The following is a 72,089-nucleotide window of genomic DNA, read 5'->3' as shown; positions in this document are numbered from 1 at the left end:
CTTTTTACTAACGGTAGCTGGTAGGTTGTAGGTGAAAGGTTGGGATTGCCAAACAGTAATGGTTTATAATGCTTTGTTATAAAAGTGAATCCATGATTTGAGGATCTGAGGCAAATACTTACCTATCATAGGTTCACCTATTTCCTTGTCTGCCTTTCCTAAATAAATTAAAAAAGTTCACACTTAACATGATTCGTAGCAATCTCTAATCTGTTATTAAAAATCGAAGTTCACGATATTCGATTTTCAATTGGTGAATATTGAAAAGGGAGATATAACAGAATAAAAAAATAATAATTTGTTGATCTAGTGGCTTGATGTAAGGCCGCAGACCCAGAGATCCTGGGTTGAATTTCCAGGTCGGGCCAATAAAAAAAAGTTATTGGGTTTTTCTGTCAGAAAAATCTCAATAGCAGCCTGGAAGTCGGAAGTGTTTACACTCCCTTGTGCATATACAAAAAATCATCGAAATTCGTATAAAAAGAAGTGCAAAAACTGCGTGATATTATTATAGTGTTTTTTTTTTTTTTTGTTTATTGTATAATTGATATTATTTACATATTTACTACTATTAAAAATTAAAAATACTAAATAAATGAAAATAAAAATAATCACCGACTACACATAAAGCTTTATATAGAGCCTCCTTATAAGCTCTAAAGCAGCCAAATCGTTTGCTTTTGACCTGAAATAAAAAAGACACAAGTTTATATATATATATATATATATATATATATATATATATATATATATATATATATATATATATATTTTGATTATTTGATATTTTCATGTACAAAATTTTTATGTTATTTAATATTTTACAGTTTTTCTAAAAATATTTTTATAATATTTTATCAAAATAAAATAATAAGTTTTTTTTTCATTACTTAATTACTGTTTTAATTAATACTTTGTTTATACATAATTATTGTTAAACTATCAATATTTCCAACCAAATTGTCACGAAAATAACAATAATTTGTTATTTAACTATATTCAAATTATTTTAAATGCAAAAATAGTTATAAGAAATAAACAACGGTTAATATAATTAATAATATTTATTAATATAATAGATTAATTTATGTCGATATTTTCTTTTATGTAATAGTCTTAATAATTATATATTAAATTAAAATAGAATATGTTAACATAATTATTAGGGAATTTTATTTTTATTTTACTACCTAAAAAGTAAATAAAAGTGGTAAGTGGTGAACACTAGTTTCCGGACCCAGCTTCGTCCCAGAGTTTACAACCAGTTATCGTACTAGGGCCCTTAGAATTATCGTACAACAGGATAATGATTATAAAATACAATAATATTATACAAAATCACAACAATAGATTTGAAATAATTTGCAATTAGAGTTGAAATCAGCAGTACACTAAAAAATAAAAGGTCATCGCTCAATTTTTTTCGTTTTGATCCCGCGAAATATTATAACTGCCAACACTCTGCATCAAACCAAGATATGAAGCGGCTGCTATTGTTCCTAAGAAGGAAATGAGCCAATAGATGGCGCTGATAGTAAAAACAATTGTTCTTGTTATTGGTTCGTGTAATTATCAAATTTTACATCATAATGGAAATTATCGTACAATCCACGTACCATAGTAGTGTACTATCGTACATCGTACGTAGGTATGAAAATATCTACCTAAATAACTTGTACCATAATTATCGGTTGTGAACCCTGCTTCGTCCGTTTGTGTGGAGGGGAGAAGGTGTGAGGTACCCTATGTCGTTTTATATATCCCTGGAAACTTTTCAAAACTTCATGATTTCATTTCATGATTTCATGATAGTTAATTAAGTAGTTAGAAAGTAAAAGTGTAACCAACAAACTCACTTTCGCAGTTATAATATTAGTAATTCATAACATATTTACAAAAAACAAGATTGCAGTGAAAACATGGATGAAATGTGTCAAACACATTCCATTTAAAAGATCAATTATAAGGATATTTTGTTGTAAATGATGCGTGAAAATTTGACGATAAGAATAAATAATAATAACTATTAAGTTACCGAACCATATGCATATTTAATAATAAATCATGAAAGCATTTTTTACCGTAGCTACATTGGTTATTGCGACTTGCGGTCTTACCTATAAAAGTTGTTAATCGTGTGATTGTTACAATGCTGTCTTCTTTTTTCGAATGTCAAATCAATAATAATAGAAAAAGCGAAATGAATGTCGAACTAAACAGCCGCCAAATAATGTTTAATGTCCTCCAGACCGATTTCAGCCACGGCGGCCAATCTTAAGAAAGATTAGCCAACTGCGCACGAGATATTATAGTTTACAAGTGTGTGCGCAAACACAAGTGCAGTCTCTATTCCCTAACTCTCATAATCCGATTGGACGGCAATCTGACAAGACCGGAAAGAGTTCAGGCGCAGGACCAACGGCTTTACGTGCTTTCCGAGGCACGGAAGTACTGGATACATTTCTAAATAACGTTTATAAGCAAGACCGTAAGTTGTTATATCTGTTATAGCACACTGGTTCACTAGAATATGAAAAAACAAATTGTTGCTCCGTTGAAAAATAATAAAAAGTCAAATATTATGGCCGAATGGTCTAGTGGTTGTAGAGTTAGAATCTAAAGCAAAGATAGTAGGTTCAAATCCTGAATATTCAAGTGTTTAGTTTGGCTTTCAACATGTGCCTGATGACGAAACATGTTGGAATAAAGTCCAAATCTTCTCCTCAAAAGGGGAGCATCTAGGAGTGGGATATCCAGGCTGTTACTAACTTTTATTAATTATTTATTTATGTTACCCCATTCTTTAAATGATAACAGATTAAAAACTATTTGCAGCAACAGCAAATAGATTTTAAATTAATCTGTTTTTGTACGAGTATTTAAAAATTCATAATTATTTTAAAGAGACGAAGTTATTAAATACAAAGAAGCGAAAAACACTTGAATAAACAAGACGATTCGAGTTTGGTACATCCGTATCTATTGTGGAGTATTCGATTTCTTGTGAGACATAATTATATAACAACAGGCACATATTATGTGACTAATTCAAACCTATATCACGATAAGATATAACACAACAAAATAACCCAATTATGTTCCAAAGCTTGGTTAAGGCCACCATAGATTTGCTTATACGCATATCTTCCTTCCTATTTTTACAATAGAGGTAGATGGATGCGAGTATGGGCCACCTGATGGTAAGCGGTCACCAATCCCATAGAAATTGGGCTAAAATATCAATGATTCCTTACATGAAAAACGTGCCACCTATCTTCAGAACCAAGAAGTCATCGCGTATCAACTTTCAAATGTGCAAAAATTACAGTTAAAATCTGTTAGCTGGTTATGGTTTAAAATGATGTTGCAAGTTTTGACACACACTATCACTGCATATTATTAAACAATGTCCCTCCCGCGTTTGTCTTTCTGTCCGAGCGCGATAAACTCAAAAACTATCAAATGGTTTTTCATAGTTTACCAATAAACGGAATTATTTATGAGGAAGGTTTAGGTGTATAATTCATTAAAGTTTTGTGTAAATTGGCTGAAATATGACGTTATATGTTGAAGATTTCGGATAAAATCATGCCGACTGGCTTTACTGACGTATGCCGCGTTAACCATTAGAGTGATATGTATTTCGTTATAGTTATGTCACTCTTATAATTCTACCCGTGCGAAGCGAATTACTGGTGGTAGAGCTTTGTGCAAGCTCGTCTGGGTAGGTACCACCCAACCAACAGATATTCTACCGCAAAACCGCAGTACTTGGTATTATTGTGTTCTGGTTTGAAGGGTGAGTGAGCCAGTGTAATTACAGGCACAAGGGACATAACATCTTAGTTCCCAAGATCGGTGGCGCAATGGTGATGAAAGCGATGGTTAACATTTCTTACAATGCCAATGTCTATGGGCGTTGGTGACCACTTACCATCAGGTGGCCCATATGCTCGTCCGCCTTCTTATTCTATAAAAAAAGCCGGGACAGATAGCTAGTCTTAAATATTTTTTTGTAAAAGAGTGGTGCTTTAGCATTGTCGAACCCATGAATACAATTAGATTCACGAGTTTTTACTGATATATAAAAGATTTTTTTTAAACTTTGTAAAAAAACAGTGACTATATAAAGCAGATATATATAAGCTAATTTCGACTCGAATAAAACCACAGGACATTGTTAATTAAAGATAAATTTAGTTGATTGATTAAAACTTTGCATATAACATATTGGAGACCAATATAAGATTTTTGCCTAAGAACAACATCTTAAGAATGCTAAAATAAATAAAATGGATGTTAAGAAATATAATTTTAATTTTAAATCGATTAATTAAAAATAAATTAATTTAAATACATTCTAAAACAACGGACAGAGGTATAATAAAAAAAAAAAGAAAACTAATTAAAGAAAAAAAATTACCTTAAATTTTCTTCCTGATAACACAATGTCGGTGAAAATTATTAAATTATAATATTGTAATAGATCTGATACAGGAGGTGATCGTGGCTGGACTGAGCTGGATGGAGCCTGCGGTTCGGCAATGTAGGTCTTGTGAACACAGCCTTCGACCAGGGCCGCACTTAATGTCACATAAGTAATGAAAATTGAATTATTCAAAATAGTTGCAACTGATTTATTTGCTATTATATATTTACTTTAAAGGTAAAATGTTCTTAATTAATATAATAATATGATAAACAATAACTAAGAGTAATACTTAATATATTTTTTTAAGAATGTGTCCTTTTATGAACGATTTTCATTCCCAATTTATTCCAAACCAACACGTTCATTATGTATTGGGATTCACAGCCTCATTGGCAATGTATATAATGTATTATTGTATTTAATGTATTATATGTTAAAGAGGTTTTTTATCTAATACAAAATTGGCTTACCCACGCCTTAGCTCGCGTCATAATTTAGAAACGCTAAATACCAATTTCCATTGGTCTTACTTCAAAAATGAAGGATTTTTACACAAATTTGTATTTCCTTGGTACTACACCTACTGTGTAAAAAGTATACAATGGTGCTAGAACCAAATGTTTGGGCTATGAGTTGATATGTTAGAGTTATTCTTTTATATATTAATATAAATAATATTGTTCTTATTCCTTTGTAAAAAGTATATATGTTGAATGTCAATATTTTATAGCAATATAAAATAATCAGTCCACCCTCTTTTCAAGTTCAGTCCTGTGCTCATGTGGTTTTGTGTGTGTTCAAGTGTCTTCTATATTTGTTCTAATTCCTGCGTAAGTGTAACTCGGATATGTACCGCTCATTTTTCTCTTAATCTCGTTATTCCATTGAATATTTGATTAAAACACAAATATTTCGTAATTTCAAAAACTTTGATGCGAAGTGGGACATACCTAAGCAATGGTTGCCTTTAATTAAATACATTTAAAAAATTCAATACCAAAGTCAAAAAAAAAATTACAGCATTTCATTAAAATATTGTAGAAAGGCCTAACTTTCTAAAAAAGATTAATGATTTAAATAATGTTTAAGAGCTTTTCGTAATAATTTTTGTTGGTTAATGGTTAATGCTAATCTAATGCTAATCTAATAAGTTAATGTCTTATTTCGTGTCTTGTTAAAAATTATTTTTCGACGAATTTTCAATTTGAAGGACAAATGATGCTACATTTTAACATGCTTTTTATGATGCTTTCTTTATTCGCGCTTTTGATATGTACAGAACATTTTAAATTGTGACCCATATTGCAGAGCTTAGACAGCTCGATTTTAGTTGAATACTAAAATGTCAACATGAAAATTTAATGAAAATGATTAAATCAATTTAAAAGATTAATATAAATTTATTTATTTTTTGAAACTATGAACAGACATTTTTATAATATACAATATTAAAATAAAAAGAACAAAATACATATTATAAATTTAAAGCAAAAACGCGCCGTCTAAAAGTTTATTTCAATTTAAGGCGACTCTAACATGACTTCAAAATAACGATATAAAAATCTTTCCAACTACCAGTATTTTCTATACTTTTGTACTAGTTTATAATATAAAAGTAAAAATTATACAGTAGTCTGTAAGTGTCCAGCTGATGACGTTGTCTTTTATTCAGAAGGTTTATAACAATTGCATCAGCCAAATTTTCATCCGACACATGCAGCTTTCCTCACAATGATTTTAGTTGATTTACTCTTCGGCCATATTTCATATTTGCACAAAAACTTTATATGAAGATTTGTCTATAGAAAATTCAGCGACAGCATAAATGTGTATTAATTATATAGGTAACAATAGGCCACGGCGGCCAATCTCGATAGAGGTAAGCAAACTACGCAGGAGATATCTATAATATCTCTATCACAAGTGTGTGCGCAAACACAGGTGCACTCTCTATTGCCAACTCTCATAATCCGATGGGACGGCAATCCGACACGACCGAAAAAAGTTCCGGCACAGGACCAACGGCTTTACGTGCTATCCGAGGCACGGGAGTGTACACACTTCAAACTTCCAGACTCCAGGCTGCTATTGAAAATTATCGACAGAAAAACTCAATAACTTTTTATTGGTCGAATTTGAACCCAGAACCTCCAGGTCTACGGCCTTACATCTAACCTACTAGACCAACGAGGCAGTCAAAACAGGTAACAGATATAAACTATTTCTATATTTAGATTTAGAATGTGCGATAAACTTAACGAATTATCTTTAGTTCAATTTCATTGATAATTGCTAACATTTAAGTATTTAGGTTTTATCAGGATGAAAATTACTTTTTACGTTTTGCAGTTAGAACCATTAGTTTTAGAAATATTATATAATATTTGAAGAAAGGCTTTAAAAATTTACAGGGTATTTTGTACGATGTATGAACATTGCGAATATACGAAATGTGAATGTTTAATTTTTATATGTATATTATATCTCATTGTTTAAAAAAATAGCACGGTATCCTCCTAATCCTTAATTTACATATTTTTTATGAATTATAAACACAAAAAAAAATGTTTGTATAACAAAAAAAATGATACCGAAATTCGCGACTAGATTAATATATTTACAAGATTAATTATTATTAATACACGTGTTATAATTTCTTCAGTATATTTAAGTGTTACGTAGCTTATCAGACATAATGTTAACGCAGTTAGAAATAAATTGGTCAATCCGACCACTAAGTCATATAATATTAATCTAAATAATATAAACCGCAACGATAACTTGCCATAGTTATCATTGCTTTTCCATACATGATGTTTAAATCCTTTTTACAAATACCTAGTCTTAAGTGAACTTTATAAGGTACAAAAAAATTCTAAAAGTATATTTTTTATAACATTTTTAGTTATTTAGATCGTTAAGCACCCGATAATCAATTATTTGCGTATTCAGAATACGTACAATTGTTTAAACAAGAAGTCTGCTGTAACACTGTTCCCATTTTCGATCAAGGCTTGCTATTGTTAATAATCTTATATTTATTTTAAAATAAAACTATTGTATCGCTTGCAACACTTTTTAATTATCGTTTTATTTATTTAAAAACTTTGGCTATGTATTAGAGTAAATGAACAAATGATTTGTCATTATAATTTATTAACGTTTCTACTTTCGTAAATATAATATCATTTACATGTATATAGTTTATTTGTATTAATTTTGTGGTATTATGGCTTGTGGACTAATAGGCATGATGACTGATTTTGAAATAACCTTCTATAATGTAGGTACACTATTACTGAAAATAATTTTATTTTAGTAATAAACTAACTGTTTACGCAAATAATTGCATTTTCATTTACTATTTTGAATTTCGCTCGAAAACACCCGCAGGTGTCATGGCGCCTGCACGTGACGTCACGAGTCAATAAACGACAGTAAATGTTGTATTATGTCTATATTCAACGAAGAAAAGCAGAAAATATTGCGAAAATATTTCCTAAGGTTAAAAACGAATTCCAAAGTTTACAAGTGGTGTGCGGTCCCTCTGTGTAAAAATACATTCGAATGCCAACCAGATCGAAGAACAATCTACAGAATCAGAACGACCATACATAAGTAAGCAACGAAAGATGATGATTCTTGAAGAATGTGAAAAGCAATTAAAAGAAAGTATGGTTACAGAACATTTTGAAGAAATTGCAAATTGAGGCGGAGATTAATAAATAATATTATATATTTATGATATATTTAGATTTATAGAAGTATTTGTAAATATGTAAATTCACAAATTCAGTACTAGTGGAGCTAAATGAAATATTGTCTTAAAAGTTCTTACTGGTAAAAATATTAGGGCTCTTCATATGCAAGTAATACTATATAGCTAACAGAGAAAACCTATGATAACACTAAAGATAAATAAAAATGTACTTACAAGAAAGTTTTCACATTTCGTGATTCAGATGAGCAAAGTCTTTATTTGATGAAAGAAACTTTCCTTACATCAACAAATCCTGGGCAAATTAGAGGAATTTGCCTTAACAAAACCTTGTTCCATCATTAATAGATCTTGGATATTTTATTTTCTTCACCAAAACGCGAATAATCAACGACTCAACTAATTAAATAATGCAAAATAATTTTGAAACGCATAAACACAACTGTTCAAGAGAAACGTTTATAGATACAGAGGCGTGACGTCATTCGCTCTGATTGGTGTTTCAAATTAAATGACCGCTTGCAGAATTTTATACTTTTATTTTATTAAAAATCTAATTAATCTCAATGTGTATTAAAATGAGATAATTTTTTAGAATCCTTTTAAAATAGTTTCTTTTCTAAAATCATTTATTTTTAATTGTTTAATACTGTCATCATGCCTATTAATTGTATCATTTTAATCGAGGTTAAATTATGTATCCTATATAATATGCTGATTTAATTTACACAAGTTATTTATATTTTTACTGTACTGTAACAGCCTGTGAATATCCTACTGCTGGGCCAAGGCCTCCTCTCCCTTTTTTTTGAAGAGAATGTTTTGGAGCTTATTTTACTACGCTACTCCAATGTGGATTTGTGGAATACACATATTTTTAATAATACAAAATTAATCTAAAACATAATCTTAAAATTGCCTTACAAAAATTAATAGCATTATCACAAAAAATAGAGATGCTATTTTAATATTTCAGACAAGGCTTTTTCGGATAATACTGAAGTCAAGGCGCAAAGACGACTTTCAAACGTCTAGTTATTACAAAACCATTAGAAAATATAGTAGAAATGTATTTGTAATAAATGAGACGAAAACTTATTATAAACCTAGATGACCCAGTGGTTGTAACAAGTAAATCTTAACCGAAGATTGCATGTCCAACCTTGACTACACCGTGGAATTTTCATATGCTTAATTTGCATTATAATGCAACACATGCTCACAATGGTGAACAAAAACATCGTAACCTGAATGTGTCGAACGAAAATCTGCCACATGTGTATCCACCAATGTTTTAAATTATGTTTCAAACGCATACATTTACATAATATATACATACATACCAATAAATGTACATGAGATAGGTACGTATAAATATACAATAGTGATTCGAAATTAAATGCTTTCATCATAATTTAATGTGATAGGTCATTGACATGCTACAATTTATGACAGTATCAGAGGATATTATCCTTTCTAAAACGCAACACAAATGGTATGATAAATGATATTGTTATTCGGATAACTGCGGTTCGCTGTCACCATTACAATAATAATATCACGTCTCATTTAAAAAGTTAAAATTGTGTCATTGCTGTATTGTATTACCATATTCACAAACACATTTACATAATGCTTTACGAATCTTATCGTCGTTATCAATATTATCTCATTTCACTAAATTCTCTGACGATTTAATATATGTTTACCACAATTTTAATGTTGCACTTACGTACAATTACTTTAAAAAGTAAGTTTATAGAAGTGAAAACTTTTTACGCCGGAAACGTTTTAGACCCAACCAGGTATATTTATTACGGTCACCGCCGAGCACGACAACACAACTTATTATAAAACAAAGTGCCCCCGCCGCGTCTATCTGAACGCTATAATTTCATATGGTTTTCACCAATTTTTTTTATTTTTTTTTGACATTGGCATTGTAAGAAATGTCAACCATCGCTTATAGCCAATGCGCCACCAACCTTGGGAACTAAGATTTTATGTCCCTTGTGCCTGTAATTACACTGGCTCACTCACCCTTCAAACCGGAACACAACAATATCAAGTATTGCTGTTTTGCGGTAGAATATCTGATGAGTGGGTGGTACCTACCCAGACGAGCTTGCACAAAGCCCTACCACCAGTAAACCAATGGACAAAGTGATCCATGAGGAATGTTTAGGTGCATAATACATTATCGTTTTGTGTAAATTGGCTAAAATATGACGATAATAGTTGAAAATGTCAGAAAAAATCATACCGACTGGGCGCTTTACTGGCGTGCTTCACGTAGACCAACAGAGATTATATGTTTAATATTACGATATAAACGTTTTACGTATTCCTATACCTTTATTCTACCCTTACCTTTAGTAAGCAAATTATAAATGCTAATAAGCACAGGTTTATTCAGTGGTGCTTGCCCGAATTCATATCAGTTCTCTTGCAATCTTCGGTTATGGTTTTTATCCACAAATCTATCATCTATCACCAAACAAGTTTCGCCAGATATAAGATATTATATGACAAAAGTAAATTGAAAACTCACCAAAATCTATGCAATTCGTTTGATAAAAACAAACAAAAAAACTTCTGTTTCATCGGTCTTTGTCTCCAGAAAAGACATAACGATTATTATAATTTTACACATAGCAAAAGAATTTAAATTTCTCATTTATTTTTTCTTAATTAACAATTCAACTTACCTGTACTTTTTATCTGCAACGTTTACTGATAATTTAGTCGTTAATAAATACAGCTATTGTGAAGTGGCTTCGAATGTTTTCAAACATATTTTTAGCTACAGGTTTGATTATTAATTGAATATTAACTTTGGCGAGATTATTGTTATCCATTTTATATATTTTATTCAGGGTTTAACTGCGACTTTTTTGTTTTTTTTTTTGGCCACCTTTTCATGTAATTTTCGAAATTTCTCATGCAGTCAATGATGGAATTCACGGACACGTGATATAATTTCCGCCAAGCCGAGTAAAGTGACGCAAAATACTAGTGCCAGTATGGTACGGTCTTCTCCAACTGTAGACCGAGACTTCATTGAAAATAACAGTGTTATTTTAGGTCTTCTTTTAACCTTTAGTTTTCTTTGAAAATAGTAATCAAAATAGATGAAACCGCTTCTTCCGGGACTTGTGATATCACATAATTAATGACTTCGTACTACATTTTAATCTTTTATGTGATGTAGTTAAACTAAATAATTATTTGACCCCATCAAATTATTATTATATATTTATATCTGAAAAACATTTCTTTTGTGTTACAGATAACTTCGTACGTACGTATTGTAATCGTTATAGATTAGTAGAATTCGGCACCTGGTCTCCCAACATTAACGTTAAAGTAATAAACGGCATATCAGTAGTGGTTAAAGTAGGCGATTTCCAAAACCCGCGAATCCGTCCGCTAACTTAACTTTAATAAAATACTCAAAATATTTTTTTTTCACAAATATTTTGTTTCACAAAACAGTAACCGCTCCACTTCACTACAAGTTTTGCATAATATCTCCTTCAATATGGCGCCTATCATGTTATTTTATTTTATATGTTAAAATAAAACTACGACAAACGTGACTAACAAAGTCACGTTTAGTAATGTACTATATTATTAATATTAATATATTTAATATTTGTTACCCGACTCCGGCGAATCCAAAATAATTATTTTAAAAACCAAAACACAAGTATAAAATTATTAAATAGTATTTTTTTATTTATAGCATATTTAAAAATAGGCAGATGCTTATGCCGGAAGAATAAAATATATCATAGCTAATTTTACAAATCCTTAAAATGCACATACGTACGGAGGTTTTACACAAATTTTCTACGATATATATATATATACCTATAACTAATCATTTTAATGATTTATTGATAAATCGTCATGATCTTCAGCCGAAACAACTACTAGAAAAACAAGACAGTTTTCATTGAACTTTCTTCCCCTTTTTTTTAAAGGTCAACTTAAAATTTGTAGAAAAAATGAGACGACTACCGCATGGCCTAAAATTGGGAGTTGCTACAGCATCGTATCAAATTGAGGGCGGATGGAACGCAGCAGGTATCAAACACAAATTCCTTGAACAATTAAAAACTTTTGAATAACTAACATAACAAAAGTGTTGCATCCATTTAAGAAATCTTGTTTGTTTATTTTTCAATTTATAATTGTACACAGATAAAACACCAAGTATTTGGGATACTATGTGTCACCATCAAGAAAGTCGGATAAAAGATGGTACGACCGCTGATGACACTTGCAAATCCTATGAATTCTACAAACGCGACATAGAAATGCTGAAGTTCCTAGGCGTTGATTTCTACAGGTTTTCCATATCGTGGCCAAGAATACTTCCTACCGGATTCGCGAATAAAATAAGCGAATCTGGTTTAGAATATTACAATAACATCATAAACGAATTATTGGAAAACAACATAGAGCCCGTTGTCACGATGTTTCATTGGGATTTGCCACAGAATCTTCAAGATCTGGGAGGCTGGGCTAATCCATTGATAGCTGATTGGTTCGGAGATTACGCGAGGGTATTGTACAAGTTATTCGGTGACCGTGTAAAGACATGGATCACAATTAATGAGCCGAAACAAATTGGTTTGTTCGGTTATGGGATGACGAGATTTGCGCCACAACTCAACGCTCATGGTATTGGTGAATACTTAGCAGCAAAACAAATAGTTGTGGCACATGCTAGAGCCTGGCATATATATGATAAAGAGTTTAGAGAAACGCAGAAAGGTAAGAAAATAATAAAAAAGTCAAAGTTGCTAGATAAGACCCACACATACTAACAAGGAAATTTTAAGTAAGTTTTAAAAAAATTATAAATTTAACCAAAATATAAAAAAAAGGTTTTAGACCCTAACATATTTTTCTTAATGAAACATAATTTTTTTTTTTTTTTTTATAGAAAAGGAAGGCGGACGAGCATATGGGCCACCTGATGGTAAGTGGTCACCAACGCTCTTAGACATTGGCATTGTAAGAAATGTCAACCATCGCTTACATATCCAATGCGCCACCAACCTTGGGAACTAAGATTTTATGTCCCTTGTGCCTGTAATTACACTGGCTCACTCACCCTTCAAACCGGAACACAACAATATCAAGTATTGCTGTTTTGCGGTAGAATATCTGATGAGTGGGTGGTACCTACCCAGACGAGCTTGCACAAAGCCCTACCACCAGTAACATATCTAAAGCGTAATAAATTATAATATTCTTTCAGGAGTTTGTGGAATAACAATAGCAACGGATTTTCGTGAAGGTGTAACTGATTCTCAAGAAGACGTTGAAGCTGGTATGGATGCTATGGATTTCGAAGTAGGCCTATATAGTCATCCTATATTTACCTCAAAGGGTGGGTTTCCCGAGCGAGCAATTCGACGAATCGCAGAAAAAAGCAAAGAACAAGCCTACCCAAGGAGTAGACTACCAGAGTTTAGTCAAGAAGAAATCGAATATGTCAAAGGTCAGAAAAATAAATTATATATTACAATTTTTCGTTTTACAAGTTTGAATGGAATTAGATAAAATTAAACCTTAGCTAAAAAATGCGGGAGGACAACACTGACTTGCCTTATTTGCATATACTTCATTTTAATAATGAACGAAACCATTGTGAGTAAAACTGCATTTGTAGCGGATGAAATTCACTCTGGATTAGTCTATGTAGAACAAGCTATAACCTTCTCCTTAATATATGTGGACACATTCCCTATCAGTGGGACATTTAGTAAAAGCTCGATTTAACGTTTTTATGAACATCTGTTCCTTTGCCTCAGCTACTTTCTAAGAGACACGCATGTGATAGCGTAAGTGATGTCATATTAAATCCAACATGGCGAAATAAAATTTTACATATGTATTTAATCCGAGATGGCCTAGTGGTTAGAACGCGTGAATCTTAACCGATGATCGTGGGTTCAAACCCGGGCAAGCACCACTGAATTTTCATGTGCTTAATTTGTGTTTATAATTCATCTCGTGCTTGACGGTGAAGGAAAACATCGTGAGGAAACCTGCATGTGTCTAATTTCATTGAAATAATGCCACATGTGTATTCTACCAACCCGCATTGGAGCAGCGTGGTGGAATAAGCTCCAAACCTTCTCCTCAAAAGGGAGAGGAGGCCTTAGCCCAGCAGTGGGACATTAACAGGCTGTTACTGTTACTGTTTTATTTATGTTCAAGCCTAAAACGAAAATATTTATATCATTCATATACTTAAGTATAATTATATTTTATGCTTTTCTGAAGTCGGATTTAGTTTTATTTTATGAAACATCACTTATAAATAATCAGTATCAACTTGATTTTTCTTATCTTTTGCTAGGAATATGTCAAGTCATTTAAAAGTACTAAATTGCCTATTGTCTCATCCTAATATCTTTGATTACACAATACGCAACAAGGTAACAATAAGTGTTAGTAGATTCGATGTCAGATAACTCTGTAATAATTAACACGTAAATAGTGAATTGTTGCTTTGCTGTATTGCGTTTCAGGGACTAGCGATTTCTACGGCTTCAACCATTATTCAACGAAGTTTTACACAAGAGATAATTACAAGCCTGGTACTTTTCCCATACCATCGTATGACGACGATATAGGGGCTGATTTCACCTATTTAGACTATGAAAAGGGCGCTGTTCCTCATTGCACTGTAAGCATATTCATAATAAGATGTTTTAACATTCTATATATTAACTTGGTGGTAAAACTTTGTGCAAACCCCGTTTAGAGACCTATTACTTATATTTAAATACATGACTAATTAATTCCTTTCATATTGCAAACAGCAAATGTACAAATAATTTATTATTCATTACTTATTTCTTACATAATGTTAAATTTGTCTATGAATAATTGTCTACTATTAGATAAAAAATATTTAAAATTAACACCCTTAAGTTATTTCCAGGATAAATTTAAAAAATATTGCTTTTATAATAGTATAATATATATCTAACTAATAATAACAAATTGAATAAGATGATAATAAAATTAATAAGCTCCAAACCTTCCCCATCAAAAAAGGGAGAAAAAATTAGCCCAGCAGTGGGATATTCACAGGCTGTTAGGATATCTAACTAAATTATTACCTTTTATATAATTTCATAAAACAACATACATCTATTTTATTTCAGGTAATTCCCCATGGTATAAGAAAGGCATTGAAATGGGTCAAAGATAATTGTAATGATCCACCAATCATGATAACGGAGAATGGGTCAGGGACATTTGGTGGACTAAATGACCTTGACAGGATATCATATTACAAAAAATATCTCAATTCGATATTAGACGCTATAGAACATGATAATTGCAACGTTATCACATATACTGCCTGGTCATTGATGGATAACTTTGAATGGGACAGTGGATTGAGGTAAATAAACTCACTATAGCCTATATCAATGGACGAAGGAGTACAGATAAACAAACATTAAATTAACATACTCCATGCGATTTGCTGATAGCTGTGTTATATTATGCAGTTCAAACAGTTCTCGATTAATGTATCTTTTTTGATAATGGAACACTATTCCACTTAAATACTCATATGCCTACTTTAATTTTACTTCCAAAGTTGCGATAACACTTCGATATTTAAAACGCTATTTTTTCATTAATCAATAATGGACACCATAGATTATTTAAGATTTCGACCAATGATATCACGTAAATTCAAGTCAAAGTAGTATTTTGATTTTACTCCTTCTATTATTTGAATATATAGTATATTACTACTTCACAAGTAGTAACAGCCTGTGAATGTCCCACTGCTGGGATAAGGCCTCCTCTCCCTTGTTTGAGGAGAAGGTTTGGAGCTTATTCCACCACGCTGCTCCAGTCCAGGTTGGTGGAATACACATGTGCAGAATTTATAAGAAATTAGAATTTAGAAATTAGACATATGCAGGTTTCCTCACGATATTTTCCTTCACCGTAAAGCACGAGATGAATTATAATCACAAATTAAGCACATGAAAATTCAGTGGCTTGCCCGGGTTCATAAGATTCATTAAGATTCACGCGTTCTAACCACTAGGCCATCTCGGCTTCTAGATATTTAGTACTTATAGCCTAATCCTTTTTCGGTAATTATGTAAGTAGTCGCGGATATCTAATAAGAACATGCCCATTTACTAGATTTATTGATTAAACAATTTTGGAAATTTTATTTACAAACAACCAGAACGAAGACATTTTAAGCTGATCTTTTATTCCGTTAATTATTGTTTTTATCCTAGCTGTTGTTTTCCTTTTAAACGTTGGTATAATGTTAATATAATAAATCATCATATATAAAGAATAGACAAATATATATATAACTTACTAAATATATTTTTTTCCGAACTGTACTTTTAATCTGCTAGTTGTTAAGTTGAGGTCAGTGACGTTCCTATTTTGAACGCAAGATACATAAATATAATTTTTTAATGTATTATAATTAATTAATGTTATACAGTGGAAATACATGTTTTAGCGTCAAATTTGGACTGTTTGAAGTAGACTTTGACGATGAAAAGAGGCTGCGAACGGCAAGATCTTCCGCACTATGGTACAAGGATTTACTCGCTAGAAGATGCTTAGATGTCGATTATGTACCAAAATTAAAGGAAATCATATTTTAATAATAAATTATTTAAACTATGTTGTTTTATATGACGTAACAAATACAGTTATATTTAGTTTGATAGTTTAGTATCAACTAAAATAAATGAAAAACAAGTTTTATTAAATCCTTTTAAAATAAAGTAATGTAGTATCCTGTAAATGTCCAATCATATTTTTAGAAAAAGGTTTCAAGCTTATTCCACCACGCCTGTCCAATGCATGGTGCACACGTGGATGTGGGAGACTTTCATCTGACACGTGCAGGGTTTTTCATGACCGAACAAGATTATGAATAAATAAAGCACATAAAAATTTGATGATGCTTGTGTGGATTTGATCCCGCAATCATCGATTAAGGTTCACGTGTTAAAACGACTGGTTCATCTAGGCTCCATATATTAAATTCTAAAATTGAATTAATGAAAATTTCGAGGATAATTTGTTGTTTCATCCTAAAACGCCGATTTTGATAAAATACATGACACATTCATCATTATTGGTACTCAAAGAGTATATAAGCTTACTGGAAATTGTATTAGTCATTTGACGCAATCAAAACAGCAACATTGTAACAGACTCGATAAGTAAAATTTTGTAATTTTTTTTGTCATAAATGAGAAATTATCTTTGTCTATATACATTCACATAGACAGGTTAAAACAAGTGTGAGCACTGAGCGACAACTAGGTAATTATATTAAATGCAAAGTTAGATTTTAACCGTCCCATTCGGTCGACCTAAATTAAAAGATAAACATATTTTTTTTCATACACATATGTAAACAAATTTAAAAAAAACTGTCCTACTCCACAACATAATCGACGTCTATACAAAATTTTATTAGTATCTTTCAAGGCGTTCGATCGTGGTTGAATATTTTCATAGGCTTTTTTTATGGAATAGGTTGGCGGACGAGCAAATGTGCCACCTGATGGTAAGTGGTCACCACCGCCCATATACATTGACACTGTAAGATATATCGCTTACATCGCCAATGCTTCACCTACCTTGGGATCTAAGATATGATGTCTCTTGTGCCTTTAGTTACACTGGCTCATTCACCCTTCAAAGTTTAAACCGGAAAACAGTGATACTTAGTTCATGATGAATCAAGTGCTTTGGTATTATCATAATATATTAATATTATATTAAGATAAATTTTACTACTGTCCCGATTGATATAAAACTTTAGTATTGTTGTATTTAATAGTTTTAAGACGGATATAGCCTCATATAATCATAATATAGCTGTATATTGTATGATAAAATGTCAATGTAGTCAGAGGTGCTTTCGAAGCGAACGCTAACCAAACTATAAACCGTGGACAAAACTTTGTACGAAATATTTCTAAATTTAAAATGTCAACATAAAAGTCAGTAATAGCCGTAGACAGAGAAACTAACAGACACAATGATGATTTCCTTCTCACTTACACAAGAAAGAGAACGAAAATTACGTCACAAATGGTTTAGACAAAGATAGAATAATCAAATCTTTTGTCCCTTATCGCGTAACCAGTTTTGGTGTTTGTTTCGCTACTTGAGTAGCGAAACAACGCACAAACTTGACAGTTGTTGCGTTCATTGCGTTTTTTGTTCAATTTTCGCTTATTTTTATATTAGAAAACGATTCTAATCCAGCGAAAAGGCCGAGAAACAATCCTTATATCATATCGATGGTTATACAATGGTGCAATGTCGTATTATTTCATGTTAAAGCGATAGTAAGAAGAAAATTGCCGGAGTGTGTTTTCACACGTAAGTACGACTATTTTGTCCCTAAATATAGTTTCTCAGTGATGTTTATTTATGCATGACAGAACCTTATATTGCATTAAAATCCTCAAGATAATAGCATTTTCCAGTTTTTATCATTCATAACCTACAATTATTCTTCATGAAAGTGTTGCCAGCGTCAGCTAAAAAAATGTCCCGATTTTCGATAAAAAATATCGACTCTTCGACAATGTAAACAAATAAATACGGAGTCCAATAATAACCTAAAATGCTTCGTTATATGTAAATATATTATTTCAATTTATTCGTTCTCCTATTTATAATTTCCTAACGACAACATTATTTAATATTCTTCATGAATTTCTAATATTATCAGATTCCCGAGTCAAGAGGTTCACATACAAATATATGTGGCAACCATTCTTTATTAATAATTTAATTGAGTGTTTTAGATTTCAACATCTGAGGAGAATGCTAATCCAGTACCATATAAAGATGCTGAAGTACTATTGATAACGGAAACCAAAATAAAAATGTAACGGTTTTTGGGTGTGGTTGGAACCCAAACAAATATTTTTAGTTAAAAATATTAAAAAATGTATAATAATTATTAAATTTAATAACCGTATTTTGTTTTAATTAAATCCTGAAAATTATATATCTCCCAAAACAGGGAATGCGGTTACTATGGCAACATTATACGCACACATTGAAAAATTATCTCTGTCTCAATCACGGCTTCTTGGTATATTTGTTTCTCTGTCTACGGTAATAGCATATATTTTTCTTTTATAGATAAGGGTCAGGAGTTTTCATATTTAAAATATGGGAAAAAAATTATGACAACAGACAACTTTAGTATAACTCTATTGCCACAGAGTGGTTAAGTTATTATTTATCAATATTAATAAAATAATCATTTTAAACGCTTTATGTAACTAAAATGTGCTTTTTACAGTCTGTAATTCGATAAGTAGTACTATATTATAACAAATACTAATTAATACTAACAATATAATTAATACTCTAATTAAAGGAGTAAAATTTTCAAAAACTTCTGACTTTGGCAACTATGGCTATATTTAAATTTGATAGATGTCAGGTAAATGTAAACTGTGAGAATGAAAAATGTCAAAGTTAGTTTTCAACAAGTGTTGGTGTTTGTAGGTCGTGCGACCGCGTGTTAACTTTTCATGAAATGAATACGTGACTAAAGATGTATATATACGAATTACCTTTTGAGATTAATAAAGAATTGTGTAGGTTGTTAGATAATGAAGACGACTGGAAGGACCTGGCTGGCGTTCACATGAAATATTCAGCTTTCGATATCAATGTGAGTTGAAATATACATTTTACATTATAAATATTTGGTGATGACTGGGATTTTCCCAAACGTAAGTTAAACGCTTATGAACCCATCATTTGGAATTTCCTTTTTTTTCTACATATCCGTTAACATGTCTTTTTTAATTAATGTTTATATGAAAAAAAAATATCGTTGAAGATTGAATTTAAACAATAGTACATTTTTCCCCGTACGTAAATTGTGAATATTAATGTACAATTTAATATTACACAGATAATAGGATTCCATAAACATTTTTTTTTATAGGAAATAGAACAACTAGCAAATCGTCAAGCATCCTCGCCTACACACCAACTATTCACTAGATGGGGTCAATTGAATCATAGGGTGGAAGAATTATTCATCTTATTATATCGTATGAAACACATACCAGCATTAAGATGTCTAGTGCCCGTTGTTGACAGCAGATTTCACCGACTCCTACAAAAACAGGATAGCAAGAGTTTGAAAGACAAACATTATCTTTCCTCTGATGGTAAATATACTTGTTGTATTAAAATTAGCTTATCTAAGAAATAATTAATCAGCTATAAAACAGTCCATTGTATAATACAATAATTAGTTTTAAGGATTTATCATATATACAAGAATATAAATTTCATGCTTGTCATATCATTAGGCTAAATTTATAGCATGTGAAATTGCAAAGTGCAGCTATTTATATACTACCCTATGTTTTTGTGTTATCCTAAAAAAATATTCAGTTAAAAAAAGTATTTTATATCTAATGACACTTTCAACTGTTTTGAATATCAAATCATTAATAAACATCTATAGACTTAGCTTAGCTTAATTTCACTGATAACATAGTATATATGTATTTGACAATATGATAGCAAGGTAAATATGGGTAGGGTCTGAATATCCTTATATTACTCAATACATATATAGAGTGTGATAACAATAAATCAAAGCACACATAAGTAACTGGATGTTTTTATATATAAGCAAATATTCATGTGGAACTTTTTTGTATGTATCTGAACCTAATTTATGTATATGTAGCACAAGGCATGTTTAATGTAGTCCACACTGTATATATGGTTTAAAAATTTATTTCTCAAAAAAATAATACAATTCACTTTAAATATCACTTTAATTACACAAAAATAAAGAACAACATATTAGACTCTTCACTTAAAATAATGTGGGTATGACAAAACAAGATGCAATATTATGTATCATTCATAACAAACGCAAATACTTTAAGGCGTAGAGAACTGTTTTAGGGTTTTTTTGTATAAAGTTAAAGACTGAATATCCTTAATGCTTTTAGATAGTTCATTGTATAACCGTTCTCCTTCATATAATATACTTTTTTTAACGTAGTTGGTTCTTGGTCGTATGAGACATATATTATTCATCTGCTTAGTTATCCGAGATGATCCGAGATAAAAAAGCCGAGATGGCCCTGTGGTAAGAACGCGTGAATCTTAAGCGATGATCGTGGGTTCAAACCCGGGCAAGCACCACTGAATTTTCATGTGCTTAATTTGTGATTATAATTCATCTCGTGCTTTACGGTGAAGGAAAACATCGTGAGGAAACCTGCATGTGTCTAATTTCACTGAAGTTCTGCCACATGTGAATTCTACCAACCCGCATTGGAGCAGCGTGGTGGAATAAGCTCCAAACCTTCTCCTCAAAAAGAGGAGAGGAGGCCTTTAGCCCAGCAGTGGGACATTCACAGGCTGTTACGGTTACGGTAGTTATCCGTTTCTGTGTTTGTCCTATTTTTGTGAACGATAGTTATATGTTTTTCTTCAAAAATTTTTGTACTAATAGACACATATGATATTTATACATTTGGGACACTCATCAAGCCTGTTTCATTATAAACTTTTTCAATAGGAGATAGATAATAATAGTGAAAAAGCAGTTTTATGATTTTGTTTTGTTTTATTTGTAATTTTTTTAAGTTAGTACTTGCAGAAGTTCCCCAAATTTCAATCAAATATTCAAGGTGAGGTTTTACCATTGAATTATATATAAGATATCGTACAGATTATAGAAAACATCGAATAGTACCTCGAAGTCTAGATATTAAATTTGATATTTTTGAGCATAATTTATTTATATGTATGTCCCATGAGAGGAATATAACTAACTAACTGTATAAATATAAAATTAGGTCTTAGAAAATATAGGGGCAGTCTCTTAGAGACTGGACTTTATCTAAATAAAGCCCTGATTTTTTTTCCTGTTTTCCTTCCTTCATGACTTTTGGTTACCTCTGTGTGCTATAAGGTAACGTTTCCATGGTTTCTATTTTAGCTCAAATTATATTTATTGTGAAATACAAATAAAATAAAACACAATGAAACTCTTCGCTCTGTCACTATAAGAGTGTTTACTATTGCACTTTGACATTCTTTCTAAAACGAATAAATTGTATATAATTAATAAATTTAATAAAAAGTTTCTGAGCTACAATTTGGACATAAAATTCATATTTTGTATTAATTATTATTTTTTTTACTTTCAGATAATATTAATAGACAAAAAACATTGAAACTTGAGGGAAGTGACATAACACTACCTCTGCCTGTTATGCTTATTGAAAAGGTATGGGTAATCATTGTCAAATATTGTATAAGTTTCAGGTGCCCTCTCTATGTGATCAGGCTCACTGATAGTAAAATGAGATGGTTATCCAAAATGACCAAAGCAAGTTCAGTCGCAGCATTATTAGCTTAACATGTTTTCATATTATCAATGCCAGCTGAAAAATTATTATCCATAAGATGCAAACATTTTGCAGCCTTATAAGACAGCGACTAAATCAATGAGACAAACAACATACACAGAGTCCAGATTAGAATGTTTTTTTTTTATATATATAGAATAGGAAGGCGGACGAGCATATGGGCCACCTGATGGTAAGTGGTCACCAACGCCCATAGACATTGGCATTATAGGAAATGAAACCATCGCTTACATCGCCAATGCGCCACCAACCTTGGGAACTAAGATGTTATGTCCCTTGTGCCTGTAATTACACTGGCCCACTCACCCTTCAAACCGGAACACAACAATACCAAGTACTGCTATTTTGCGGTTATTAATTTTATCTTCATTTACCACTTAAAGTTATAAAACAGTGCAACTTGGTTTTAAATATCTCAAGTAGATATCACAACTCAAAGGAAATTGGATTTAAAATGAATAAAGTTTCATATAACAATACGAAGTACTGCTGTTTTGCGGTAGAATATCTGATGGCTGGGTGGTACCTACCCAGACGAGCTTGCGTAATATTAAGTATTACTCACCCAGGCAGGCTTGCACAAAGACCTGTCACCAATCAAATGGTTAATATCGCATCTATATCTGATTTCCTTATTATTTGTTAACTTAAATGTAATGTAATTTCAATTGTATTTTTTTCAGGCTATACAACTACCAACACCGAGCGGAGTATATGATGATACATTACAAACAGAGGACTCGAATGCAGATAGCACAAAGGTATATTATGAAATCATGGCACTAAAGTTACTTTAATATGTAGTAAGTAACAGCCTGTGAATGTCCCGCTGGGCTAAGGCCTCCTCTCCCTTTTTTTTTTTTTGAGGAGAAGGTATGGAGCTTATTCCCCCACACTGTTCCAATGCGGGTTGCTGGAATATACATGTGGCAGAATTTCAGTGAAATTAGGCACATGCAGTTTCCTCACGATGTTTTCCTTCACCGTGTAGCACGGAACCCACGATCTTCGGTTAAGATTCACGCGTTCTTACCACTGGGCCATCTCGGCTTTACTTTAGAAATAGAAATAGGATATTAATATCTATTTATTATTTAATTAGACACAAGTGTATTATAAGCTCTTATTAATAATTTTAAAGGAATCAAATGTACCATAGATTGAGACTTAAGATCCGTTGGCCCGTTCGCTCATCTGTATTCCAAAATCAAATCCCACTCTGAACCAATGATAGCTTTACATTTAATTCAGTAATTGTGAATCCGGTATATTGACATTTTTCAAAAATTGCTTTTAAGAGCCCACATGACATCAATATGTATTGTATTGTCTTTCGCTTCACGAAATAAATGAAACTCGACGCATAAATGCATAACGAAAAGCTGTTTAAATTATTATCATTAAATTTGACTCAAGTTTAAAAAAATAAATGCAAATTATTAATATGTATGCTTGGACGCAATTACAGTAAAACTTAAACGTGTTTGAGCCCAACGTGATCGAGCTAAAGTTTGTCTAATGTAAAATAATTTCACTTCTGAAATGAATTAGAATGAATGATCTCCTATAATTGGTAGTATATATTTAGTTTAAGTAGATGTCAAGCATTGGGGTCCCCATCAGCAGGCCTGGCGATAGTGGAGGCGACCCGTCCCCACTTGAGTCACTGGGTAACGAGAAAAGGCGGCACACTGACCTTCAGATTGACTCAGGTGCTTACTGGACATGGGTGCTTCCGTAAGTACCTGCACGGAATAGTCAGGCGGGAGGTAACGCCCTCCTGCCACGAGTGTGGTGCGTCTACGGACACGGCATGCCACACTCTGATGGAATGTGCCGCTTGGGGGCCCCAACGCCTTTCCCTGGCGACTTTAATCGGCGGAGATCTTTCGCTGCCGAGCGTGATAAATGTCATGCTTGGTAGCGAAAGGTGCTGAATGGAGATGGTCTCCTTCTGCGAAAATGTCATGTCGCAGTAGGCCGCGGAGCGGGAGGGCGAGGAGAGTGCTCCGCTGACCCGCTTCGCCGAAGAAGACCGGGGAGAAGACATCGACGCTATGCGCATCTTCTCCTCCCGCCGTGAGTGTCGCCGGGGCTAGGGGTTCTCTGTACCCCGAGAACCCCCTAGGATTTGGAGGCCCGCAGAGGCGGGCCAACCGTCGGGACGGCACGGTAGTATGCGCAAGCGATCCCGTGACGTCCCCCGACAAGACGGAGTGGGTACCTCTGGTTTTTTAGTGGGTATTCTGTCGCCTTCAGCGCCGACGAGTCCCACATACACCCCCACCTCATGTGGGGGAAACACATAAATGTGTTTTTCCAGCGAGAAAAAAAAATGTCAAGCATTGGACGTATTTTATGTATAAATGTTGATTATCCAAATAAATAAATAAAATTATTTATGGCAGACCTTAAGGTCTACACAAGGCGACAAACACGAAGGTTTGGACGACGAAATACTCAGAAATGTTTCAGCCATACCGCTTATAAGTTATGAAGATCTAAAAGAGGCAACTAATAACTGGAGTGACAACAATCTGCTGGGTAAAGGTGGTTTCGGGAAAGTCTACAAAGGTAACTGAACTTACTAGTTACTCCTGAACGTAGAAGCATATTGTCCCATTAAAAAATACATACACTCACTAGATCCTACTAAAGATCCTACTAAAGGTAAGGTTTGTTCCTCTATGAAATATATAGATATTTTATTGATTATTTCTGCAAATAGGCCGAAAGCAAAAGGCAAGACTCAGCGGGTGTTGTAAGTAAAGTATAAAAATTAATTAAAAATAACTCCCTACTCAAAAAACACCTCTAAACAATATATCTTGACTCTATATATTTGTAACTGATTGAAACCATACGAATACACTCGAATACTCTGCTGTAAGTTAGTGAGGAGTTGGGTATCCTGCAAATTCCAGATGATGATGCAGCCTCAAGGTCAGGGTTAACAAGTTATTGTAATGATGTCACAGGATACTAAACTCGTAGGTTAAAAATTTGCACGACAATGCGTCCTCGCATCCGCAAGTACTAGTAGATTGTACTTTGTATTCGTTTCGAAAAGAGCTTAACTCCTATTAAAATAGTAATAACGTGTATCGCTATAAAATTGCGAGTACTGTTGATACGCAAATTGATGGATTTAGAAGGCCTTCAAATAGTCATATAAAAATTGCTGAAACTTCTTACAGTAACATTATAAGGTGACCGTTGAAGGTAATTCAGTAGACCAATCGTATTCCTAAAATGATTATAAAAAAAATAATTTTTAATTTAACAATACATTTTAGGCGAATGGAAACTTCTACCAGTAGCGGTAAAAAAGTTGCTCGATAATGATGACAAGAATAAAGAACTCATCAGAGAGATGTGCCTCAACCAGTATAGACATGACAACATTCTACCACTATATGGGTATAGTTTAGGAGGTAAGATAGATTTCTATTCAACTAAAAAGTCATTTGTTTCTCCTTCAAGTAATTTAGTAGATTTACAATGGGCACAATGGACACGACAAACATTATTAAAAAAAATTTCAGTTGTTGAAGTTGACTTCGTTTATCATATTTTGTTTCTTTTTTATCTGTGTCCATAAATATATTTTTAATTAAAATAGTAATATACATATAATAATATATAAATATAATAATACAAACTAACTCCCGTAACTGAGTGATTTGTTAATAAAATGTACAATGTATCGTGCGATAATTTTATGTATAGGATAGATAAAGATGCCAGTTATTAATAGTGTTTCGTCAAATTATATTTTTAATCTGTAAACATCACTAGGTCCAGAAACTTGTCTTGTATACCAGTTAATGGCTGGAGGTTCCTTGGAGCAAAGGCTAAGGTTCAAAACAGTATATCCGCCGCTGTCATGGGTGCAACGACACAGGATAGCTCACGGTGTTGCCAGGTAAAAAATGCTTCTAATGATTATATAATACAGTGTATTGTGCTTTTTATTTGGTAATTAAAAGATTAGGAAAAATATCAGTACTGAAATAATTGTGTGCATATCAATAATCGCTTGAAATTAAAATCAACTTTACATAAGTATACTCCTTTCGTATTGTGATTATGCAATATGAATTAAATGTAACTCAAGAAAATTAAAATAAATATTTTTGTACAGACTATAATTGATACATGGATAATGTACTAATAATTATTATTAATTACACGATGGATTCTAAATTAAGATTAACGAATAAGCTCGTCATGTTATTATTCTATAATATTTTTCAACCATTATTTCTTTATACGTGACATTGACAGAAAATTTGGCGCGCAACATAAACAGATAAAATACAATTTTAGTTTTTTTTTTTTCACTTTAAATTCTAAATATTTTCAGAGGTCTACAGTATCTCCATACAATGGCCGGGATTCCTTTAATCCATGGTGACATAAAGCCCGCTAATATTTTGTTGGATCTGTGCACTATTCCTAAGATTGGAGACTTTGGTCTCGCTAGGAAGGGGCCTTATGGGGAAGATAAAACTCATTTAAAAGTATCTAGGTAAGAATAACATATAAATGAGAAAATGGTAATTTTAATATATACAGATAAATCCATTTATTTATACTCTATAATTTCTATACACTCAAACTTTTAAATATCGGTTTCATTCACGATGTGATACGAAGTGAGTCCTTGCAGAATAGCACTGCGCATATTAATAAGTGTACTTAAGAAAAAAATCGCACTAGCTTTCGTATTTATTTATTTTTCATAAATAATAACAATCTAAAACTTTTTTTTTTTAATTTTGACAATTTCAACAAAATATATTGTTGAATCAATATAAAAAAAATTTGAAAATATTCTTATAAATACTAAATAAATATACTAATGTCATATGTGAGTATATAACTCAGATTTATTAAATATAATCTGACCATAATGATATAAAATACATATTAAACACTTTATAGAATAATTTCGGTCACAGATAACTTTGTATAATTTTATCCTATTTTTTTTTTATTCTCCAAAAAACAGAGTTAACGGCACTCGCCCGTATTTACCGGACGAGTACCTCCGGTCCCGATGTCTCTCGCCAGCCGTGGATGTGTTTAGCTTCGGAGTTGTTATGGTGGAAATAGCGACAGCCCTACCCGTTATAGATAAAGCTAGATCGGTGTTACTGTTAAGCGATTACATTCTTCAGTTAACAAGAGAAGGAGTGGATTTGGGTAAGCATTGATAAACCAAACTAAATATGTATATATAGTTCGAAACAATTCAAAAAAAAAAAATATAATATATATAAAATTTGATAGATATAAAAAAAAAAAAATTTCACATAAAAAAATAATAACAATGAATAATTTTATTAATTAACGTCAGACAGAGAGATGATATTATGCTCCTCTATAATATATATATCATTGACATATTTTATTAAACAACTTTATTTTTACAAGGGCAACACACATGGTTACCCTAACTAGTACGAACAAAACTAAATAAAATCTATAAACGTCCATTGTCTATGATTACGTATTTAATATTTTAAAATTTACAGCAACGCAAGAGGACAAAGTTCTTCGTGGAACGCAAAATTCTTATCCGCAACTATGTAGAGAGTTCATAGCTATGGGTCTTCACTGCACAAAGTATTTGAGGCATGAAAGACCAAAAATGCTTGAAGTTTACAAAAGATTGGATGCTATGGAATTTCCAGGAAAACATTGTTCATGAAATGAATGGAATAAAAAGTTTAATTCAGTTTTCATTTGATTTTTAAACTGCTTAAGAAATGGAATATATTTATAATTATATATAAGGATGTATAAGGGTGTCTGTACATTAATATAAATAATTATATTTTTGCATATTTAAAAAAAACGCGCTAATTAAGTCGCGAGTGCCATCTTGTAATTAATACTTTAACTATTTAATATTTTTTGGGAATTTTTACCCAGTGGTAAGAACGCGTGAATCTTAACCGATGATCGTGGGTTCAAACCCGGGCAAGCACCACTGAATTTTCATGTGCTTAATTTGTGATTACAATTCATCTCGTGCTTTACGGTGAAGGAAAACATCGTGAGGAAACCTGCATGTGTCTAATTTCACTGAAATTCTGCCACATGTGTATTCCACCAACCCGCATTGGAGCAGCGTGGTAGAATAAGCTCCAAACCTTCTCCTCAAAATGAGGAGAGGAGGCCTTTAGCCCAGCAGTGGGACATTAACAGGCTGTTACTACCTTATTTTAGCTAATGTTGGCAGTCAATGTGTTAAATTAAAGATAATTTTTACATGGTAAATTTTAGTATCCGATTGTAGAAATTTGTAGAAAAAAGTGGCTGTTTCGGTTTCGGTTCGGGAATTTTTACACTTATTGCCTTTTATATAATTAATGTAAAAATATATTAATAATTACTAATAATGTAGATGAAATTTTTCTTAGGTATAATTTTTGTACGAATTAAAATATATACATTTTAAATGTTATTGTATGTGCGGTGTTGACTTATACATATGTATTTATATATTAATCGGGTTTGAAGGCGATCATACATTTTTAATTTTATTAAATTTTCGATATGTTCACAAGTTGACTGATTGCTAAACCTGAATAGTATATAGATTTATATATAATTACTTTTACATATTATTAAGTTTCAATAAACTATTATCAAATATAAATATAAAACGAGTTTCAAATATCGAATATACAGTATTATATAAAATCAAAAACAACTGACAGATAAAAAAAACTTATATGACAACAGTAAACCTCTTTGTTCTTTTTTTTAATTACAATTATTAACCATAAGAACTTTTTCATTTCGTAAGATTCCTATTCCTAATTAATTAAAACACTTATATAATATCGTGTGATCGCTCATATTTAACCCCCCGTATTTGCCTTAGTCACCACGCTTGGCAGGCGGGTTGGTGACCGCAGTGGCTGGAAATCTTTCACTAATAGCGCTGCTGCCCGCTATCAGGATTTGCGTTTTCGGATTCCAGCATTTGTGTGGTTATACCGCCACGATTTCGGTCGCCAGAGCCTCGTTCGTTGATTAGCAGGAGCAGGTGAGGTTGACGGTAGAGAGCCTAGGTTGTTATCGGCTCCTCTTATATCGGGATGGATGCGGACTGCCCAAGATCGGGATGGTTGGCGTTCTATGGGGGAGGCTTTCGTCCAGCAGTGGACGGCAAAGGACTGAAAAAAAAAATATCGTGTCAAGCCACAAAATAATATGACACTCGTTTTCACCTGCGGCTTCAACCGCGTCGTTTTTGTTTTCCAGGTGTTCGATATAAAAAATAACCGATGTCCTTCCTTGGTTCAATCTTTTTATTAAATTTCATCAATATCGGTTCGGTTGTTTAGCCGTGAAAGAGTAACGGACAAGATTTACAATCGAATTTATAAAAAATATTGATATAGATTAAAAAAGAACTCAGTACCCCTAGTTCGAGTTTGATATAAACGAGTTAAATATTAAATTATTTACTTTTAGTATCATGTACCTTGTACATAAAATCGGCTCTTAAAAGAAATGTAGCATGAGTGACAAGAAAACCTTCGAGTCAGAAACGTTGCCAAATTAGGAAGATGTAAATTTAAAAAAAAGTTATTTTTATATAATAAAATAATCTTTAAATGATTACAATAACATGTGTGAAAAAATTATGACTATATCATGTAAACTTTTTTTAAGCAAATCAATTTGGGCGCTCTCGTATAATTTCTGCTCCGTCGGAGTTTTGACTGTGACGTCACTTCGCCCATTCGTTATTTGTTTAATTATTTATTTATTCAAGTAACAAAACTCATATACAAAATAACAAAAAAAAAACACTACTATCTACTACTTATACCATTTACTGGTCCAGCTGAAACTTTACAACAGCGGTTTATAAATATACAGTCTAGTCTGTTAGCTACCATGATTAGAATTTTGTTTGAGCTGGCCCGCACCCTGTGAACCAAGGATGCACACCTTTTTCGCATTAATGCGTAAAAACAGTCTATATTCAATTCAGCGAACATCCCTGAAGCACTACAGAAGCGAGGCAAACCAATCAGCAATCTAAAGGCGTTATTGTACTGGACACGAAGAGCATTGTATGATTTTAATGTATAATTAGCCCACAAACTACATGTATAAAAAGAGGTACAGTAAGCGCGGAATAATGTTTTTTTTTACAGCCCTTGAAGCACGCGCAAATCTTCTGACAATCATGTTAGCTTTTATTGACAATGCTCTCCTCTCCCTTTTGATGTCATTATCATCCTTGAGACTGGTGGTTAGTATATGTCCCAGGTATTTAAATTGAAAAACTTGAGTCAAGCTCATATTATTAATTTTTACCGAAGGTATTATTTTTGGACAAATTTTTACCACCCTCAAATATCATTATCATGCATTTTTACATTATATATAAGTCCATGTGTTTTGGCATAGCCTTCACAAGTTGCTAATAGTTTTCTTAGACCACGAACTGATGCGCTAAGCAAAACCATATCATCAGCGTCACTGATATTATTGACGTTAACTCCATCAATATTGCGACCAACATGCTGGTTACTGAGTATATCAATGAGCCCCTTAATATAAAGATTGAAGAGCATAGGTGAGCTTAGCCCTCCTTACCTTACCCCACATTCCAAACTATATGATCGAGACAGCGCTCCATCCCATTTAACATTGTTAATTTGATTGCTATACCAATGTTTTAAAATTCTAGTAACCTCTGGTGGTATTTGTGTCTGTTCCAACTTTGTCCAAAGGATATCATAGGCAACCAAATCAAATGCTTTCGACAGATCTAGAAAACATGCATAAATAGGTGTTTTACGGTGTAAAAATTTAAACTGTAAAATACTATACGGACGTATACTATACGGACGTATAGTATTTTACAGTTTCCTTTATACTTAATATTACAGTTTCAGTCGAAAGACCAGATCGAAAACCAAACTGATTATCATGTGGCTTAAAATATTTATTAATTTGATTGTTGAGTACACTGTCAAAAACTTTGGAAATTATCGTAGCTAGTGATATAGGCCTATAATTATTCTTATCTGAACTATCACCCGTTTTATTTTTTATAATAGGTATCATTATTGTTTTTATCATATTACTTGGCAAATATGCATGAGATAGACAAAAGGAAAATAACATTGCCAAGATTCTGGGCAAATGAGGATCAGCATGTTCTAGATGCTCAACGTTGAGACCATTATGACCAGGAGATCTACCTCTAGCTAAATTATTTATTGTCCGTGCAATGTCAAACGCGGTAACTCTTATTCTAATTTTATCTCCAGACAGAATTAAGTGTAGACTTTGCAGAACCTAGAGGCGATTTAACAGAAAAGTGATCTACAAAAATATTTGCTACGTCAATAGAATCACTAACGCCATCAACGCTCACGGGAATGCCAGGTTTATTGTTTAGATTATTTGAGTGTTTCCAAAAAGTGTGGAAGTCTTTTTTGGAATGATGTAAAGCTAAAATATCCATCTTAATTTGATTTTGATGATCTTGACACCATTTCAGACGTGATTTAAATATTCTCTTAGCTTCACGCATTTGTTCATATAAACGACCCGCAACAGGCCAACGGGCGGGCGACTCTTTTGCGACACGCGCTTTGAGAATTTTGTATTTATTTTATCCCTCTTTGTAATTTGACGCCCCAAATACGTTCTTTTACTTATAATAATATTATTAATATATTATTTTATGCTAAAATAAGAGCAGTATTTTCACGGAGACTAACAAATATTTAACCGAAAGTCGATCTTATGATTGCGGTTTCTTTCACAAATCATGCGAAATATATTAGTGAGCTTATTATTATTGTTTTTTTTTTAATGCAGATTGATCACAACTGTGATCGGCAACAATTTTTTTTTCTTTCGATAGAAGATAATATCGAGATAGAATATAATATACATTTCCTACATTTTAATTTTACGTACATGGGGCGTGATAGTTACAATATAGAGGCACGGCATATTGTTGTAAATTTGTTTCTGTCGAAAGCCGAATGTGAAGGATGCAAACATACTATGGCATTGGTCACATAGCGATGTGAGGAGCCTACTTTTAATGAAATAAACTGTTACTAGAAGAAACCTTTTTTATGTAAAACAAGCAAACGGAGGCAAACAAGCAGGAGGCTCTCCTGATGGAAAGTGATTACCACGGTCTAAAGACACCTGCAACGCCGAAGTGCTTGCAGGTGCATTGTTGGCTTTAAAGGAATGCGTAGGGTTAGGCTTTTCTTGAAGGTTTCTATGTCATAACGGTTCGGAAAAGTCACTAGGTTATATGGTTTCGCAGAGTGGCTGTGCGAGGCAGGAAATGCTTTAAAAATAGCACTGTAGTAGCGGATTTCCAGACATCGATATGGTATGGATGTAATTTAGAATTTAGACGTGATGTCCGGTGGTGAAATTCAGCGCATTGGATTAATCTAAACAGTTCCTCAGAGCATTCCCCGTAAAAGATGCAATAGAAGATGCAGTTCAATTCAAAAAATTGTAAAAAATTCAATTTTGCAGATATCGTAAAATTCTTTCGCCAGTATTTTTTTTTTTATTTTAAATATGATTTTTGAGATCATAAAAAAAATAAGCTCATCTTCCTAATTCAGGCTCTCAAAAATGTTATTTCAATAAATAGTAAATAATTATTATTATGGCAATACTTAGCATTCTCTTACTGAATTGCAATTTTAATTTTCCGAAAAGATAATGAATAATAATAATGTTATATATGTATAGAGGCAATGGTTTGGTGGCTAATTTTTGGCGCTAATAAAAAAAATAACTGAGATTCAATGAAAATATTTTTTTTATTACATTGGAAGTTAATAAACTATATTGTCACATTTAAAACATCACACCTCCACACTAGGCGTTATTTATTAACATTTTATAATAATTTAATTTCATAAAATACATACATTCATTTTCTTAATAATAAGTTTTCTAACGACGAACAAAATATGTTAAAAAGTGTATGCGGTGTTTATTGGAGCGGCAGATAAATAAGGCTGTTTCTAACAAAGCATCTAACATATTATTACAAGCAATTGTTAAAGGAAACCTTTATACAAATAGACTAAACATTAAAAGTGATATTAAATACAGCTTAAAACTGTTCATATTACAAATTTTATTTCAATTTAAATTATAGTTCGTCAAAGAGAACATAAGTTTCCAATGAATTTGAGATTGGAGATCAAATGTATAATTTCTTTACAAAAAAAAAAAGTAAAGCAGACAACTCACCTCCAGTTTCAAAACCACATTATCTCTGAATGGTCATTGGTAGATGGCAACCGATGACGTAATACGCGGCCAATGACATTTCAGTAATTTGCTTAGTAAATGTGACTTTGATCATCGTTTCAGAAACTGGACGACAATGTAACATATCACCATTCATGGTAGCAAACATTCAAACACAGTAAGTCAGTTACAGATTAACTTCAGTAAATTGGGAAAGATCAGAAACATTTATAATGGATTTATTTAAACCTCTATGTAAGCAAAATATTTTTTGTCATTGTTTTTAATGCTTTTCATAATAACTTAATGTAAATTAGGTACAAAAAAGTATGTTTTAAACTAAATGCAACAAAACACACAAATCAATTTTGAAACGCACACGAAAATACAGATAAAACAGTCTTCATCCAATTAATATCAACATTAAATAACCTGTTCTTAAATAATTTTCTTAGGTTATTTTTTTATCGAAAATATCAAAATTTATCCAAATTAAGTAACATCAAATTTGACATTTCTTTATATTTCTACTCGAAAATATTTTTGTATTTAAAAAATATTATACACAAACGAGTATACACTGTCAAAAAATAATTATGTATATCATTAATAATTTAGGAAAAGAGATATTATCTTAAATTGGATAAACTATGAAATGTAAGATGACGTACCCGTTTATTTGTACAAAAAATATTCACATTTGAAAATACACATTTTTTTTTCTTTTATATCAATATTTAGGTTTTAATAGACACTGCAAGCGATACTATTATTAACATCTATATAACAAAACACAAAATACTGCTTTCAATATATCTAAAGATTTAAAACTCGATATAGGAATATTATCAGGAATTTCCAAAAATTTCATCATCAAATCGAAGATAATAAAAACACATTTTCATGCCCAAGATTTGTGGGTAACTGTTGATAATAGTCAAAAGCTATTAGATTTACATATTTAAATAGACTTTCACAAACATCCAAACACTATGGGCAGACCTTAATCTCACATTACTATCCTTAGTCGTATAAGGAAGCACATCCCACTAATTAGGAAGTCCTGAATCACAAACTGTCATCAAAAATTACAAATAAGTTAACAAAATATGGCATCGGAAATGAAAATTTATTTAAAAACAATTACAGGATTCAATAAAAAATTTAATATGTATTTCGCTGAAACGATACAATCGTTAACAATAGTCCGACAAAGGTCTGACAATTTCGACGACGAATGACTCCTCGAACTAATGGTACCCCTCGCGACTTTACATTCTACGCAATTAATTTCATAACCTTTTACATTTAAGTCCTTATTCCCTATGTTATAAGAGCCGGGATCGTTTGACAAGACGCCCTTGAATCGAATTTTGTCATCTGAACGCAATAACCGAGTAAAATTTGTGAAGAAATGATCTAATGCCAGTGTTATTTCCGTGTGACGCTTCAACAGTCCCCCATTGGCTTCCATGTTGACCGTAACTTCATAATTATATCTAAAAATAAAACCGACATTTTCGTTTAGGACTCGATAGAGCTACTCTGTTAGAAAATAATATGGGACATTGAATATAATTCTATAAATTTGAAGGATAAAAAAACAGTGTATCAGCTTAAGTCGGTTTCCAAAAATCACAAAGGGTTATCTTAGTTCCCAAGGTTGGTGGCGCAATAGTGATGTAAGGAATGGCCAATATTTTTTTACGAAACTATGGGCAATGGTGACCAATAGCCATCAGGCGGTTCAATTGCACGTCCGCCTAATTATGTTGAAAAAAAAATTATCGCTCCACAGAACATTTTGCTTTTATTTTTAGGATCAAATTTGGAATTTTGAGAAAATAGTAAAACTTACTCATTCAAGTTGTTCAAGTGACAGCTCTTCCCACTTTGCCGTGCGACGCTCGTTACGAACTCGCAGTCATCCACAATGACGCCATCTTCGCTTTGACATAAAGACGAAAATTCCTCACCGTAGTAACATTTGAAATACTCCGCCAAAATACCAGGCAACCATGACGCGAAGGAACTCCATTGATTTGTGACGCTCTTTATTTTGACATCTTTAACATAACCCTCCCAATTTATGTTGGCACCTTCGAGAATCGAACATTTAATTTGAGTGGACGCCATATTGTAATCCGACCAAGATGGCGTGTTACATTGGTTGTAATAATCGTCCCAATTTATGTGATAAGTATTTACTTCGTATTCCGTTATGAATTCATTTTTCAATAAGTTCTTTATGCTTGATTTTTCGTCGCCTATTATTTCTATAAGGCTGGAAGGTAAACCGTCATCCTGGACTCGTATCAAGAACTGATTACCAATGTAAATTAATGTTATTAGACCAACTGCGAGCTGTAAGAAAATGTATAATACTTTAGAATATATATATATTTTTTATAATAATAGACTACGGTTGAAATCAAAATGGGCGTAAATTCCAAAATAAATGTTAGTTACACATACCTGAAATGGTGTGACGAATTTTTTGGTAGCCTCCGACTTCGCCAAAAGGCATGTTACACACAAACCGATTGTCAGTCCAGTCATAACCGTCAGAGTGTAAAACAACTTTGACATCGTGACATATTGGAGAAACGCAAAGATCGGCAGTGTCACAGTAATTATACCCATTAAAGGCAAAAAAAGAAACGAACATACCAACGCCAAAGTGCCTCTTATCAACCCGTAGGTTGTACAACCATGGGAGCAGGTTATGAACATTTGTAACCAGCTAAGCGTAACGCAATGAGGTAAGGTATACTTTAGAAAACCTTGCCAATTACATCTCCTAGTCATCAGCACCAAGATGCACGGAATTAGAAGGGAGAAGAAGACACGTGCATTCAAGCAAAATTCGATACTATTACCGAGTATATAAGATGGATAATTCGATATGTGTAAATCCAGAAAACGCCAGCCCTGATGAACTACCGTGTCTTTCTCGTAAGGATACTTTGCGAGCACGTTGATACCAAAGGAAACGAGTGCCAATATATCTGGGTATGGACTACCATTTGTGTCAAAAGAGAATAACGTCAAGAACATTAGACAGAATGATAGAACGCAGAATTCAGAAAACGGAACCCATTGCGTAGCAATGAATGGATACAGGAACAAATTAACGAATAATGCTAAAAAGAACTGGATAAAGGGACCGAGATTATTTCGTACAAACAAATTCTCCGACTCGTCTGGCTGTAAATTCCCATCACTATATCTCAGAAACAGACCGGACCACTTCCTGAAATCGATAAATTGACGCTTAGCGAGCAACATTTTGAATGTACATATCACCATTGCGATAATACTGACGTAGTAGAAAACTAATGGCACTAAATGATACAAACTATCTGTACTGACTGACAGATACGCTATCAGAAGCAGGGAGAGTTCGATATTTGAAAGTCTGAAGGAAAACGACCCGAAATAATACAATAATTTAAGATAAAGAACTTTTATAAAAACTAGTGGATGTAGGAATGCCTGGTGTAAAATTGGGATATGATCTAAGGATTTAATGCTAGGGTCTGTTAGGGTCAATTCGTAGCTGACTAGAGGCAATTCGCCCTGACAATAATCTACTGCAGCGGTAACTAAGTTGTCTACTGTTAAATTTCGAATTTCTTCATTTTGACTGTAACTGTCTGGATAATCTGTGGAAGAAAATTGTGTTTTTTTTTTATTTCAGAAAAAGTAACCACAATCTCTTTAATTATTCTATGGTCTGAACTGGTAGTGTCGGATTACCGTCCCATCGGATTATGAGATTATTAGGGAATAGAGAGTGCACATGTGTTTACACACACACACTTCTACACTCTAATGTGTTCTGCGCGGTTAGATAATCTCTCTTGAAATTGGCAGCGTGGCCGAAATCAGTAGGGCATCATAATCATCATCATCAAATCGAAAGTAATATTTAAATTTAACATTTGTTTATCTCTACTCAGTCTTCGACTTAAATACTATACTAGGCTATACTACCAAACATCAATCTATCATGTAGAACAATTCATCAATTCCTTACCATCCTCAACGTCATGTGTCCGAATAGTGCCATTCGTATGTATGTGGTCACCGGCTTGAAGCTGAGACGGTTCTAAGGCTTGTTCTCCATCTAATGCTCTAGCTTCATCTGATAAAATAAACTATTAATCAATCACTGATGCATAGAGGTTTTTGGCAAGGAAATTGTATTTTCATCAAAGTACATCGACCAGTAACAATTACTTAAGTCATATCTATTAGTATGTCGGAGGTAAGACCGACTCGTAAGCCGCGAAGGCAAACGGCATGATGCTATCTTATGGCGTCATGCCCCTTTTCGTTTTAATTACGGCTCGTCGACAAATCCGTAAGGAAAACGAATCGTTTCTTGAATATAGTAACCGGACATTAGAGTATATTACTAAACGTACGTACGTTTTAAATGCATAAAGTAACAACCTGTGAATGTCCCACATCTGGGCTAAAGCCTCCTATCTCTTTAACGAGAAGGTTTAAGCTTATTCTAGCACGCTGCACATGCGGTAGAATTTTAGTGATGCATATTTCCTAACGATGTCTTCCTTCATCGTTGGACACGAGATGACATAGAAACACGAATTAAGCACATGGAAATTCAGTGGCACCTGCCTGGGTTTGAACCCGCAATCATCGGTTCAGATCTTTTTTGTTAAATGCAAATCTATCGTTCGCTACGCACATATTCGTTGGTACGTTTAAATTTTACACAGAATCGAAACAACAACTCGATGTTATTTTTTACTTGGAGATAATTTACAAGCCAGACTTAAGTGGTCACCAATACCAATAGACATTGGTATTGTAAGAAATGTTAACCGCTTACATCACCAATGCGTCACCAACCTTGGGAACTGAGATGTTATGTCCCTTGTGCCTATAATTACACTGGCTCACTCACACTTCAAACCGGAACACAACAATACCAAGCACTGCAGTTCTGCGGTAGAATATCTGATGAATGAATGGTACCTTCCCAGACGAGCTTGTACAAAGCTCTACCACCAGTAAACTAGTAACAAGAGCATACAGTACCTTGTGAATCATCATCAAGCGCGTCATCATCGGGGTCCTTTCTTAGAGTCGTCGAACATATCTCGCGAATGCGTCGCTCCAGTTGCGCGGTTGTTATGTACTGTTCCCCGTTAGACAGACTGCAAATATCAAACGCTAACAAAGTAACGAATCGTATACGACCAAGAAATTCTAGTTACATATACTGAATATCACGTGATCGAGAAAATGTCGTAATGTTGACGTGACATTGAAATGAAGTCACATGCAATCGAGGAACAAAAAGAATGAAGAAGACTTCCGCTCTCCAATTGGCCTGCAGATATTCTTTGTATTTTTCTTTTACCTTGCGAATAGATCCCTGGCCGCTTTCCTTGCCACTGTCTCTTGACGGCTGGCCGCTAAGCACGATTTTGCTCTCACTATCGGAGCGCTGTCTTCGTCTATCACGCCACTTCTTATACACCTGTTAACAAATCAAAATAATCTATAAAAATAACAGCCTGTAAATCTCCAAGGTAAAAGCCAGGCTAATCCAATGCTGGTTGGTGAAAAACATATGTGGTAGTATATCCTGCCAGATCCTCTCAGACATGGGCCATCTATAAGTGTCCACCACCGCCCATACACTTTGGCACTGCAAGAATTATTAACCATTCCTTACATCAATATACCACCAGTTTTAGGGACTAAGATGTCATGTACCTCGTGCCTCTACAATGATTTACTCACCCTCCAAACCGGTATTGCTGTTTAGCAGTAGAATATGTGATGACTTGCACAAAGCCCTATCAACCTATGGAATAGATTTTAACTTTGACTAGTTTATACCACAATCTCACATGAATTTATGGAGCTCCACGCGGACTTTATCCCACCTTATTTTCCAAATAGCAAAATCATTATGATTTCCACACATTTATAAAGCTGTACTTGCGTTATTCGATTAAAAAAAAGCAATGCATTATGGTTTAAGATCAAACAATTACAATTGTTTATTGTTTTTTGATTGAGGAATGATAATATATACAATAATCATGTTTACCTCATGTCATTTCTCAAATAATGCATTATTAACAAGGCAATAAAACGAAACAGGATTTTTTTTTTATATTGGATTTTGTTTTATTATCTTGATTTATGACTTGCATTCATGTAAGTATAATAAATTAAAAAAAATATATATTAAAATTCTAAGACTGAGGTGACATAAATTGACTTTGACATAATATTTAAAATGAAACTAATTGTCACTAGCCAGTAACATTTTTTTTTCTCAAAATTTGAAACTGAATAATCTCATATAATATGTGTCATCTATTTTATATGTGACATTGGCAGAATATTTTGCGCTCGAATAGCGTAGATACACGCCAGTAAAGCGAAGAAAAAAAAAAACATTTTTTTATTACTCTAATACATTTATGGAAAGACATAATAAAAATACAATTGATATAAAAAAAAATATAATTTACAGTTCTGAATTGAAACCAAGAGGAAGAAAAAGATTTTCTTTTTAATCTTTTGTTGGATTTTAATCATACTACACTTAAAAAAAGACTTTTCGAGCCTTACAAAGCCTCATAACAGCTTGCAAATGAAACCTGTATTTGTGTTTTTCAAGGCTTGATTAAAAACCAGGCTTGATTAAAAATACTATTATGCATATAAGCATATTTTCAATAATGGACAATAAAATATTCTGAACTAATTTATAGACAAAATTAAAAATAAATTATTTAAAATTAACAAATCATATGATATATCACCTTCGGAGCATTCTTCTAGCTTCAGGATGAGCTTGCTCAGTAGCACAAATAAGCCATTCCAATGCCTGTTTGAAATTCGATATCTTATCAGCCTCCAGTTCTAAAGAAATAAATATAATAATTTCAATGTTATTCCTGTAATAAGTGACTCATTAAGCTTATATAAAATAATTGTTATTTTATTTATTTTTAACTTCTATGCTTATACTGTATTATGTTATACCCAAAACTTATTATTATTATTTACAAATATCATAAAGCTACTTATTTAGCTTATGACAACTTTAGTCATACATATTTAAAGGACAAATAAATTTGAAATATAAAACATGTATATTGTCCCCATAGATCAATATTTCGAAAAAGAGAGATGCAAGTATTAAAATTATTTTTTAGTCACATTTTTTTTTCATATTAGATGTTTCAGTATTTAGAGTTTCATCCAAAAGAACATATATTTAGTTTTTTAAATAAGGTTCCAAAACTAAAGTAATCAAATTAATTCCTTGATTTACTAATTTTTTACTTAAATATAATTCGTGTCGCCTTAGATATTTTAATTCCATAACAAAGAAAATTTTGATAGACCTTATGTTTAATTAGTTAAAATGTAACTAAGAATATACTTGTATTGTGTGTATATCTAGAAGTGAAAAAGAGAAAAAAAATAATAAGTTTACTCAGATATAAGAATTAAATAATTAATTTAAAACGTCAAAAAATAAGCATCAAATTAATGTCTTTCCTTACTTTCTAAATAAAAAACTAAGAAGCCTATTGACATTGAAAAATTTAAACATAATTGATAAGTTTTATGACAATTGTAACTTAAAAGAGCCATTTTGAGACTCGGTGACTTCTCTACTGAGACCATATACATAATTTAGTTAATTACCACATTTTTCTTCTAATAGTTGTTTTGCGAGAACCACTTGAGACTCAGCACACCCATCTTCAGCAAGCTGGTTGCGCAACCTCCTTAAAGAGCCTTGTGGTCCATCTGAAGGAAGTTAACCCTCAAAAAGTATATTATCTGTGATCATGCAAAACCTTAACCATGGAGTGTAAATATTATGTTCTTGATTAACCTATGTTGATATTAATTTTAAGTTTCTTGAAATATTGTTAATAAAACTAGTATTCAGGTGTAAATACAGAGTAATTTTTTCTGCATACCGAAATCTCTTTTATAACTTTATTAAAATTGCCATCAAAGTTTTAATTATTTCATCCTATTTTTCTTTTTATTCCCACAAAATAAAAAGACAAGGTCAACAACATACAACATTACTTCAGAAAAAATAAACTTAAAACTTCATAAACATATTAATCAAACTTAAGGAAAATTAAGCATTATTAGTTTTAAAAATAAAATAAGACTTGTAAATTTTAATGCGTAGTGATTGCAAAAGTTTATATTGTTATAATATGGATATGTTTTATTCTTACCATGGAGATTCCACCTTTTGCGGCCCGAAGGCATTGTTTTATGAGACGTCACTTATAACTGAATTTATTTTCACTTTTATTCCAAAATTTTTCAAGCTATTCGAAATAAAATTAAAAATGTTTTTAAACTACGATTCGTAATTTTTTTAAGTCCACTCATCTGTCAACATGTCATGTCAACAATGTTTTTATTATGATGATTTTATTTTTGCAAATCGCAACATTTATCGAATTATAATAAGAAAAATCTGAACTTTAACATAAAAAGTTAATCTATTTATTACTATTATAAAGATTTTCAAAAATAATAAAATTTCTAATCGTAACTTCTAACCACGAACACTGCGCCGATGGTTGTAAGATAAAAATTCTACGGTTATAAATAAACCTGGAAGCACGACTTCCCGTTCATTATCAACTTACGAATGATACTTTGCGCGAGGGGTAGCCGAAAATAAACGGATTAGGAAAACAATATGTTAATGACCGTAACATTCGTCCTACACTGTTCACTTTCACTTCGCTTCTGCCTTAATATTTTTACGTGGGTGATCTGGATATACTATTATTATGTTTTAATTAATACCTCTGTTTTATTATACATTATACAGATTATAATGTTTATTTGTATATTACCAGCATATTAGCTACACTAGCTTTAAGATGAACAATATAAGATTGTTAAGGCATTTTAAAACAATTTTTATTTTACACAAACACAATATAATCAGGACATATATTAATATTACGAACTTACACAATTTTAAGCTAGATTAAATTCCTTAACACGTGTAGATGGCATGCTTATTAACACAGTCATTTGCCCTTTCATATAATCAATAATATTAATAATTTACTAAATAACGATAATTAATATCAATCAATCAATCAATAATCTAAAAGCATAATTCTGTTTTTCCATCCAAAAATGCAATTTTTTCAATCAAGACATGAAATTAATACCGATACGTTTTTTAGAAAGTATTAGCATCCTTTTTTGTTATTACAATCCGCGCACAAATTATACTCCTTAATAATTATTATTTACAATAAAAATTAGATATCCAACTATAAAATTACTTCATCAAAATATCTTGTTTATTTAATGGAATTATTTTTCATTATTAATGATTATAAAGGTATTTAAGATTATATACATAGCTTATATGTAATATAATATTGTAGATAAAATACACTTAAGCATCGAAAAATAAGAATTTTTTATACTCTGTCCATTTGGTTATTAACTTTTTGACAGACGGATCTAGTGAGTGCGGTAAATAAGCATTTTGATAAGCATTTGAATTATCAATTCGACTTTGATTTGCTGTTGAATATAAATTTTCTTTATCGACAGCGGTTTCTATTCCTTTTGATTACAAGGTATCATCATCATCAACAGCCAATGATTGTCCACTGCTGAACATAGACTTCTCCCAAGGTGCGCCAAAGTTCCCGGTCCTCCGCCTTCCGCATCCAGTCAATGCCCGCCACCTTCTTAAGGTCTGCGTTTGCCGATCCGCGATCTCCACTCTAGGACTCGTCTGCTCCAACGCCTATCGGTCCTACGACATACGTCACCAGCCCACTGCCAGCCTGCTAATTTTGCAAGCTATGTTGGTGACAACGGTTCTTTTCCGGATAATCTCATTTCTGATCTTATCCTTCAAAGATACTCAAAACATAGCTCGCTCCATAGCACGCTGAGCGACTTTGAATTTGTGGACTAGTCCCGCAGTTAGTGTCCACGTTTCGGCACAGTATGTCATGGCAGGTAAAACGCACTGGTTGAAGACTTTCGTCTTCAAACATTGCGGTATAGACGACTTGAAGACTTGACGAAGGTTGCCAAATGCTGCCCTCCCAAGCGAATTCTTCGATCGGCTTCCTTCTCTAAGTTGTTCCTGCCGACTTGTATGATCTATCCTAGGTATATTCACTAACAACTTCGAGAGGTTTCCCCTCGATGTATATCGGTCCCGGCACGACATACCTATTGAACATGCATGACCTCGGTCTTGTCAAATTCATACCGAGACCGACACGCCGGGAAGACTCGCCTAGGCTACGCAGCATTTCGGTGAGTTGTTCCAGCGACTCTGCTATGATGACGATATCATCGGCAAATCGAAGGTGTGAGATGTACTCGCCGTTTACATTGACTCCATACTCAGTCCAATCCAGCGTCTTGAAAACCTCTTCCAACGCGTTGGTGAACAATTTCGGGGATATAACACCCCTATCTCACCCCTCTGCACAGTTGGATCACCTTAGTCTTACAGTCCTGGATGTGGACAATTATTATAGCGCCGTTGTACAGACATCTCAGTACCTCGATATATCTCTAATCGATATTACATCTCTGCAATGAGTCGAGCACTGCCCAGGTTTCGATGGAGTCGAAGGCTTTCTCGTAGTCCACAAATGCCATACACAGCGGCTGATTGTACTCTTTGGTCTTCTGCACAATCTGCCGAACAGTATGGATGTGGTCCACGGTGCTGTAGCCTGATCGAAAGCGGGCTTGCTCTGGGGGCTGGAACTCGTCAAGTCATCTGGTGAGACGATTCGTGACGACTCTTGAGAATAGACCACCTTTCTTGTAAAACAGTACCACCTCACTCCCGCTCCACGTTTCCGGGGTCTTGCCATGTTGGATGACGGAATTAAAGAGGCTCGCTAGCTCTTTCAGGACCAGAGTCCCGCCTGCCTTAAGCAAAACTCTTGTGATTCCGTCTTCTCCCGGAGCTTTGTTTTGTTTTTATTGTTCCAACGTGGTAAATTGATTTTCAAGTTCCATTGCATGCATGCACCGGTGATTCTTTGCACCCCCTGCCCTGCCGATACTGCGACTGCTACCTTGATCGGGTTTAGCGGGCTTGCCGGTAACTGGGGGCCTTCTTTTGAGCACATCTACCATATAGGAGGGTTTGCTCATACTCGCCGCGCTGAGTAGGCGTGTTGGCGAGTGCCGTAGAGGGGTAAAATGCTTATGGGGGGGACGCTGCTGCCCATCCCCCCTTTTCCCCGTCCCTCAGTCGCCTCTTACGGCACCCACGGGATGAGATAGGGGGAGTACTACTCTAAGCCGGCACTCCACGGCACATATAAGGCATGAAACAATATAATAAAATACATATTTTTATTATTAAAAAAGTACATAAGCAACAATTTAAAGCGATTTACCTTTTTTTAAAAAGATGTAGGTATTTTTTTTCTCTTTGAGCGCATTTAACATAAAGCAGCTTGAATCACGAAAATATCTACTTGTTTTTATTGATAATATATACGGAAAAAATTTAATTCTATTTATTGAATTAGTATGCTATGGTAGTGTATAATAATTATATGAAAGTTTTCGCCGGAGCTCTTCTGAACCGGTATAACATCGAAGCCTTCAAGAAAAGGACTACTCATTTCTTAGAGGCCAGCAACGCACCTGCAAGCCTTACTCTTACACAAAAAAAATGTTTCATATATTTTATTGATATTTAAGTGGGAGTAAGGTTATAGTATAACCAAATGAATAGGTAAATAAAATGCGTTTAACGAAATGCATATAAGGACAGCAGGATGTATATAAGGACGCATGTATGCATTATAAATGCATATAAGGACGCAGGTTGCGTGGATGCTGCTAATCTGCGAGAAATTTCTAGATTTTTGGGGTAAAACACACTTTATAAGTTTATGAATATATTGAATTTACTGACCTTTTAATGATTAATTACAACAATTGTAAAGAAAGTTGTACTGAATGATATAGATAGTTTATTTGTTAAATTTAAAAAATATAAGTGTTTGAGTATCGAAGAAATCAGAATTTAATAATGAATAATGGCAGCACTGTGCAGCGCAACTGTTTTGATATAAATGTCACATTCACAGAGTGTATATAGGTATGTGTATAAATTATAACCACTACAGCACATTTTATTGATCACGTTGTTGCACTGCCGCTCAACTAGTGTAGATACACGCCACTCGCCAGGCAAAGAAAACAATAATAATACAAAAAACTAAGTGGTGATTATTCTAATGGCTTGAGCCTGTGTCCGTAAGTAGGTGCTCATTCAGACTCAAATATTTAGTGTTTATGATGTATTGCGATCGGTGGCATTTAATAGGAAATTGATTGCCTTGTTTTTTCGTCTTTTTCCTATATAAATATTAATCTCTAGTTGAATTCGTAGTTCTTCAAGATGCTAACTCCACGGTTTAAGTTACAACAAGACGAAAATCGAGTGTATATTACGGTGCATGCACCGTACACAAATATCGGCGAAACTGAGATCGATATTGATGGTGAGAATTTCTTATTCGTATCCAGTCCGTATTTTCTTAGACTTCGTCTGCCTGGTAAAATTGTTGAAAACGACAGCTCAAAGGGTTCATATACATGTGATTCAGGTGATTTTATTCTCTCATTTGATAAAGAAACTCCAGGAGAACATTTTGAGAATCTCGATATGATTACCAGTTTATTGGCTCCTCGGCATATTCCTGACTTAAATCCGAATTTAGTTGAGATGTTGGAAGAGGGAGGAGTTACGATTGAGGAAGAGGAAAGCGATGAGAATGAAGTTGATGAAAAATATACATACGGGTTTGCTAGTAAAATTTCAACCGAGTTCAAAGAAATTGGTATGGAATTTCCAAAAATTTTTGAACTCAAATGGCCTGAGCAACATCCTATAGGTAAACGAAATTCACTAAGAGAACAATATGAATTTATAAAATTTTCTTCAGATCATTATTTAGCAGATTTACATTGTGATGAACTTGTAGCTCCATATTTACATGCAACTATATTTTGGGAAAGTCTGGATTTCAATAAAGATGCTGATTTTACTGAAGAAGAGATAAGCTTATTAAAAGAGTTACCAAATAAGCATTATATTTTAACCAAAAGTGAGCATAGGCAAGTGTTTCTTGGGCTTGTGGATATACTCTATGGCTATTGTTATGATAAGAGGACAACATTAAATGAAAGTACTGTTGAATCAAGCTGGACAATCAATAAATTGTCAGCAACTCTAAGCTGGTTTTGTGTTTTTAAGGATATGAAAGAAGTTCTCATAGCTTGCTATAGACGAGCCCTTGTTTATCCCATACTTCGGAACTTTGAAATATGTAACAAAGTAAAGAATGATCTTGTATCTCTGTTAAAACATGGAAAGAAGTTTATTATCAAATGTGTCATTGATATTTATCAGATGTTTAATCAAAGCGACGATGCAAGATACATTTTAAACCAAATATATATGAAGGATTACTTAATATTTCTTCAGCAATGCTCCCAAGACAAGTTTGTTCAGTTGTGTGATAACATTGCAAATATTGAAATAACAAAGAAAGATGTTGAACTAGAGCTTGAAGAACTAGAGGCTGCTGCAGAAATGGTACAACAGGAAGAATTTCAGATTTTGGAAAATGAAATGGCTGTTAAAATGGCATCTATGTCTTTAATACCTGGGCTTAACAAAGTTAATGACGGAAATGACATTGATTCTGATTCGTCTGAATCAAGCAGTGACTCATCAGATTCTGAAACAGATGAATCCGAGTTTTCAGATTCTGATGATGATCATTCCTGAGGTATCCTATAATTTCCATTTTAAAGGAACTGAAATTTGCAATTAAATTGAAAAGAACGATAATTTTCTGTAAAAAATTTTATATGAGAATGTAGTTTCAATGTCAGAAAATATACTGATAAATGTTTAAAAATTTAACCGAAAGAGTATTAAAAATATACCTATATGTATAACATATATCTTGGTAGATGTGTAACGTTTTTGCTCCAAATTGTAATCATGTTTTTGATAGACAAGTTTAACTTTATTATATGTACTTTTGAACTAAATTGTTCTCATTGATATTAATACATATTAAAATAACCATTGTTATATTACTGTGAAGTACTTAGCTACAAACATAGAATAATAAGAACAAAAATTTAAATAAAGCAATATTTTATTTTACAAAATAAAGGTAAATATTTGGTACAATCTAGTACTTACAAAGACTGTTTTTTTAAAGTAATATTAAGGCACAAAACTCATAAGATTAAGATGTGTTGTAAAACTATAGAATCAGAGTTATCTCAATGTTTTATGCATTCTATAATAATACTGTTATATTTAGAGGACTTTAAAATTTATAACCGGATTAGGGTAATATACATAATCTGATAAACTATATATGTACATATAGAGAAAAGTAAAAGTGTTTGTTGTTGATGAAATTTAAGTGCATGCAATTTAGTATAAATGTAAGAAAACTGAAATAATTCCTTATATAAGAAACATCACACCGAAAATTTTATCTTAAAATTGTCTTCACTTCAACTTAGCAAATAACTTAATCTCAATCAAAATCAAAAGTTAGAACATAGTTTGCCAAAATAAATGTTATTATTCATGTAATAATACTTTAAGAGTGATATTATGTGTCAAACTTATATCTAATGAAATTAAATCAAATATACATGACTATTTTTTTTTATTACCATAAATAGGAGCATTGGAGCAGCGTGGTGAAATAAGCTCCAAACCAAACCTTCTCAAAAGGGAGAGGAGGCCTTAGCCCAGCAGTGGGACATTAACAGGCTGTTACTACCTTATTTTAGCTAATGTTGGCAGTCAATGTGTTAAATTAAAGATAATTTTTACATGGTAAATTTTAGTATCCGATTGTAGAAATTTGTAGAAAAAAGTGCCATATTTGGTTTGGTCTTTCATTACTTGTGGTAGGGCTTTGTACAAGCTTGTATGGGTAGGTTTTCTACTGCAAAATAGCAGTACTTAGAATTGTTGTGTTCCGGTTTGAACGGTAAGTGAGCCAGTGTAAATACAGGCACGAGGGAAACAACATCTTTGTCCCCAAGGTTGGTGGCGCATTGGCGATATAAACGACGGTTATAATTTTTACACTGCCAAAATCTATGGGCGTAGGTGACCACTTACCATCAGGTGGCCCATTTGCCCTTCTGCAGAATTATACTACTTACGTCTAAAAGCGATGTATATTATCTGGTGTTATAACTAATTTGTCAGATTTTTTATCCTTTTTAATCCAACACATTGGTGTGAGATAGCAATAATTTTATTGTACAAAAGTATTAGCACTCAACATGAATATATATTCTAAAGATGTATAAAACAGGACTATGAATAAAAACAGGTTCGATTTTAAAACCTATTTATTAAAATTTTCAGCAAACGCTGTTTTTTTTAATAATAATAAAATGCTTCTTTACAATTCTAACAAAATTATAAACAAGAGTTATTAAAAATTAAGTTTTAATATGACTATATAATGTCATTTACCTGTGACATTATGGCAATGTTTTGAAACTTTTTCAAATTTGTTTACAATACATATTTTTTATCTGTGACAACAATATCATGTTACATACATTTAATCTTATGACAAAATAAGTTTCACTTATTTTTGGTTTCTATCAATAATTAATATCTTTATTATGGTTTGCCTTAGTTGGCTTTTTGGAAGTATTCCTTGCTGCCCTTGGGGTTTGGTTTGATTGTATCAGCATTCGAGTCGGGATTCCAGTTAGCTGGGCACACTGAAATAGGAATTAATTTCTATAATTATAATAAATATGACACAATGTTATATGCAACATACATTAATTGAAATATTAATTTTTTAATGAAAATAAAACCTGATTTTTATATTCAAAAAACAAGTTACGAATGGAACAAATGCACGTGCGTAATTCAAAAGCGTCCCAATAAAGAACTTTTTCTAAATTTCGAAGTCACAAATCGTATGAAATTTCGAAGTAATTTGAGTTATAAAAAAAGACATAAAAAATCTTATTAATTTCAACTCAGATTGAACGTTCTAAATTTTTATCATAAAATGTTCATACCTTCTCCGTGCTTGTCGGCAAATTGGAATGCTTTAACCAATCTAAGGGTTTCTTCTACTGAACGGCCGACAGGCAAATCATTCACTGACATATGTCTCAGTATTCCATTTCTGTCAATTATGAATAGACCTGTAATCAACAATAATAATAATGTAATTTACTGGTGGTAGAGCTTTGTGCAAGCTCATCTGGGTAGGTACCACGCACTCATCAGATATTCTACCGCAAAACAGCAGTACTTGGTAGTTTTGTGTTCCGGTTTGAAGGGTGAGTGAGCCAGTGTTATTCCCCCTGGAACCAACTTCAAGTTCCCCTAAATTTCGTTTAAAATTCCTAAATCTTTTGTTGTACACTCATTTTGAGAGGTAATTTAAAATACAAATTAAAAATACATTCATAGAAGTATAAAATTGCTGTTGTATTTATGCGGGTGTATTTTACACATTTACATACATTAATTAATGACCTAATAATATTAATGATGATAACAATGAAATTAAACGATTTTTATTTTTCATTCAGTGACCAGAACTCGAAGCCCGAGCCTCCTACGTGTTGTACAAGCACGCTGAATAATAGCTCAACAGGAGCTATTATTTCAATCTCAATATATTATAGTTTTTTAATTTTCAGTTATAGTCACGCTTGGAATTTATTGTAATATAAATTTTTTATGTAAATGGGTTGTAGTTGAGAAATTGCTAAGTTAAATTTAAAGTTTTAAAGAGGCAAATAAAACTAAAAATCGGTAGAGATGGAAAAATAGAAATTAAACAAACCTCTAAAGATTAGTGCTCCGGAAGTCAGAATGAGTACCCATATTATTACAATATCGATTTACCAAAGGGACAGTAAATCTATTTTCTAAATTATTAATTCCAAAATGAAAAATGCTTGGGCGCCAGGATGATTACATCCGTTTAAAGTTAATATAATTAAGTTACATCTAATAACTTCTTTTCTTTTTTATTTTTAAATTCTTAACAAGTGCCAAAGTAAAATTTTAAAATAAGTTTAACAAACAATAAGTTGTTATTTAAATGAATGCAAAATTAATGTTATGAATATAAATAATATCAAAGTATAATTTTCCAAACTAAATACAAAGTTACAATATGTAACCTTTTTTTTTGAATCCTTTTGAATGCCAACCTTTTTTTTTTTAAATAAAACATTAAATTACAGTTTATATAGATCACACGGTTCCACTACAGCAGCGAAAATAATATGTAGAAATTACATACCATAGTCCAGTTCTTTAAGTTACTTAATTAAAGTTTAAACCTCCTTGAAGTCTTTCCCAAGAATATCATGAAGACATCTTGAAATAAATCTTCCAAGAGTAGGTTTCTTAAGAATCCAATTTTAATTTTATTCCCACGAGGTTTACCAGGATAATATCAAATCCACGATTATTTAAACAATCCAATATGGATTATAATTAATTTAACCAAAATGTGGAATATTGTTCATGAAAACAGTACTTTTAAACAATATTATGAGTTTACAAAAAAATACAAGTTACAAAAACTGCAAAAACTAATTTAGGTCACCATTACGACCCAATGACCGGAAGTGAAGTGAAGATCTCAAAGATAATAAATTAAAATTAGTTCGAAAATGCATAATGCATAAAAATTTGCATTACGACGAGACGTCAAATTTAGCGGTATTTTTCAAATGTTGAATAAACATAATTATAGTTGCACCTGTCAAAGTCAATTGACACAAACTAATGTTTTTAGGTTATAATTTTAATAAATATGTCGTATTTATTTTAAAGCAAAGCAACCATGTAACGTACGCCAAAACTACGTTACATTATATTTGGTTAAGTTTGTTAGTTGGGTTCGGGGCTTAATATAAATTGCATAGAGTCGTGCGCTTTTTTAAAGAAAAAACAAAAAATCTTGAATAATAAACCCCCTAAAAGTCTTGAATCCCCTTAAATTTGCGGTGAAAACCCCCAAGTTGGCATCAATGCCACTACCCAGACATTCGTAGTTTATTTTATTTAAATATTATTTCTTACCACGTAAGGCAAATCCACTTTCCAGCAGCACTTCGTAATCTTGAGACATTTTCTTTTGGTAATCCGCCAATAAGGGTATATCTAGTTTTCCTAAGCCTCCATCCTAAAATAATCAATGAGAAATATTATAATAAAGAAATTTACAATGACTATATATATGATACAGTTGAACATATGAATACAGTTTACATATCTCAACTCATTTAGCTTCGTACACTCCAGTCTCCATGTCAAGCGTCTCTATGTAAGCAGTATGTTTGGAGATTAATTTGCTGTCACTTCGGGTATGTTTGGACATAAGTATATACCGCCTAGCACGATTGTTTTTTTTTTGATTTATTAAATAAAGTCTGTGAAACTCGGTGTAGTTAATATAAGGTGTTTACTAAGAACTAACGAATATAAAAACAAAATTAAAAAAACAAAACATAGTAGGTACTTATATTGTTTATAGTTAAAATATAAAAAAACTTCAATTAAGATCAAAGTATTCTGTCCATTATAGTTATTATTAATTAAAATTTATGTTTATGTCAAACCAGAAAGTAAAAGTAGTAAATCGTCGATGGGTTCATTTTAATATCTTTGATCAGTTTTTACCCCAAGGTTCGCCCGTCCGCTATTGGGGAGTGGGTAGGTGTTGATGAAAATCTGTCCTCCTTTAGAGTTCCATTTTGCTTCATACCAAATTTTATCAAAAATGGTGCAGCGGTCCTAGCCGTGAAAGCGTAACAGACAGAGACACTTTCGCCTTCATAATATTAATCTAGAGTAATGCATAAACAAGACTAAAAACTAATTTTGACATTAATGTTGAAACGTAATTGCAATTGTATTTAAAAAAAATAATTGCGAATTGTTTACCTTTCGTGGTGTATTAATCCAAGCAAGATGGCTGAATTCCGAATCAGTTGAGACGCCGATTACTTGACAATCAATACTGGCGAAATCTTTCGACCTGTCACTGAATGCTATTAGTTCAGTTGGGCATACAAATGTGCTGGAATAAAGAAATATCTATTCAGTAAAACTGTAATAGTAAAAAAGCTGAGATGGCCACTGGGCGTCTTACCACTGGGTAAGAACGCGTGAATCTAAACCGATGTGGGTTCAAACTCGCTGGCACCACTGAATTTTCATGTGCTTAATTTGTGATTAAAATTAATCTCGTGCTTGTGTCTAAAGAAACCTGCATGTGTCTAATTTCAATGATATATGGTTGATCTAGTAGAGATTTCTTCTTTATAAATTTTTCTAAAATTCATTGCTTCAATGAAATTGGGTATGAAAATTCTTCATATCGGTCGAAGTTGACCAAAGCCGAATTCGTAGTTTCGATCAGACTATAAGTTGGTTTATTTTGTATGCTTCCTTATTTTTAATTATTTCCAATTATTATTCAAATGAATAATGTATTCTTCAAAATCCATTTAATATTGACTGGTATTACATTTTACGAAATTTATTTCATTTAAAATCAAACTAATACAATATGTAACATGTGTCTCTTATATATACTTAACATATGTTGACGATGCTATGCCAGATATCTAGATGCATGTATTAACAAAAACATAATTTGATAACTAAATAGACTGGACGAAGTTTCAAATTAATTTGATCAACAATGTAAAAATAATAGAAAATAAAAAAAAAACAATAGAATTTGAGCCGACGTTTTGTAAGGTGTCTAAGCTGTCTAAGGATAAATCAATAGTGTATATGTTTATTATAATGTATTTCTTCCTGGTAAATGTGTCCATGAATATGATTATTATGAATAATAGAAATAATAATATAGTAATATTCTGAGACATTATTCACACACGGCCATCTGATCCCAAACTAAGCAGAGCTTGTACTATGGAAAACATACAACTGATATACTACATATGCTACTTTTCTTTTGTAAATACATACTTATACATATGTATAGATAATTACAACCAGACTCAGGACAAACAGACATGTTCATGCACACAAATGTCTGTCCTTAGTGGGAATCAAACCCACAACCTTCGGCGTGAAACTACAAACCACACCAACCGTCCCGTCACAGGAGGACAGTTTGCTCTAAATAATGTAAATGTTACATGGATTATTTTTGTGGCATTAGAGCTTTTTTTTTTTTTTATAGAATAGGAAGGTGGACGAGCATATGGGCCATCTGATGGTAAGTGGTCACCAAACGCCCTTAGACATTGGCATTGTAAGAAATGTCAACCATCGCTTATAGCCAATGCGCCACCAACCTTGGCAACTAAGATTTTATGTCCCTTGTGCCTGTAATTACACTGGCTCGCTCACCCTTCAAACCGGAACACAACAATATCAAGTATTGCTGTTTTGCGGTAGAATATCTGATGAGTGGGTGGTACCTACCCCGACGAGCTTGCACAAAGCCCTACCACCAGTAAGCTTAACTTCCACTTAATTAATCATCTATCAATATCTTTCAAGTTAAGCTGGATTTTCGAGGGTTTTTGCAATTAAAATTTACTGGTAAGCTTAACTTCCACTTAATTAATCATCTATCAATATCTTTCAAGTTAAGCTGGATTTTCGAGGGTTTTTGTAATTAAAATTTACTGGTGGTATAATAAAATGATGTTTATTTTACTAAAATTTAAAATAGGCTTAGTTAATGAGAAGTAAATGTATAACAAAAATGTATAATGCTAATATGTATGTAACTTACAAGTCCAATGGGTAAAAGACGAGAACAACATATTTTCCATTAAAATCAGCAAGTTTCAACTGATTGAATTCTCCATTTACTACCGCTGTAGCGGAAAAGTCGGGGGCAGGCTTTTGTACTCTTGGAGCAAAGATGGCAGAAGCTGGAAAAAATATAAGTGATAATTTAATAATAAAAAAAGGTTACCATTTATCTAGTTCTAAAATAGATAGGTTGTTCTTTTATTAAAATAAAAAAGTTGTAAGTATATGTTTGTAAAAATAAATTACCATTTACATTACCAGATTAAAATTATATTAGGTTTTAAAGTGTCGCAGTAAAAAGTAAATTAATAAAATAAAATTACCGCACCGGCGATTTTTGATTATGTAATACTTACTTGTGGAAAAAGATGATTTTTTTGATATTGCCACTGCTGGAGCTAATACCTATTGAAAAAACCATTATCTTATGAATGTGTTATAAAGGTTAGACTAATTATTTATTTATGATAGGAATAAAACTTATGTTATCATACCCTTCGAACACAGTGTTTTACCAAGAACGACATTTTTAAATTGGTTTTAAGTCTTTAATATCGTGAATACGATGAAAAATTCAGTTTAATCTATGTGTAATATTTGTAGATGTACAGAATTCTAATTACACTTGCAGTGCAGGTTCTACTTTTTTGTATTTACGATTTTATTTGACATCAATTGTCATTAGATTTCAATTGGCAGCTGTCAGTTGACGCACAGAGTACATAGTGGTTATGTTATTATTATTTGTTATTGTATATTGGGGTTTCAGTTGTCTTTTGTGCTTTAATAAATATAATTATAATTACAAATATAATTATTTTTATTACTTACAGTAGCGGAAAACTTTTATTTAATAACTTAATTAATGTAAAAAGATTTATAATCTAGATTTTTCCATTGATGAATATTGCATAGACTTATATTAATTTCATATGATTTTATTTATGGTTTATTCATGAACTTTGGTACAAATTTCATGAATAACGATTACCTACTGAATAGATATAGTCGTGTCTTGTCGTATTGTATCGTGCCTTGTCGTTTTTTGTTTGTTTATTATTACACATAAGCCACGTAAAGCCGCGTCTGATCTTTTTCCGGTTATATCGGATTTATGTCACAAATTCTTTTTTTCGTTGGACTATTTCCAACTGTAATCGTAATTGGTCAGAAGGTCAGCATTATAATGGCACAAACGAAAAATCAAAAAATCCAATCCAAAATTACAGCAACATAAGAAATTACAAATAAATATTGTAAACTAATACAACTTTTTTTTGTGAATTGGAACAAAAATTATGAATATCTATGGAATAAAAAATGGTGAAAAATATGATGAAAATTGTGCTAACATATTCTTCGTACTTTTTGTGTGGTAAGCAACTAAATTTGCATACAAACAGACAGAATAACAGACGTCTGCCAGAAAACAAATTCAAAATTAAAAAAAAATCGTTTTGTGTTCACAAGGTAATTTCATCTCCAGAATAGATTATTATCCTTAATGTACGGAATTTAAAAAAGCTTATAAAGATGATAGCTTTCGTTCAAAACATTATTATTGAAAATTTTATTTTTAAAGAATATTACCCAACTTTTAAGAAATAAATAATACTTCAATTTTCGTTCCAGTTAGAGCTATACTTATGTTAAGAGTGGGGACATAGATTATGTCATAACTGAAAAAGGGATCAGAATCGAACCTACGACTTTGAATACCGACACAGGACACATATTGTATTGTACATATTTATAGTAGAAAGCTCTAAGGGTGCAACATTCGAGTTTATCATTTGTTTGTGAGAAACATACACTATTCCATTGCACGAAATTATACTAATTGACCGTCTCCGTTGTTGTCTTGCTGTGTGTAATACTCTGCTAAATTAAACAACATTAGCTATACGTTATGTAAAGTTTTCATTTGACTATAATGAGTGCATTGCCTTTTGTGAGCTTCAGGCAATGTATAAACATTAGCACAGTACAATTTAAACTATTCTCAAATAAATTAAGTGTTGTTTTTTTTATTAATGTATATAACTTACTCTATTTTAAATATAGAGTAAGTTTCCGCGCGCGGGTAGGAGAAGGGAGGAGTTAAATACCTTAAGTACTTTTCTGCACGCCTGACAACGTGTATGCAAGATTTTATAATGATCAGTTGACCAGTTAAGACGTAAAACTTGAAAGCGTAACAAACTAACAAATTTTCGTATTCATAATATTAGCAAGGGTGACATTGGCAATAAAATTAATCATCCTTTACAAAGCCCTACCACTAAGTAAGTAAAAACAATTGTAATACCTCAAATTTTAACTACAGTCAAGTCAGTTCTTCTTTTTAAAATGAAGTGAAAGTTTGCACTGTGTTTTATTCTTATAATTGTAGGGTGCTTTCTCAATAAGGACGTGGGTTGAGTTATCCATACAAATGAAATACCGAAATAATGTGTAATTTATTTAAATATTCAACCTATTGAGCTATTGAGAGATTCGGATATGGTTTTTCTAGGCTTATACGTATTTTTTAAGCAGAATCATAAATGTTGAAATATAATAAATTTATATTTATTATCTTTATATATGTACTAGCTGACCCGGCAAACGTTGTTTTGCCATATAAATTATATTTACTGTATATTTAGGATTTTAAATAAAAAGTAACGAATTTATTGTGTGTGGGGATGGGATCTATGACAGAAAAAGGAAAGGAGCGCTGTAGACGATAGCCGCCGATAAAAACAAAATACACTACCATTCATTTTCACAATTCATTGTATTTCATTAATGTAATGGACATATTCATTGTTTGATTAAAAGTAAAATGTAAAGTGAAAAAAAGTAATTTTATCCTAAAGCAGTTAATTAATTTCGAAAAGCAATTGAGTGTACGATATTTTTTGTCAGTCCGTCTTTAGCCAACACAAATAAGCTCGATGCCCAACTGAGAACATGCCACGTATACTTGTCCGTGTGATAAACATGGTGTGCCCAAATCTAAGCCACAATTGGACAGCGTTTGGTCTTACGACTTATTGATTGTCATTATACGTATATGTATAAAGCACTATCCTGCGAATTTTTTCATGCGTTTATTTATTATTGTTTTCTTAGGTTATGTGTACGGATTTTGTGGGAGTGGCGGCTCATCGTACATTTGTCCTGAGAAAGAATTTTTAAAAAAAGGTGGTCCGTTATTTGTTTTCTTTATAATATTGGTAAATGGTCACCCCCATCCATATACATTGGCACTATAAAAATATTAACTATACATCGCGAATGCACCACCAACCTTGGGAACTAAATTCTCCCTTGTGACTGTAGTTACACTGGCTCCATCTCCTTTTAAGCCGGAACACAACAATACTAAATATTGCTGTTTGGCGAAATTTGGCGAAAATTGGTTTGATAAATATAGTACATACGAATGGAACATAATCTTTGTGCTGGCTATTTCGCTGTCGCATCGTTGGCCATCACCATAATTTTTCTTCTTTCGCGAGAATTTTAATTTTGACGTGACTCCTAAGATTTAAATTAATCCTTTTATAATTCCAGTGAGGCAACCGCGTGTTTTTATTGCCTCTCAATCGATTTAATTATAAGTTACTAACAGTTTCTATTCAAACAGAAAAATTGAATTATTGCTAAATATTTTTTGAAATATAGTTTAATATTCTACACAACTCGAGATGATTTATTTCACACAAACTATATAACAATTTGTGATATAAACAAACATAGTCTGTTCAAAGGTGGCACTGCTAACAGAATTCAAATGAAATTAAGTTATACTTATTGCATTAAATAATTAAATTAGATTCAGAATAATGATATTATTTAAAGGATTTTATTTTGAATGTTGTCAAAGTAATTTAAACCCTTTAACAATAAATTAAACATCAAAAATGTCTTTAAAAGTTTTAAATAATCAAAACAGAGTCTACTATATATTAAGTATTGTTATAGTAGCTTGATAAATAATGGTCATTGATTTTGTTTTCTTTTCTTTCGATAGTTTTTATGACGCTGAGCGTATAATTATACTACCATTTCTCTGATTATACTGTCACTAGTAAACACTCAAATCATGTCTATATTGAATGTATGTAATGTATACTTGAATTAATTTACATGATTTATTAACTTATTTTTCAAGATTGCATTATTTACACTTGCTACAATTTCGGTTTCTTGACTTTCCTCCATAAAATGCAGACACGATATAAGTCCCGTGTAAATTAAAACGATAATAAAAAAACAATGTACGGTTGGGGAAGAAGGGACCCGGGGAGGAACGAAGTCCTTTGCGATATGTTTTCGTAAGCGAATGGACTTCAGGAACACGTGACACGAGATTTTTATATATTAGATATAATTATTCGGTACGCGCATATGTTCCTAAACTCCTTCTAAACTAGATTTCAATAGATATTTTTTTGTGTGTTTTTAGACAGTTTCGATTGGATTCAGTAGGTATAAGGACTTTTTTCTAACCAAAAAAATAAATAATCTATTTTCACCCGTAGATAGTCAGTATGGGTAGTTATGTATACATGTATATTATTTGGAATTTCAATTATGAGCTTATTTGCGATCAACATGATCACATCGCAATGGTCAAAGGCAAAAAGTGAATGTATAATATTCAATTTGGTCAGGAATATTGGCCATAATATAAATTGTTTTTGTTATATACTAGTTTAGTTTCAGATTTGTGTGATACTGAAAGATGTAAGAATACTACCTCGTTTTGATTATATAATTTGGAAGTTTGTTTTATTAATATTTTATTTATAAGCAGTAGGAAGTGCTATCCTACTTATTTCCTATATGCCGGAATATTGGTTTAGGTACTGTGAGCTACTCGTGTTCATACATTAAATACATTAGCTTTTTGAAGTTTAGTACATAAAAGGCTACCGACTCACATATACTTGTTGTAAGGCAATAGAATAAAATAAAATATAGATTAATTTCAAATAAGTTAGCTAATATAGCTTATATGCTATTAAATAAAAACTATTTATGTATCAATAAACATACGCATTTTGGGTTACTAGGCCATAACATTTAACGGTAACAATTAACGGCCATAACGGTATTACGGTTTTTTTATAGTATAGGTAACCGTAATAAAATGGTTATGAAATTTAACATTGAAGCAGCCTAGAACATTGATGACGCAGGCAAATAAATTACGTGAAAAATAATTCCACGCGGACGGAGTTAAATGAATTAGCTAGTTGTTTAATAATTTTAATTACGTATACCTGCGATTGGCAACATGATAGGCAGAGGAAGGTATCAAGAATACGCGAAAGCGTAAAGTTTAATGAAATAAACGTCAAAAGTTGAGGCCGGCATGAAACACGTATCGTAACTTGTAACTTGGTTGGGAAAATTGGAAAAAGTAACGATGAACATGAACGGAGTTATATTTTGCTATTCAATTATATTTCTTATGTAAATATCCGTGATTGTCCCGCAGCTGAGCAAACGCCTTCTATCCCCTTAAGGAGAACATTTGGGGCTTATTCCTCTACTTGCTCTAGTGCGAGTTAAAGGATGTATATAATATAACTCTATCTGTCACATATGTCAGGTAAGGATGTTAACTTTAAGGGCATCATGAATTATAAATACAAATTAATCATTTGAAAATCCAGTGACCGTAACAGCCTGTGAATGTCCCACTGCTGGGCTAAAGGCCTCCTCTCCTCTTTTTGAGGAGAAGGTTTAGAGCTTATTCCACCACGCTGCTCCAATGCGGGTTGGTAGAATTCACATGTGGCAGAACTTCAGTGAAATTAGACACATGCAGGTTTCCTCACGATGTTTTCCTTCACCGTAAAGCACGAGATGAATTATAATCACAAATTAAGCACATGAAAATTCAGTGGTGCTTGCCCGGGTTTGAACCCACGATCATCGGTTAAGATTCACGCGTTCTTACCACAGGGCCATCTCGGCTTGTCAATCCAGTGACGCTTGCCCGGAAATGGTCCCTGGTCCGCTTAAGAGATGTTGCGTTCTGCTTTACATCCCGTAAAATAAAATTGCGAATATTTTAGTTTATTTTGCGAGGATCAATTCCGTTTAAATATAACACTGCCGGTCGTTGTATTTAAACTGGATAGAAAAAGCATGAAAATAAGATCGCATGTCGAGAGGGAAGTGTAAGGGACGCGCGTGTGAAATCTGAAATTTTGCTAACCTTTGGTGCACTTTCTTAAGTTTGACGTATTCTGGCTAACTTTTAAAAAATGAAGCTATTTAAAAACCATTTCTTGACAACGTGTCTATTCATATACAATTGTTTTTATAGAATATGCAAGTAACAGACGTTGAAATCCATATAGATTCAATGTTAAGATTGGCAGTGACGTTAATGTTGAAAAAAATAGTTTATATTTTTTATAGTGATAATGTCCACTAACCAACAAGTGGCCATCAGTTCGCCTCCCTTTCTGTGATGAATAAACATACATTTTGTCAAAATATTCTTTATGTACATTATTCGTCTCTCTGTCTATATATACAGGTAACATTGGAACTTATGAGATTTCTAACTTGGTTTTGTTTATTTTCATCTCAATTTTTGCTTGGGACATTGATAGTGTAATTTGAATAATTTGTATATAGATTTGTTATTAGAAAAAAAAAATATCGTATTGAATTATTAAAATACAGTATGTAAAATACAGTATAACTAATATAATAAATGCGAAAGTATATTGGTACGCTTGTACTTATAAACTAATCAACTGAACATCTTGAAATTTTGCATACTAGTTGTCAGGGGTACAGGGGGTCGAAACTGGGGGTAAAACTAGCTTTCTTATATAGGTTCCTTTGGTTAAAAATTTTAGGGCTATTGTTGTTTACACCTTTAAAGACTAGTATAATTTTTTATGATTACCTGTTTTAGTTATAATTTTCTAGTGTTTAGTGATAACTCAATTGAGAGTGTAACTTTGTAAATAAATCCTCTCCTATCAACATTATTGCAAGTTCCGCAGTTAATTATTCAAATGAGTTATCAGTGAGTTTTTGAAACCCTTAACGTATATTAAATATACATAAATTTTATAAAAACGATTTTATATAAAATTTATATACCACGATAGATAGATAGCAGTAGTACTAGTTCTTAATGACGATGTGACATTTTTTCTCATAGTTTTTAATTACTTTTAGTACTCAGATATTAATTTTGTGCTATGTCGCCCGGCTCTCTTCAATTAACCTCTATATAAATATTTAAATTATTAGTTAAAACTAAATGAATTTATTTTCACGATTAGCATATTATTCTGAAATTGATAAAATTAAAAAAAAAAAAATACTTCAAAAATACAAAAATTATATATATTATAACTTAAAAAAGTGAATGTTTCTTTGTGTTTGTTATTCAATGTGACGTTTTATGTTTGTCTTAGTCCAATTCTCTCGTTAAAAAGATCTAGTAACTTCTCTTTCAAAATATAAATAAATGTAGATTCTGTGTACAATTCAATTAAGCCGTATTAGTCGCGTAAGCTTCTCAAGGAGCATTTGTTGGACCCTTTTAAGGGATCAGATTAGATTTTTTACTTTTACATTAACTGCTTGCCAGATCGATACATAGAATGAGCTACAGTTAAAAAACTACTTACGACGAGCTTGGCAACGATTTTACATACTTAAATTACTATTATTTTGTAGTGTAGATTTTATTGTCACAACAAGATCGCGTGTATTTAAGCTTATTCGGTTCATAAAAATATATAATTTTTATTATTGTCTTCTTTCGCGATATGTAAGTGATGGGAAGTAAAACCGTGGTTATCATTTTAATAAATGATCACGATAAATTATGCTTAGGTTGTATGCATTATTAAATATATCATTATATAAAAATTGTTTAACTTTAAATATCGAAGAAGAAGAAAAATCAATTAATTGATTGAGTAGATAATAATTAGATAGAATAAGTAGATTTAAACTTTTCATTATCTGTTCTGCTTCAATAGATTCTCACAGGAAATTATTACGAACGAAAAAAATAATTACCGCAGACCTGACGGAACTAGTTTAATTACTTAATATTTTTAAGTTATTAGTTTAATTAATTAATTTTTTTCTCGGATACTAAAGAAAACCCGCATTGGTGCAGCGTTGTGGAATAAGCTCCAAACCTTCTCCTCAAAAAAAAGAAAGGAGGGATTTGCTCAGCAGTGGGACATCCACAGGCTGTTACTGTACTAAAGAAGAAAACTGAATATTACATATCTCATATATTATATAAACGTGTTTCCTATAAACTACACAAAATCGTCACATTTCTTCTTACATAGCTTAAATTATAATAAAATGAATAAAAACGAAAGTTATGCAAACGATTCAAACATTTATTGAAATCACATAGAAAAAAATCTTTAGAGTATGTATTTGAGCCAAATAAAAATCTGTGAAAAAGTTTGGCCTTCGAATATTTGCTGCCTTAGGGCGGCAAGCTGGCATGCTTAGAATCCGCCACAGATTTTTAGTTTATCAAAGAAATATTATCGAGAAAAATGATCTTCAATTTGTCCTTTCAATTCTTGAATAGGGTACAAAAGTTTTTTTTAATAATAACAGGTATCTTTAGGGCAAGTGAAATGAAAATTTGTTAATCTTTGACTCGATTTTGCAAGGTATTTCAAGATTCAACAGATTTAAGTTTAAAAATAAAATAATAAAAGATTGTCCATAGAAAAAAAACACGAAGTAAAGACACGAGTGTTTTCACGTTTTTTCTATTTATACTCGAAATATGAATATACATATTTCATTATATTTACACATAACCTAGTGCTGACATTTGCGATTTTGAATTTATATTTCCGGCATGAAGCTTGGCGCTTACTACATTTTTATTGCATGTCTCCTATCGCATGACACCGGTACTTCAAACGTAATCGTATGTTTGTTTCTTAAATCAGTCGTTATCGCTCCGTTGAGACGGGAGGTCTACGGGAAAAAATTGTGTCGGCGCCTTGTAATGATTACCATCTTGCATAATGTTGTTAAAAGAAACATTCTTCGCAATAATTTTTCAAATATGGGCAACAAGGAAAAAACATTGTAATGCCGATCTTTGTAGATAGTATCGGCACAGAAAAAATCGCGTTGTCGCGATCTGTGAGTGTCAAGTAAAAGCGCGAGGGTGAAATATCAATTTTTTGTTGCTTTATGCGCACTTTTAACACTTTAGGTACTTTACTATCAGATTTTTTAGTCGTCATTATGAACTTTAGTACTAAATTCGATGTGGTACAGATACTGTACTCTACTAGTACTATACTATAACAGTACAACAATATATGACCGTCATGGGACGCCCAGCAGGTGTGAAACATAAAAATTCATGGTTATTTAAATAATTAGAAAGAACCAATAAATAAATATGGAGTAAAAAAACGGAGTTTCGGTATTAAAATAAATAATTTTTTATTATTATAACAATATACAGCAAGGAAGTAGACAGTACACGCGCCATGCACAAACAAGGTAGTTGAGAAAGGCAGTGGAGCGAGGCATGACGGCATGACGGCATATCAGAGCGTCGTCTGCCTTCACGGTATACGAGTAGGTCTTACCACTAAGGCACACCAACATACACTTCACATTAAAAATTTTATATTAATTGTTTTATTTATTGGTATATACATTTTATATATTATTAATGATCTTTTTAAAATAAATATAGTAAATAATCATATTTCTTTCTCAGTAATATTCGAAAGCCTTATTAACCAATGAAAAAGTCCACTGACCGGTCCAATTAAAAATGTATTTGCATTTCTACCGAAATACATATTTCATACCTCTTAAATTCTTATCAAAATTGAATATTTCGCTTGTTTATGCAACAGTTTCTGTTTAAATTTCGTTTATACGCCCGTTCATTTGCACGCCAACACATAATTTCATTGTGCTGTTAGTTTCGAGAGTACAAGTGGCTTGCCGCAGGTCTTCACGTTATTAAAATTAAAAATAATCTTTTATTTGCATAAAACATAGTATTGCAGATGTTATGATTTCTTTTTAAGTATCTAATACATTTCGCCCACGATAGGCACGCAAATATATTTGTTAACAAGTAATTAATATTAAATACAGATCACACCAATTGTACATTAAAATTATTATATTAATATATGTTATAAAATGTCAGGTATATTAAATAAAAATTGGTCGCCAAATAATACAGAAATGTAAGATGACACTCACCTTATTATGGTGCACCGCACCGCCTTGCCCTATGATAGCTAAGCCCCTGGTTCGAAATAGTTTGTATTTCCTGCAACTCCAATGTCTATAGGTCTGTGCCTAAATCAATGTCTATGGGATAATCAAGTGGTCAAAATAAAATTAAATAAATAATATATATTATATAAGAAGATAAAAATATGTCTAACATTTTAACTGTTATTTTAATGTCATTAAAGATATGAAATTATTGTATAGTATTTTGAAACCGTATTACCCAAGAGTAAATATGCTCCGTAACAGCCTGTGAATGTCCCACTGCTGGGCTAAAGGCCTCCTCTCCTCTTTTTGAGGAGAATGTTTGGAGCTTATTCCACCACGCTGCTCCAATGCGGGTTGGTAGAATTCACATGTGGCAGAACTTCAGTGAAATTAGACACATGCAGGTTTCCTCACGATGTTTTCCTTCACCGTAAAGCACGAGATGAATTATAATCACAAATTAAGCACATGAAAATTCAGTGGTGCTTGCCCGGGTTTGAACCAACGATCATCGGTTAAGATTCACGCGTTCTTACCACAGGGCCATTTCGGCTTACGTTTAAATACGCTCTTTGTCACTTTATTTCTACAAATTATATAAGCGACGATTTAAACTTCAATTTGCTTTAATAACTAAATACACTAGTAAATTCAAACGTTATACGATTTTGTGAAATTATATTTATACAACAGACGAGTATTTGTTTGAAAATTATTATATGGAATTTGAAAGCACGCTTCAGTAATTGAGTTTGGTTCGAATTAATCTATTCTGAAACATAATGTTTTTATTATAAACAGACAGGCAGAAGATGTGCAAATATACTGTTCAAGGTTTGTGCAAGCCCGTCTGATAGGTACCGTCCCCTCATCAGTTATTCTACCGCTAAACTTAGTATTGCTGTGTTCCTGTTTGAAGGAAGTCAGTGTTTACAGACACATTTTTTCGTATATTTAGATTTCGATTTAGCTTTAGTTAACAATGGAATCCTTATTTCATATCCGAGGTTGTTGTAGCTGTACAGATCATGAGATAAAATATATATCAATTTTTAAGTAAACTCATGACAAATTTACATATAAAAGTTTTATCAAAATCGGTCCATTTGTATCTGCGCGACGATAAAACCAACAATCAATTCAGTTATATTAAAGGAAAATTAACAGAAAATTCCTTACTTCCTTCGATAACCATAGCAATAAAAATATAAAAGAGCGAAAGATCTCCAAATTTTTTAACTTCCAATTTACGACGGAATCTTAATTAACCATTGTTGTTTAACTTAAAAGCTGACGGTTGTTTTAAAAGTTTAACTTGTAAGTGAATTATTAAGTTGGAACTTCGATTATTTTAATATGACTCTTTTGATGAGTCTGTTTAATGTTTTTTTTACCATTAGGCACCGCTAGTAAATACTTTTGTAGATTTTTATATTTATGCTAGAACAATGGCAATCAAAAATAAATTTTCTTTTACAAAATCGACATTCTATCTAAACTATTAAAAAATGTTCTTACAAGCATTTTTGAATTATTTTTAATAAATATCTAATTTGGGTTTTATCTCAAAACAAAAAATGTTAATATAACTCAAATCAGTTGAGCTAATCACTATTATATTTAAATAAAAGGAAAATACACTTCAACCTACCCTTAATTTACTTCCCCCTAATTTTAAGTTAGTTAAGAAACTACCGCCGCTTCAGATTGTAAATTATTCTATCGAGGTAAATCGCCAAAAACCTCAGTAATTACTCTGTTTCATAAATTCAATTACATATATACAGCATCTTACTTACTATAATAAGTCGGCATTACTTATAAACGCATCGATTTTGCTCTTTCTATCACTTGATTTGTCATTCGAAAGAAGAAGCCAGCAATGTTTATATGACAGGACTATAATCTATATCTATAATTATGATTATTTCTAACATTAAAAATTTCCATTGAAATAAATTCTAGTGCATTTTTTAAAATAATGGAAAAGAAAAATTGCAGCCATAGCAATAAATCTTCAGGAAAGACGAACACGTTGATTTCCCGGTAGATTGCTTTCTTATTTTTATATTTATATGTTTATATTATATTTAGGTTTTTAATTACGATTGTATTTTAAATAAGTTACAAATAAATAAAATTGAAGTTTCCGTTTTCGATTTTAAAAACAAGTGCCTCTTTTAAAGATTATATGGCTATTTGCGAGTTACCAAAACCGAAACAATCAAATTTTTTTTCTCTGTCTCTCTGTCTGTTTGTCCAGAATATTCTTTAAAACAGCTTTAGGTTGCAATTATTGACTCGGTTGTAATTATGTATATTAATCTTAAGTTAATATATTGTTTTAATTTTATAGAAATAAGCTTACCTTTTCCTTAGTTTGTGGGGTTTAATAAAGTTTGTATTAAATTGTTTAGCCTTATATTACTTGCGTCATCGGAATTTGCTGCTTTGAATTTAGGCAAGCATTGATGGCATTTTCACATATTCATGTTTATCTTGTGTTCGGTGGTGAAGGAAGATGTCTTGTCGAAACCTTTCGTGTTTCGAATGAGAATCTGTCAAATATGTATCCACTAATCAGATTTGGATCAGTGTGATGGAATAAGTTTCTAACCTTCTTCTAAGGCGGAGAAGTGGTTTTAGCCGAATTTTCATCTATTTTATTTTTTTACTATGGCACTGGAAACTTTAGTAATCTCATAGTCATTATTAAAATCACTTAATATGATTTAGTTTCAAATGTTAACGCATAACAATGAAAGTATATACAATGGAGAAAATAAAGTAGAATCAAATTCTCAGACATTTCAAAGAGAATTGTTATAAAGACGTTAGATTATGAAAACTTGAATATAATTTATAATACTTGTGTATTTGTTTTCTTTAAATAAAGTGACATTCAAAAAGCAAATAAGCGGAAAGTTTATGTAAATCTTTGTCATAATAATTTTAAAACTCGATGCATATTTTTAAATCTAATTTTATTCTTGACTTGTGTCGGTAAGTATGTTGTTTCTTTCAGAAGATTCTCTTTCAACAATATTATTTTCATTATAAAATAAATGTTGCAATTTTAAGTCTATTTTACTATTTTCTCTGCAATAAATATTTAATAATAGTATGTTTTTACCAAAGGATTAAGAACATCTTCAGGATCTTCTTGAACTAAAATATATGATTAAATTGCATAATCTAACAACCATATAATAAATATTTACCGTTAATTTTCAGCATACATGGGACACTCAAAACTTGTCTTCAATAGAACACGTACAAAGAAATAAAGAAAAATACCAGTTGACTTCATTCATAATAACCGTTATCAGATTCTGTGTTTGTCGTTTGATGAGAGTCTGCTTGAATTTTCAAGGCTAGGTCGTGGGTAAAAAGCGTGATAAGCGCCATACTGCCAGATGTGCTGGCAAGAGATGGTCGACGAAGACAAGACGAAGAATGGGGAGAAGACGCCGGAGCTATTTGCACCTCAAGGTCGTTGATAAACTACCTATTAGGTCTTATTATACCTTCGATACAGTCTATATCTAAATAATAGTTATCATCATGACTAAATAATTCAGGTTATCAGAAACACAACTATTTATTTATAAATGGAATCGATTCGGGAGTTATAACTTTTTCAAAAATAATAATCGAACTCGTGCGTGTGTGTCAGTATAAAAATATAAATTCTCGATTGTATGGACTTTTGTTATAAGATTAAATTAGTGTATTGTGTAATAAGATTAAATTTGCTCATTGTTGTTATCACTATTTATATAATTGCATATGCAATCTATATCCTTATCCTTGAAAGAAAAGCGACGGAAAAAAATATATCTAATTAATATTATTTTTTATAATATTCCGTGCGGTCACAATTAATATAGTTTTTAAGCACAATTTTAAAATCTTTGCGACTGCTGCATAACTATATAAAAAATTGCATGTACGATATAAGTAAGTTTCTGTTAAAAGCAATTAAATTTTAATTGGCAATACACAACAAGTGCAATCTATGAAACTAGTAAACCGAGTTGTTAACAGTTGGGCTTATATTTGAAATTGAGTTCATAGTATTTGAACTTTGAATTGCCTGAAAGTTAAGTTGGTTTAGATGTTGGCTGAAAGATTGGATCCAAATCAAATTTTAAATTTAGTGGATAATCGTAACATACGACACTATAGATAATATTTTTTTCGTATTTGAGAAAGAAAAATTAACACAAATCAAGTATTTATTATTTATAAAAATAATATGTAGATAATATTTTTTTTATTTTACTTAAGTATTTTATTTTTTAGGTAGACAGACTGGCAAATAGGTTACTTTATGATAAGTGGTCATCACCGTTCAAACACAATGGATATAAGTTACGCTGGCTTACTCGCTCTTCAAATTGTAGCACAGTATTGCTGTTTGGCAATAAAATATGTGATGAGGGAATATCACTCAGACGGGCTTGCATAAAGATCTAACGACAAGTGGTTTACTTGACTACTTGAAGAATAATAAAATGGTATTTTAATTAATTACATGATAATAATAATTACACGGAAAATTTATATTAAAAAAAACACCTTCTAACAAAGTTCACATATAACCAAATAAATCCACAAAGTAACGTATCATTAATACTACATAAGAATGGATAGATCTCTTTCATTATTGAGGGTTATTTCGCGCCGATACTCCCTAATGAGTTGGCAGGTTTGCCTCAGAGACGAGGTCTTTAAATGAAAAGTAAATTGAAAATAGCATTAATAATATCTTGGTATCAAGTTATATATGTCTCACAAGTATTTAATTAAATTATTTACGTAAATTGTATTTTTATTGAGTTGTTCTAATTTAATTATAATTTATATAAATATTATGTTTATTTGTTTTATACACCTTAAGCTTGGCAAGGATCGCTCTTCGATCGACTTAGCGATTAGGCATATGGCCACTTATACATCTTTTATACCCAAGTTGTAAAATCCCTTACTCTTTACTCTCCCTTACTCTCACTTCTTAAATACTCTTTGTATTTATAACTTCAGAATATTTGACAGCTCGGATGGTATGCATCTTAAGTCAAATATTGAAAGGATTTGCATAGTTATAAATAAATATGTATGTATGAAAAAAAATACTGATAGTTATTGGCTTTAGACTAATAATAATATAACGATATAATTCTTCATAAAATGATTAAGAACCAAGGCAAAAAATATTTTAGATCTATGACCTACATATGACATCATCTTTATTCCAGTACAAAGTAATAAAAAAAAATATATAAATAATAACTACTACTTTTATTAGAAGTCGAGATAGCCCAGTGGTAAGAACGCGTGAATCTTAACCGATGAACGTGGGTTCAAACCCTCTCGGGCAAGCACCTCTGAATTTTCATGTGCTTAATTTCTGTTTATAATTCATCTCGTGCTTTTCGGTGAAGGAAAACATCGTGAGGAAACCTGCATGTGTCTAATTTCATCGAAATTCTGCCACGTGTGTATTCCACCAACCTGCATTGGAGCAGCGTGGTGGAATAAGCTCCAAACCTTCTCCTCAAATAGGGAGAGGAGGCCTTAGCCCAGCAGTGGGACATTTACAGGCTGTTACTTTTACTTTTATACTACTTTTTTATTTGCTTCTATGGTCATTTAATTCTATATTCAAAATTTCAAGTCTAGTAACTCGTGAGGGATTTAGTTAAAAATCATTTACATAACTTACCATCAAATAACTGCCATCACAACGTTGCTCGAAGCGATTTACAAATAAGGCATTTTCTACTTAAAAGAATACATCCCTATCGATATTCATTATAAATTTTCTATCATTTATGTACTCTATTTTTAAATCAATGACTTTTTACGGATAAAACGGTAATTGTATATTAATTTCTAATCCATAATCTAGACAAAGAATAAAAATTCAATACAATACAATTACAATTACAATACAATTAGTATACAATAAAATAAAAACAATGCGATCCCAACTTTATAATAGCGTCGCAAAAAATTCAATCGATAGAAAATTTATAGCGAGTCGCAGTTCTATCAAAGTATTAAATTGTCGCCTGCAATTGCCAAGTGGCTTTGAAACTTCGGGACTTACATTCTTGACGTTTAATCTACAGTTCTCAAGTAGGGAACGCGTATCGACTTTTTCTTTGTTTCGCTGGAGTTTGCCGTGTGACATATTAGAGAATATGACTGGAAATCACACGGTATTTGATATATATTTCCTTTTATATTTATACAAGACATTAATTATGTATGTATTATATATAATACTGGTATGGTAGGAGAGCTATGTGTGAGCTTACCTAGGTGAAAGTTACGGCCTGTAAAACAACTGTAAACAACTGGTGGTAGGGCTTTGTGCAAGCTCGTCTGGGTAGGTACCACCCACTCATCAGATATTCTACCGCAAAACAGCAATACTTGATATTGTTGTGTTCCGGTTTGAAGGGTGAGTGAGCCAGTGTAATTACAGGCACAAGGGACATAAAATCTTAGTTCCCAAGGTTGGTGGCGCATTGGATATGTAAGCGATGGTTGACATTTCTTACAATGCTAATGTCTAAGAGCGTTGGTGACCACTTACCATCAGGTGGCCCATATGCTCGTCCGCCTTCCTATTCTATAAAAAAAAAAAAATTCTAGTTTAAGAACTTCACTCTTTTTGAGAATGCACATATTACAGCCCACATATTACATGCAGGTTTCTTCACAATTATGAATAAAACTTAATAACATGAATATTCAGTGGTGTTGGCCGTGTTCGGATCTTCGGTTAAGGGAATTACTGCAGCAATACTTATTTATTATTGTTATGTTCCGACTTAAAGTAACTACAGGCACAATGGACATAACATCTTAGTTACTAAGAACTGGCGTCTGGTGACGCATTGGCAACGTACGGAATGGTTAATATTTCATACAACGCTAATGTTTATATGCGGTGTAGAGCAC

General features: G+C 32.2%; 5 protein-coding genes across 8 annotated transcripts; 3 read left to right on the top strand and 2 right to left on the bottom strand.

Moving 5' to 3' along the window:
- The first annotated feature begins 10,903 nt into the window (after positions 1–10,903).
- On the top strand, positions 10,904–16,859 carry LOC126778171 (myrosinase 1-like). Of its 2 annotated transcripts, none has more exons than XM_050501623.1 (7): positions 10,904–10,959; positions 12,137–12,239; positions 12,357–12,932; positions 13,423–13,665; positions 14,702–14,859; positions 15,344–15,585; positions 16,687–16,859. In XM_050501623.1, the coding sequence occupies exons 2-7, from the start codon at positions 12,161–12,163 to the stop codon at positions 16,832–16,834; spliced, it is 1,446 nt and encodes a 481-aa protein (XP_050357580.1). In that variant the 5' UTR covers positions 10,904–10,959; positions 12,137–12,160; the 3' UTR covers positions 16,835–16,859. The 2 variants fall into 2 exon arrangements, with proteins under 2 accessions (XP_050357580.1, XP_050357579.1); XM_050501622.1 differs by having other exon boundaries at positions 10,910–10,959; positions 12,156–12,239.
- Positions 16,860–19,639: 2,780 nt separating this feature from the next.
- Positions 19,640–29,205, top strand: LOC126778177 (serine/threonine-protein kinase pelle-like). 2 transcript variants are annotated; one of them, XM_050501630.1, is made up of 11 exons: positions 19,640–19,656; positions 19,722–19,890; positions 20,170–20,398; positions 22,409–22,488; positions 23,314–23,391; positions 25,039–25,204; positions 25,927–26,064; positions 26,429–26,555; positions 26,997–27,161; positions 27,645–27,838; positions 28,171–29,205. In XM_050501630.1, the coding sequence occupies exons 2-11, from the start codon at positions 19,771–19,773 to the stop codon at positions 28,344–28,346; spliced, it is 1,473 nt and encodes a 490-aa protein (XP_050357587.1). In that variant the 5' UTR covers positions 19,640–19,656; positions 19,722–19,770; the 3' UTR covers positions 28,347–29,205. The 2 variants fall into 2 exon arrangements, with proteins under 2 accessions (XP_050357587.1, XP_050357586.1); XM_050501629.1 differs by lacking the exon at positions 19,640–19,656 and having other exon boundaries at positions 19,709–19,890.
- A 4,266-nt stretch (positions 29,206–33,471) lies between these two features.
- LOC126778095 (wolframin) lies at positions 33,472–42,346 on the bottom strand. 2 transcript variants are annotated; one of them, XM_050501468.1, is made up of 9 exons: positions 42,184–42,346; positions 41,630–41,734; positions 40,735–40,834; positions 39,312–39,431; positions 38,987–39,105; positions 37,956–38,063; positions 36,392–37,581; positions 35,775–36,280; positions 33,472–35,415 (listed from the first exon to the last, which is right to left on the bottom strand). In XM_050501468.1, exons 1-9 carry the CDS (start codon positions 42,215–42,217, stop codon positions 35,046–35,048), a joined length of 2,652 nt encoding a protein of 883 aa, XP_050357425.1. In that variant the 5' UTR covers positions 42,218–42,346; the 3' UTR covers positions 33,472–35,045. The 2 variants fall into 2 exon arrangements, with proteins under 2 accessions (XP_050357425.1, XP_050357426.1); XM_050501469.1 differs by lacking the exons at positions 40,735–40,834; positions 41,630–41,734; positions 42,184–42,346 and adding an exon at positions 40,011–40,070.
- Positions 42,347–46,077: 3,731 nt separating this feature from the next.
- Positions 46,078–48,672, top strand: LOC126778194 (protein SHQ1 homolog). The gene is made up of 2 exons (XM_050501657.1): positions 46,078–48,088; positions 48,125–48,672. The coding sequence occupies exon 1, from the start codon at positions 46,386–46,388 to the stop codon at positions 47,778–47,780; it is 1,395 nt and encodes a 464-aa protein (XP_050357614.1). The 5' UTR covers positions 46,078–46,385; the 3' UTR covers positions 47,781–48,088; positions 48,125–48,672.
- A 697-nt stretch (positions 48,673–49,369) lies between these two features.
- LOC126778284 (peroxiredoxin-2-like) lies at positions 49,370–55,500 on the bottom strand. Its single transcript, XM_050501778.1, has 7 exons — positions 55,328–55,500; positions 55,190–55,238; positions 54,811–54,952; positions 52,977–53,112; positions 52,113–52,215; positions 50,081–50,209; positions 49,370–49,771 (listed from the first exon to the last, which is right to left on the bottom strand). Exons 1-7 carry the CDS (start codon positions 55,358–55,360, stop codon positions 49,680–49,682), a joined length of 684 nt encoding a protein of 227 aa, XP_050357735.1. The 5' UTR covers positions 55,361–55,500; the 3' UTR covers positions 49,370–49,679.
- Between the last annotated feature and the right edge of the window lie 16,589 nt (positions 55,501–72,089).

Source organism: Nymphalis io, chromosome 25 (genome assembly GCF_905147045.1).
Source record: "Nymphalis io chromosome 25, ilAglIoxx1.1, whole genome shotgun sequence".
Taxonomy (NCBI): Eukaryota; Metazoa; Arthropoda; class Insecta; order Lepidoptera; family Nymphalidae; genus Nymphalis; species Nymphalis io.
This window is presented reverse-complemented; position numbering and strand designations above follow the sequence as displayed.

Bases quoted from the DNA above. Each gene is read 5' to 3' on its own strand.
- LOC126778171 (XM_050501622.1), top strand. From the start codon at position 10,932: ATGTTTTCAAACATATTTTTAGCTACAG. The intron at 10,960-12,155 runs GTTTGATTATTA...TAAAATTTGTAG, and splicing joins AAACATATTTTTAGCTACAG to AAAAAATGAGACGACTACCG. The intron at 12,933-13,422 runs GTAAGAAAATAA...ATATTCTTTCAG, and splicing joins GTTTAGAGAAACGCAGAAAG to GAGTTTGTGGAATAACAATA.
- LOC126778177 (XM_050501630.1), top strand. From the start codon at position 19,771: ATGTATATATACGAATTACCTTTTGAGATTAATAAAGAATTGTGTAGG. The intron at 19,891-20,169 runs GTGAGTTGAAAT...TTTTTTTTATAG, and splicing joins ATTCAGCTTTCGATATCAAT to GAAATAGAACAACTAGCAAA. The intron at 26,556-26,996 runs GTAAAAAATGCT...AAATATTTTCAG, and splicing joins ATAGCTCACGGTGTTGCCAG to AGGTCTACAGTATCTCCATA.
- LOC126778095 (XM_050501468.1), bottom strand. From the start codon at position 42,217: ATGCCTTCGGGCCGCAAAAGGTGGAATCTCCATG. The intron at 39,432-40,734 runs GTGATATATCAT...ATTTGTTAACAG, and splicing joins GCTAGAAGAATGCTCCGAAG to GTGTATAAGAAGTGGCGTGA. The intron at 38,064-38,986 runs GTACTGTATGCT...TTATTTTATCAG, and splicing joins GCTTGATGATGATTCACAAG to ATGAAGCTAGAGCATTAGAT.
- LOC126778194 (XM_050501657.1), top strand. From the start codon at position 46,386: ATGCTAACTCCACGGTTTAAGTTACAACAAGACGAAAATCGAGTGTAT.
- LOC126778284 (XM_050501778.1), bottom strand. From the start codon at position 55,360: ATGTCGTTCTTGGTAAAACACTGTGTTCGAAGG. The intron at 54,953-55,189 runs GTAAGTATTACA...TATTTTTTCCAG, and splicing joins AAAATCATCTTTTTCCACAA to CTTCTGCCATCTTTGCTCCA. The intron at 52,216-52,976 runs GTAAACAATTCG...TGATTATTTTAG, and splicing joins GGATTAATACACCACGAAAG to GATGGAGGCTTAGGAAAACT.